Source organism: Argopecten irradians, chromosome 13 (assembly GCF_041381155.1).
Source record: "Argopecten irradians isolate NY chromosome 13, Ai_NY, whole genome shotgun sequence".
Lineage (NCBI taxonomy): Eukaryota > Metazoa > Mollusca > Bivalvia > Pectinida > Pectinidae > Argopecten > Argopecten irradians.
The window spans coordinates 21,196,238-21,268,326 of NC_091146.1; the positions used below are offsets into that span (position 1 = coordinate 21,196,238).

At 36.6% G+C, this 72,089-nt stretch overlaps 2 protein-coding genes and 1 pseudogene across 2 annotated transcripts; all 3 read right to left on the reverse strand.

Moving 5' to 3' along the window:
• Positions 1-13,442: 13,442 nt before the first annotated feature.
• Positions 13,443-31,629, reverse strand: LOC138305693 (tripartite motif-containing protein 2-like). Its single transcript, XM_069245981.1, has 4 exons — positions 31,249-31,629; positions 27,794-28,279; positions 17,992-18,005; positions 13,443-17,519 (listed from the first exon to the last, which is right to left on the reverse strand). Exons 1-4 carry the CDS (start codon positions 31,627-31,629, stop codon positions 16,097-16,099), a joined length of 2,304 nt encoding a protein of 767 aa, XP_069102082.1. The 3' UTR covers positions 13,443-16,096.
• On the reverse strand, positions 28,865-34,125 carry LOC138305935 (transcription intermediary factor 1-alpha-like). The gene has a single exon (XM_069246235.1). The coding sequence runs from the start codon at positions 32,764-32,766 to the stop codon at positions 31,789-31,791; it is 978 nt and encodes a 325-aa protein (XP_069102336.1). The 5' UTR covers positions 32,767-34,125; the 3' UTR covers positions 28,865-31,788.
• Positions 34,126-58,762: 24,637 nt separating this feature from the next.
• On the reverse strand, positions 58,763-60,502 carry LOC138306227 (uncharacterized; annotated as a pseudogene).
• Positions 60,503-72,089: the final 11,587 nt, after the last annotated feature.

Below are 72,089 nucleotides of genomic sequence, written 5' to 3' on the forward strand. Positions count from 1 at the left end.
AGGATCATTATAGTCCAGGGTTAGGTGACACTTTCTTGGCTCATGATATAGAGGATGTCGGGAGCAAGTGTGATCTTTTGAGCAATCCTGTAGACTTTGATAGTGATAGAGTTGTTCCTAACAAGGGTACTTCTTTGTCTGACATGATGAGTAAATCATCTTTGTCTAGAGAGGAGCTTATAGTAGAACAGGAAAAAGATCCTGAAATCTCCTTATTGTGTAATCGGGCTTTGAGTGAGGAAGAGGCTGAGAAAGTCCCGGTTTGTTACTTCCGTCAGTCAGGTGTGTTGATGCGCAAGTGGCGCCCCCCTGATGTGTCTCCCGAGGAAGACTGGAAGGTTGTCAATCAAATAGTTGTCCCACCGAGGTATAGGCAAGATATTCTAAGTTTGTCTCATGACGTACCTATGGCAGGGCATTTAGGTGTGACCAAGACTTATAACAGGATCTTAGATCACTTCTTTTGGCCCAAGTTGAAACGGGATGTGGCTGATTTTTGTAGGTCTTGTCATACTTGTCAGGTGGTAGGGAAACCTAATCAGAAAATCCCTGTTGCACCTTTGCACCCCATTCCAGCATTTGAGGAACCATTTAGTAGAGTCATTATAGACTGTGTAGGTCCTCTACCCAAAACTAAGTCTGGGAATGAGTATCTTTTAACTATTATGTGTGCTTCCACACGCTTTCCTGAAGCCATTCCACTCAGGAATATTAAAGCCCCTAACATAGTCAAGGCTTTGGTTAAATTCTTTACATTGGTTGGTCTTCCAAAAGCTGTCCAATCGGACCAAGGTTCGAATTTCATGTCTGGTATTTTTCAACAAGTCATGTACCAGCTCCAGATCAAGAAGCATAAGTCTAGTGCTTATCATCCAGAGTCTCAGGGTGCGTTAGAACGTTTTCATCAGACATTGAAGAATATGATGAGATCTTATTGTTTTGAAAACAAAAGAGATTGGGACGAAGGCATACACATGTTGTTGTTTGGCGTTAGAGAATCTGTACAAGAATCTCTTGGTTTCAGTCCATTTGAACATGTGTTTGGACATACTGTACGTGGTCCTTTGAAAATTTTGAAAGACAAAATTTTGGACGAAGATTCTAAAGTGAATCTCTTAGAGTATGTGTCTAACTTTAAGCAAAGGTTGACAAGGGCATGTGAACTGGCAAAAGAAAATTTGGCCGTTACTCAAACCAAAATGAAAACATGGTATGATAAAGATGCCCGTGCAAGAAGTTTTGATCCAGGTGACAAAATTTTGGCTCTATTACCAATACCGGGTCAGCCTTTGCAAGCTAGATATTTTGGACCTTATATTGTTGAGAAAAAGGTTGATGGTGTTAACTACATTGTACAAACTCCAGGGAGGCGCAAGAAAACTCAATTATGTCATGTTAATATGCTTAAGAAATATGTAGATAGAGAAGAGAGCAAGACCTCTCAACCTATTGCTACTTTGGCCTCTGTACCATCACAAAGTGAAAGTACAGCTGATATTTGTAAATTAGACTTAGATGGTGGTGTACAAGATGTAGGTTTAGACTGTGGTGTTAAGTTACGGAATTCAGATGTGCTCGCGAACTTGGACAAGAAACTGTGTCATCTATCAGAAAAGGAACGCAATGAACTGAAAGATTTGATACTTGAGTATAAACATTTGTTTCCGGATACACCAGGCAAAACAGATGCTATCTATCACGACGTGGATGTAGGCGATGCGCCACCTGTCAAGCAACATCCTTACCGTGTCAATCCTTTGAAAGAAGAACACTTAAAGAAAGAAATTCAATACATGTTGGACAATGATATTATTGAACCAAGCAAAAGTGAATGGAGCTCTCCATGTGTTCTGGTACCAAAGCCAGACAAGACATACCGGTTCTGTACTGACTTCAGAAAAGTAAACTCTGTCAGTAAAACAGACTCTTATCCAATTCCAAGGATTGACTCGTGTATTGACAAAGTTGGCAAAGCCAAGTATGTTAGCAAGTTTGACCTGTTGAAAGGATATTGGCAGGTGCCATTAACAGAAAGAGCTAAAGAAGTGTCGGCATTTGTAACCTCACAAGGTTTGTACCAGTACAAAGTTATGCCATTTGGTATGAAGAATGCCCCGGCAACATTTCAACGTCTTCTTAACAGCGTGATATCAGACCTGGAAGGCTGTGATGGATACATCGATGACGTCATCAACTACCACGACACGTGGGAAGACCATCTACGCGGGATTCGTGAATTCTTCGAAAGACTCACTACCATGAAATTGACTGTAAACTTATTGAAATGTGAATTTTGTCATGCAACTGTTGAATTTTTAGGCCATGTTGTAGGACAGGGGCAGGTTAAACCTGTTCAGGCCAAAGTAGAATCAATTATAGATTTTCCAGCTCCTGGAGGCAAGAGAGAGCTGATGAGGTTTCTTGGTATGGCTGGATACTACAGAAAATTTTGTCAAAATTTCTCTGTTATAGCAGCTCCACTTACTGCTTTGTTAAAGAAAAATGTCAAATTTGTCTGGTCAGACGAATGTAAGTCTGCCTTTGAGAAATTGAAAGCCATACTATCAAACTCACCAGTTCTGACTGCTCCAGATTTTAATAAACAGTTTAAACTGTTTGTTGACGCCAGTGATGTAGGTGTTGGTGCTGTTTTGATGCAAGAAGGTACTGAACAAATTGACCATCCAATTTGTTATTTCTCGAAAAAGTTTGACAAACACCAGAGAAATTATTCCACCATTGAGAAAGAATGTTTAGCGTTGATTTTGGCCTTGAACCAATTTGATGTGTATCTCTGCACTACAGTTGTGCCTGTGTTGGTCTTCACCGACCACAACCCTTTGACATTCATTGGGAAAATGAAAAACAAAAACCAAAGAATTCTCAGTTGGAGTTTGACTTTGCAAGAATACAATCTTGACATCAAACATATCAAAGGGAAAGACAATATTCTAGCAGATGCTTTATCAAGGATTTAAATATGACTTAATATTTGAAAAAAGTTTCCTTTTCAAGAAAACTTTCTTTTCTTTAAGGAGGGGTGTGTTATGTATGACACTAAATACATGTAGTTATGAGATAAGGGAGATAACTCCTATAGCTTTTTTTATCAATACATCCTATGAAGGTCATATCATTGATTTAGGTTATAGAACTTTCTAGAATATAATCATGTATAAACAAATATGTTTGTAAACATGTTGATTTTAAGTAGATATCTAGAATGATCTATTTCCAGAAAGTTATGTGTGTTTACTTGTTTACTGTTTTTAGTTAGATATTTCTAGAAGTAGGAGGTTCTCCAATATTCTTGAATTACGGTTTAGCTATATATACTCCAGCTGTCCAAGGCTAATCAGAACTGTAATGAGACCTGTAATAAGACATATCAAGAATTGTACAGCGCCATATAAGATTCTATTGGGAGAGCTATTGTGACTTTATCTGTGGATTATTACAACACTTTGTGTGGATTTTTTTCATATTGCCTGGAACTTTACAAATCATCGGTGGACATTCAATTTCCTTGTGGATTTGTGATTATTGTGAATTTGAAACCTGGAAGGATCAAGGATTATACCAGGACATTCGCATACAGATAAGTTACACTTTAAATCATCGTACTACTCTTGTACCACCACCAATTACTTTAGACATTGTAAACCATCTCTGTATAATATTGTATATATAATTAAATTGTGTTTTGAATTTAGCTGCTGGTTTCTCCTTTCTGTTCTCTGGTTGTTTTTTTTTTGTAAACAATATTTGAGTTCTGGAGAGAGATGACATGAATGTCCAGCTGGAAGGAAAGAAACTTTTATGATGTATATGTATCGTACCAAGGATTTATAAGTGAGATCCTTGATCGTACAATGTATATATGTAAACGTACATTCCATGTAGCTGCTATAGAATTACAACTAGGAAATTCTCTCAAACATTGTTAATATTTAATTCTTCACATTCATGTAGGCCTATGCTGTGAGAATTAACACATCATATATATTTCCAGAAAACATATAGGCCTACATGTATGTTACTTTCCTTTTCTGTTGTTTCCTGTTCTTTTTTGTGCTCTGGAGAAAAAGATGATTGAGTTGAAGAAAAGCAATTAATTAAGAGAAATGTGTACCACAGTACTTTGTCTGTAGCCGAGGGATTTTATACTGTTTTAATAGTCCAGTAATTAATAATTAAATTGAAAATTTCAAAATTAAGATGAAATTGTAAATTCCATTTTTGAATGAAGTGGTTCCCCTCCTTTGAGAGTACACAGTGTGTATACCCTTTTTGGTTTTTAGGGAATAATACCTGAATAGGAACCTGAAATAACATGACAATCAATCAGGTATGTGTGTGTTGGGGGGGGGGGGTGGGGGTGGGGGGCTAAAAGACAGAAGAATCATGAGGTTGGGAAGTTGTAACTTGAGTGGGGGGTTGAAATATAGAAGAAATAGCTACAGATAACTGGAAGTGGAAGGGTGCTTTATCATTGATCTGGTCATTGCATATTTGGTGTTTACATGGCTTTTTTTTTGGTTATTTAGTCTCATTGATTTTGGAGCAACTTTGAATCCATATGGTACTGTATATCTTTCTTTTTTCCATGTGTAGCTATTTCTTCTGTATTTCACCCTCCGCCCAAGCCACAACTTCCCAATAGGTACCACTTTTTTGTTTAGAACTCAAATCAAAGACAGATGTACATAGTACTACATACTACATTTTAGTCTATGTGTTTGCAAGGACGTATATGTCTCACTTATAAATCCTTGGTGTTTGTAATCACTGTTACTACAGTATTAATACATAAATGGTCTATGTACAAGTTACACATAGACAATAAATGTGAAATTTGGTTCAGACAAAAAGATTTTTAACATTTCAGATAACTTGCTAGTTTTATGGTTTTATTTATATGTTGAGTCTACTCTCTTGTAAAGTAGAATTTAGAAATCCTAAGACAATGGTATCTATATTGCTATATGTAAAAAAATCCTTATATTTTAAAAGTAATTGAAAAGCTATCTCACAAGCCCTGACAAACAAATGGGCAGGCATATGGATGCAAGAATTATAATCACTGGATCTAGAGGACTAATATAAACAAATATTTCTACAAAGTTAAACAATGAAAAAGTATTGCATCATAATTTTATTTAATGATTACAGTTGAAAGGAACATTTAATAAATTAATACTGTTTAAATGTTCTGTTCATGATCTTCTAGGTCCATATTGGAAAAGTTTACTTTCAAGAGCACTCAAATCAACATTCTTCAGTCTTCATAATTATGATGCTAATTGTATGTATATGTATACATACACTTGTATACAGGTCCAAGGGATGAACTTTCTGTATTCATGTCACTATGCATGCACCGTGCCTGAAAAAAAGAACCAACAATTTTTTATATCTGTTGAATATGACAAAAATTGAAATGATCAATTTCAAATATATATAAATGAATAAATGTAGGTTCATTCTACAGGGTTTTTTTTTTTTTATTTTAGAGAAAACATTTTATAAGTTGTGAATGTGTCACTGATGCATTTGATAGAATCAAATATTGTTTCAGAAAAGATACAAAATTCATTATCTATAGTTCCAACAAAAATTCAGAATAATTATAAATGATACATGGCTGCAGTACATTTCAACTCTGTAAAGTTTGTCATATATACACATGAACCAGGTACAGTTGTAATAAATATACAAACACTATTTATTATTATGACCAGAAATAATACTGTATGTGTCCTCCAAATATATCTAAAAGAACAAGATAAAACCTACATGTACATATGTATATGTGTATATCAGAACATATACAAAACAATTTTACCAATTAACCTACAATGTAAATCCTATATACAATGTATGTGTATAACACTACCAGAACATGTACAGAACAAAAATTTACAAATTAAAAATCTATAAATATATACATCAGAACTGTATGAATTGACCGGTAGCATAATATTATAGATTAATTGAAACAAATCTTAGCTTGATAATGCACTAGCGGTTACATTCTAACTGTACATGCTACAGGGCATTCATTACCCCTAAAGAGGCCCCACGAAAGAACCGCTATTTACCCCAGGGTTACGTTTTACGCGATTGGGGAACAGGTATGAAACATGTGACCATATGTGACCACTCATTTATGAAAAAATACTGCTAGGGACTATTTACATAATGATCAAAATACGAAGACTCACTCACTATCAGCTGAGCAGGGAGTACCGGGTAGTAGGCCTAGGTACGTACAGTAGCGGTCCGGAGCCGCGTGCTCGTTTGAACTGTTCTCTTCACTATAACAAGTTGTATTAACACTCTCCATGCGTCGTAATGTTTACCGAGTCAGTTGTTGGGATTGTCGCTGCTCCATTGCCTTTCCTTTCGCATTTTAGGTGAGTCAGTTGGTTGTTTTGGCGGAAACCTTTTGGTTCAAAACTACGGTAGCCATGTTTTGTTTACTACGGAGGGTGGTGGGTGTTGCGCATGCGTTAAGATTGAACTGCACTCATAGCCGGTCGGGAGGACTTTTAGGATTCCCATAGATATTATTATTTTCTTCGCATGTACAGCGATTTTGACGGAAAGTTTTATTTTTCTAATTCATAAGAAATTATACCGGATATATTAATACCATTTTTACCAATTTTACAGTCACTTGCCCGACTATTCGCTTTAAAATGCTATCTCAGGCTACATCTATTTATCTGAAAGAAGGCATAAACAACTGCTGTTGTTATCCTCGTTATATTCAAGAAGATGTGCCATTTAACATTACCGGCTATTTTGGTAGTATCTACACCATCCTTTCTACACCGGAAGCTTCATCAAATTAAAGGGAAATCACCACGAATCACCCTCATCAGGTACCGACTAAAATCAGGACCGGATTCATAGAGAACACAATTATACCGAAAGGTCCACTTTTACAATGCTAATCATAAGACCCGGACCGTTTCGTTTGATTTTCGGCAACTGATTCGACCATTTAAGACATTATTTCAAGTATAAATCCTGATAGACCTTGGCCTGCAGTTTTTGTTAAGGCCTTCTGCAGTATTAGCACTGTGAAGAAACGGGCAGAATCGGTCAGAACCGGGCAGGATCGTAGTACAAAATAGTCGTTAAAATTATTAATATGTTTTAATGTAATAGTGGATGGGCATATTTTTTAATTTCCTGACCTTCATTATTAAAAAAAATTAAAAAAAAATAAAAACATATTCTTATTGCATGGTCGGACAGAACATTACCGAGTAGGATAGGTCAGTTTCAAAACTGATATCAAATTAAATCCAAAGTTATTATTAGCTTCCCAAAAAGCTAAGAAGGCTACCATACAGGGTTATTTATTAGAAAGCAATGATATGAAAGCCAATCAAAGTGAACAGATTATTTATAACCATGTGAAATCCCAACAACATGGCAGGCAACTCACGTTATGAAAATCAACATTTTATTTATTTGGCTTAAATGGTTCAGAAGGTGATGATTAGTGTAGTATTAACGACAAGTTTATAACTTTTGTGACTTTACAAAATTATCACTCTCGTTTTACATTCCCATTTTAAAAATTAAAAGTCGTTCCGTAAAGGGAATCAATTTTATGAAATTGACAATTTTTGTATCATTACGTTAATGCCACGTACTTAAACGAGGGACACCTAAAATTTGGTGTCATTATTTTGTAAAAATATCAATGAAAGCGTTCAATCGTCTTATTAATACATAGTCTAGACGTCATTTTACCTTAAAAAGAGATAAATCGTAATTTGCGTGTATATATTATTTCAAATAGAACGACAACATTCTGGGAATCTAATCGAGGGACAACAGTATATAAATGAAAGTGACAATATTTCAGCTTTGGAAATTATTTCAAAATGAATGAATCATTAAAGTTTGACAAACAGTTTCAGTAACTAATATTTATTTAGTATCTGGTGTGTATAAGATATTATTTTTTTTTAAATTTATGACTTGGTTATATCTTATAACTTTTAAAATCACAAAAGGACAGGTTTTACATATATTTTCGGTCATGCCCTACAATCGAAAACTGCCCGGTCATACTTCGCTATTAGCCTAATATAGCGTATTAAAAAATGAAGGGATAGCGCTACATTGTATATAGAGGTACGCACTGATACACTGTAATCCGCTATGGTAAGTTTCAATTAGCTAAATTCAAATTAGCTATAGCTGTAATGATGGGGCTATTAGTTCCGTTTCGCTTTGTGCTACGCTTCGCTTATTTTAGGAGTTAGGTTTGTTTTATAGTAGGTACACTGCTTGTGATACGCTTTGCCACGCAGAGACATGCTACACTGTACGCTGCTCTAGGTTTCAATATGCTACATTACGTCAAGGTAAGCTTGGGTGACCAGAACGCGTGCGTCTGTATACAACACAACGCAACAGAGTGCTTGCCATGCGTCCGATATCTTGTTTTCGGCAGTCACATTTCAGATATTAACCCCACCATGCCACCAAGAGAAAGATGTAGAGGGGGAAAGCCTACATATGCCGCCTCCGCCGCAGCTGCTGTTGCAAAAGAAGAAGAGGAACAGAAGAGGAGGAAAGAAGATCAGAGGAGAGCAGAGGAGGACAGAAAATTTTGCCAGCGACGGACACCTCAGTGATGCCGAATCCCAGTCTCCGCCGATCCAGTCGAAACAGTGAAGGACTCCAGGACTGAAGTTGCAAGAAGAAATTTAGTCTGTCACTTTGTTAGGAGCCACCCATAACTGTACAACACAAAAATATCCAGACTTTGACAAGCTGGAAATGCCAAAGTTTGTGATGTTTAATTTCACTTTTTATTAACAGCCAAGGTCATCTATTTAGGACGTGCCAGGTCTGATGGTGGAGGAAAGCCGGAGTACCAGGAAAAAATACCGACCAGCAGGCAGTTAAGGCAACTTCCCCAAATAAGATTAGAACTCGCAACCCAGATGTGGAGAGCTTGTGGTAATATGACATCTTAACCACTCGGCTACCGCGGCCTCGCCAAGTTCAAACAGTTTAGTGGTATGAAACGAATAATGGCAAAAGCATATCTGGTTTACAAAAAGGCCTATTGCTTAATTGAACGTTTCAAAGTATTACGAAGAAAAGATTGTGCTATTTTACAGGAAAAAAATAAGAAAAAATACACTACGTGTACATTTTGTGAATAATTTATATGACTCTGCTGTACGAAAAGATGGAAAATGTATTTCGTAGGCTGCCCGTAACGGATTTGTTTACTTTGAGGGAGAAGGCTATACTATTCAGGGAGGAAGAAGAGCGTGCTGCGGTTCCGGAACGTGATTATCTGGTATCGGTGAAAAACAAATACGATTTTGATGGACTTACTTACTGCACAGCAAAAACAGATCGAACCATTATCAGAGGCGGTGGTGCGTTCAGGTTGTCATGAAAACAAACGGTAAACACTATACTGATAATCGAAGTGTTGTCGTTGCCAGGAAGTTGTGCATTTGGCTGAGGGATGTACCAATAACGAGGCCAAGACTGACTGATTCACTGACTAATGTATTTATTATTGAACATGTATCTTCCGCTTTGTTTCTTTCAGCTTATGACTTAGTCCGGCAGTAGCAATCACTCAGGATTGGTGCCACAAATGCAGCCCCAGGTATCCTCCCTTGCCACAGTGACTTGGACCAGTCTGAATCGCTGTGGCCGGATCGCTGTAAGCTAGTTCTAGCTTGTGAAGATCCATCGTGGTCATTTAAATACTGGTTACAGTTTCAAGAATCTGTATTGGAACTGTACGAGGAGCCCACAGCAGTAGTAACCTTTTCACAAGACAAGGGGACTAAGAGAAAAAAAAAGATCGCCAATCATTTACCTCCACCCTAGTAACTAACACCGCGGCAAGGATGGTCGCCTCTCAGCCGTAACATTCTAAAAACGTTAATAATACATTATGAAAAATTATGCGCTTTTAATAGGAGAATTAATTTCTTTTTTCGGAGAGGGGAAACGTCCTTTCCATACTAATTTACAGCTCCCGTACTTAATACATTGACTTACGGATTGATTGGCTCACTGATAGACGGAGTTCGTAAAATTATAACAAGACATTGATTTTCTCTTATTCTTTTTGCCATATATTTTTGACCAAATGGTAAATCGTATGTTTTGTATGTGATGTTTTGCATGATGATAAAGATGATGACAGGGTGGCATTCAGCCGACAGTAGGGTCTTGAAGAAGTGGCGTAGTTTGACAAGTAGAAGCGTAGCAGTTGTTGGTAAAATATTAGCGGCAACAGCAGCGTGAACCGGCTCGTCCCGGTACTGTTTCCCCAATATTGGGCATGCCATTGATACTTCATACACACTTCCTCAGTTTCCAAAACTTAACTTATTAATACTTTTTGTCTATCATGTTTATTGTACATATCATGATGCTTTGTGGGAAAGACATTATTAAGTTGCGAATACGTCTGTCTGATATTATCGTACATATTTAAGGAATATTTTTTGTTGTTGTTGATGTTGTGTTTTTGTGCGCAGTTTACACACCAGTTAACAACAGAAAATAAAAATCTTCTGTATTTACATTTTGACCGACTATTTCATTTAAATCTATTGTTCCGATGGTTTTCAACGTTATACAATTAATGTACCAGCTGGTGCATTCATGGAATCCCGGAACAGTTTGTTTTCATTTTGTTGGGAACAATTGACAATTTAGAGAGTAAACGAAATGAAGTTCCATAATGACATATCTTTTTCATTTATTTATAAAATATTTCTTACATATTTTATTTAAGGATTAAAGTCTCTTTCTGGTGGTTCTATCGAAGGATAAAGATGAGTAGGGTATCGATATTTGGCATGGACCGCGAAGCGGTCCATGAAACAAATATCGATACCCTACTCAACTTTATCCTTCGATAGAATCACCAGAAAGAGACTTTAATCCTTATATTTACAGTCTTAACTATTATTTTCATAGCTCAAAATTTACACTTAATAGTATTTATGGCATTTATAAGGCTAAAAATGGATTATATCGTTTGGTTCCGACAGGCATTTGGAACAGCCACTCGAAGTGGCGGAAATTCCCGCCAATTTATCAATGAACATACAAATAAAATGAGTTCCGTCTGATGAAGCATATATCTGGTGTTTTCCCAATATGAAACTATAAATCGTTTTATTTATCTGTTGATAAAAACACCATGGTGCAAAGCACTTTGGTTTTAATCTTTTACTTGGTATGATTACACACGCTTACACAATTCATAACGTGGCAGGATATTTAACGTAGTTGTGACGCGGCGTCCGATTCAAACCGCCTGTGTCAAGGAGGTGTGACAAACAGAGAGTTTCTTCAATTTTGTGATCACTTGAGTTCTACTTAATCAGTTCACGTTTGAAATTACTTGAATACACGGATGTTTACATAGTTCCGTGTCATTATTTCCGGATTTTGGAGATTTTCAAATGTATCGGACGTCGTTTCGAGAAACATGTACAACCACAGGTAGGCCCACTACTGTAAACGTTTACCGCTCTCAAAATGTTAGCTTATATTTATATTGTTGTTTCAAACACTTCAATAAATATTAGAGATATCTATTACAAGTATTATAAAGCTACAATTGTAGGATTCCGTTTCATTGCTATTTCGAAAAACCCAAACGTACATTGTGTATGTAAGGCCTAGTAGATAACGTACATGACTTGTCTGTCCCCCGAGGTGAACAAAAATGCTTTGTCGTGCTAGGTCGTTTTGGTAAAACTTATCCAACACAAAGACTGATGTTGTCCTGACATACATGCATCTTATCCATTTGCGTACAACCAATGGTGTTAAAAATACAAATAGTCTAGGATGTAGATCTACATGTTGTAGCGAACAACACAGACTCACCGACACACAACATGTAAACATTGCGACGTCATCGGAATGTGCAAAACTGTACTTTGTACAACATTTTTTATTAATCACGGAAGCATTGCTCAACGCGGTACGGTAGTAACAAACAATGTAACTTTTCAATTATTTGTATTTACACACATACATGTATATGTGTTATTTTGTTTATTTTACAAACCTATTTTGATGCAGGTACATGTTCATCGAACGTACGTTCGGTACAGAAAACACCAAAAGTTTCTGATTTGGACCATCATAAATTCATCCGCGCAGCTCCAAATTGCGCGTGACATACTCAATCTATCGAGAAATAAAGTTGAGTAGCCTTTGGTTGAAATCAACGGGGTTTATAATATCAATTCACCACTGACTGTAAATATTTTCTGATGTATAGTGTAAGATTTTTATTACATTCATACATTCGATATATTGAAGATCTGTCAATACAGATATGATAGGCCTAATCGGATGCGCATTTACACTACTTGCGGAAGCCGGTGTTACGGTGTGTGTATTATTGCGTGACAACCTCTGCGCTTACTCAAGTGTAAACGATTTCCAGGATGGTAAGGTCATATAGCAAAGAGAAAGCGGAAATGTAAATATATGACAATATAATACATTTGAATCGAATAACGGTTAATCCTTTTTAATTGCTATTTGTCAAACAGTTATGAATGGATTGTAACTAAAAATGGTCAGAGACATCATCTGGATCTGGGGTTGGGGAACAGAGTTTACATAAATTTGATCACCTCTGGGCAGGAGGGGCGGGACCCAAAAGGGGAAATAGAAGTTTATCATTTAAATTGCTAATAGGCATAGATGGATTACTGGATTAATCGATTTGGCCTAAATCATCCTTGAAGGACGGCTAGCAATATTTGTATAAATTTGGAGTCTGTCAAGGGACAGGAAGGGAAGGTTCTAATAGAGTATTGTGTTCACACACAAAAGTATTGCGTTCGCACGCAATAACGTTTCGATTTTTCCTGCTAGTGTTATCTACAAATCTTATCGTAGTAGCTAGTCATATATATATGTATATATATATTATTTGAGCAGTGTTACCTTAAGTACAGCAGAGTTATCCCCCCTGACTAATGCATTGTGGAATCGCGCAAGTTGTAAGCACATGTTTAGGCGGCCATGATGAATAAAACACCGGATTGAACTAGCTGTGGTGTTCTGGTTGTAACACTTATGCGATGACGATAACCATTCACCAATGATTATTAGCTAAAACATATTAAGTCAATTCAGCATCTGATCCTAAAATACATTAACTGATTTCCAGACTAATAATATAAAGGAAAGACTGTTTTCTTTATACGGATTTTTTTTTTATTTTTCTTTAAATGAGCTATAGAATTACAATAAAATATAATACAGAAAAGGTTTGTGGCATTTGGTAGTGGACATAAATATATGACGTTATTAATGTTCATATATTTTGTACATACAATCAATTCATTTAGTTAAATTATAAAATATTGTTAGAGACAATTTGTTTCAGTCGTAAAACACATATGTTATCAGATAAAGGTTAACCTTAAAAAAGTATCTGTCTCATAAAAATATTTCCGTTTCAATTAAATTGTATGAAGATATATTAAAGTGAATAGTCGGGCAAAGAAAACCAGTCTAAATGCGTTCATTGGCCTTTCAAAAGTTCTCACATATTAATACGACGGTCAAGTTCTGCTTAGTTTCCCAGTTCTGACCATTAAAGTAAAGAAAAGTTGAAAGCATTGAAAGCGAGGCTGCGTGGAAATGTAACCACGGACATAGTGAGCCGGGAGGACGTTTTAGAATTTCCATACTTTAATTTAATTTCTTCGTACGCAGTCAGATTTTGACGAGAGATTTTATTTTTCCATTTCATAAGAAATTATACTGGATACATTCACACCGTTTTTACCGACTTAAGCCATCCTCGCCCGACTGTTCACTTTAATATTGACCCAATTATTGTAATATCATTTTTTAATTGAATATTAAAGATGCCCCACCACTGACAAATGGTATCTTTCTCTATAAAAAAACATGAGCAGATAATTTAGTATTTTTCTTCAGTTACATAAGTTACTAACTTTACAACATTACCACCATTGAAAAGTTCACACAGTTTGCAAACAAAATTTATTTCATAACCCGATGAAGTTAAAAATAGTTACATCAATGCTTTTTTTATGACTACATGATAACATAAAATACGTTTTAACATACTATTCAATTGCTTTTCCAATGGATATATTTTTTTCTAAATCAATAGGCAACGTCGACGTCTCTATTGTGACGTCATGATAACGTCGAGTTTTCGCGCCATTCTCGGATTTTTACTTCACAGTAGTATGAAGAAAAAGTATCTATCAACCAGAAAGTCGGATTAAGTATGAAAACAAATAAAAATTAATTATCTCAAGATAAAAATATTATTAATAATTAATTGCATCCCGAAAAAATGCCGTGGCACTATGTCCTTTATGGAATGAAGTACTTATTGCGCATACACCGTAAGCAAAATAAATTACTTTATATTCACACGATTAAACACTAATAATTGTTGAAATGAATAAGTATCGTTTATGCTCTGTCGGCGGTGGAGCATCTTTGAATAAAAGTCATTGCAATATATTCCTTATTTACTTTCAGTAAAAAGATAACTCGATAACGAAAACAATTACTAGAACAAATGTGTCTGACTCCTGATATTCTCAGAATTAATGTAAATGAAAACACATAACATGTTCACTTCGATGATAAATTGTATATGGTATCTAGACTGTAAATCTATGTAGTTTGAATTAATGAATCTGAATAGGAACAATACATATAACTTACCTAATGATTAAAGTATATTCAGTGCAACATAAAGGCAAACTTTATAAAAATATAGAAAAAAATGCCTGTTTATATAATCCAAAATGATGTCTTAGATCTGAGGTATACAGATTACGCTTGTTATACAATCCAGTAACTGTATACCCTTAAAACCCGATACACTTTCCAATGTGACAAACATAATTGAAACAAGCTTACAGTAATTGTTGCACGCAACACACGTCCCCTGCCGTAAATTACATTTTCTAATACATGGCAAGTTATTATTATTCTTAGTTATGCTATCATTGTATGAAGTTTGAACAAATTATGTTGATGTGTTCTTAATTTATCGTCCGGCAACTAAAATTTGTGAAACAATCTATTTTTAGTTACATTGACCTTTGTAGTTGACCTTTTGACCCCAAATTAAATCCCAAGCTGTATCATCTCCTAAGCCACCATTGTAGGAAGTTTGAACAAATTCCATTTGTGTGCTCTCAAACTATCTCTGGAAACAAATATTTTATGAAACAATCTACTTCTAGTCGCAGTGAACTTTGTAATTGACCTTTTGACCCAAATTCAATTCAAAACATTGTCACCTCCTATGCTATGATTGACCTTAAATTCAATCCCAAGCTGTGTGACCTCCTATGCTATCATTGTATGAAATTCTGTTTATGTGTTCTCAAGTTATCGCCGGAGACTAGCATTTGTGAAACAATCTACTTTCAATAACAGTGACCTTTGTATTTTACCTTTTGACCCCATATTGAATCCCAAGCTGTATTTTCTCATATGCTACCATTTTGTGAAGTTTGATCAAAATCCATTAAATCGTTCTCGAGTTAACATCTGGAAACCAAATCCGGACAGACAGACAGACAGACATACATACAGACGGGAACAAACAATATAGGTCCCTACGGTTTCACCGGCAGGGGACTGATAAGGAGGATTGTAGGAAGTCCCCCATTCTCCACTCAGTATAAACACGTGTGTCCATGGTAAGTCAATGTCACTCAGTATAAACACGTGTGTCCATGGTAAGTCAATGTCACTCAGTATAAACATGTGTGTCCATGGTAAGTCAATGTCACTCAGTATAAACACGTGTGTCCATGGTAAGTCAATGTCACTCAGTATAAACACGTGTGTCCATGGTAAGTCAATGTCACTCAGTATAAACACGTGTGTCCATGGTAAGTCAATGTCACTCAGTATAAACACGTGTGTCCATGGTAAGTCAATGTCACTCAGTATACCCACGTGTGTCCATGGTAAGTCAATGTCACTCAGTATAAACACGTGTGTCCATGGTAAGTCAATGTCACCGTTCACATCAACATGTCTATGTTTTACTGCTGTATTGTAGGATGTTAACATTGTAGCCTGTAAAGTCTGATCCACACACTGACCATAGGACGTCTTCCCTGTCGATACCTACAGCACTTGTCCAGACTGTGTCTGTATGTAAAATCCTCAGTAGCTTACCTTCACCAGTTAGAAGTAGCAGCATATTATCACGATTGGCTATGATGATATTCCCCTGACTATCATACACTATATCCCAGGGTGTAAATGGCCTACCTCCTGTTGGTGGTGTTTGTTTATAGGTACTGGATATCTCACCTCTGTATACAAACAGTTCCTGGAAATTAGTATCCATTACGACAACACGATTAGTGTCACCACCAACATATTTATTGCAACACGACACTGCGACATTGTGAGTGATAGGACACTCTGTGATCTTCTGATACATGCGTTCCACAGTCCCAGTCATCGTTGTAGTGAGTACAATCTGACCTTGTGTGGTGTATTTGGTGATATGGTTGGACATACACGCAATGATATGGTTAGTTTTTGTGACACATATACTTCTTGGCTGTTCCTTTGTACTGAATCGTTTTGTTAGTTGTCCTGATTCCAACTCCAGGATGTTTTGTTCATTATCACAGACCCACAGTCGCTGTGTTGTAGGAGAAAAACTGATGCCACTGATCCAAACCTCGTGCATGATCTTCTGTTTAACAGCGCCCTTCCTGTCCAGGAGAGTTATTGTATTACTTGTGATATCATTGGTCCAGGCCTGGTCATCAGTGATGGGACATATAGAACTAATGTCACATGGAGAACTCCACACCTCCAACACCTTAGTCTCTGTCAGTAGTGTGTTCACGGTCACTAGTTTTTCTCCGCTTCTCTTTGACTGTTGTTGAGTAGAGGGTTGTTGCTGGTCATCTGGTGATTTAACTGACTTTTCCTGGTCGAACGATGTGTGAATCTGATCTATGGCTATTACCTTTCCAAAAGCATTTTGTAAATGGTTCTGAGGATTTTCGTTTGGGTTAAAGCAGGCGGTACCTAAACCAGGTTTCATAGGAAGATGTAACCTGGGATCTATTTCACACTCGGTGTCGTAAATTTCTAAAGAAGAGCCCTGCTGTAGTATTGTCTTACATTCCCGCATCTGTTGTTTGAGTTCTTCATCGTACAACTTTAACTCCTGTTTGTAGGTCTGAATGAGCTTGGCATTGTCCTCTTTCATTTTGTGATAAAGAGAGAGTGTCTCTGTTAGTAAGTTGTCAAGCTGTTTTTTCAAGTTTTCGGTTTGTGTCTTCAACTGATTACATATTTGATCAAACGTACTGTCGTTGTCTTTAAGTAGTGTCTCAGCACCGACGATGTAACTGTGGACTTGTACCAGTTCATTTTGTTCTGTTCTGTCTATGAAGTCTCTAATGTATCTTGTCCTTTGGTCAGCGATTTCACTGATATCACACAGGGAATGCCGTTTATGAATAGAAGAAACACATTTCACACAAGCAAGTTCTTTGCATTTTTCACAATACAATTCTAGTTGTCTCCCTTTGTGGTGCAAACATGTTTTGTCGCCTTTCATACGGACAGCTATTTTAGCTGTCGCCATTGTACTATATCCCTATAGAATCTTGCGATTTTGGCGAATGAAGAATGTGGCAACAGAACTTAGAATTCCTCGTTGAATGCATTCCATGTCGCAAAATTAAATTCCACGAACTATCATGTTCACGATTTCTGAATGCGGTGTAAACATTAACCTCCAAATGTCCTCAACTTCGAAAATGTGTCCATACAAAATTAAATAACACTTTATGTCGGGATATCAAATGAAATATATGTGTGCGTACATCCACCTGTAGATCTAGTTCAGGGGGCGTTATCTTATATACTGAACAGTAACCTCGGACTTTGCATACCTACAGTTTAAAAGTCATCTATTGGTCAATACAGTATCAAGTTGTTCTACATTTTAAACCTGATAATTTTCCATCCGATTTTCAAGATAAAAACACATGTACAGATACCTATATTTCTTTACTATGAGATAATGACATACTAATTGTAATTTAAAATTGGTCAGATGCGATTGCTGTCATTATCATCAGTTATGTTTTTACATTTATCAACTGATGTATTTATGAAGATCTAGATCTACCTTAGAGGGCTTTATCTAATATACTGAACGTTAACCTCAGACTTTTAATACTTACAATGATATATACCATATATCGGACGATATTGATCTACATATTGAACCTTCGACTTATTAGATTAAAGCTGAAGATAGCAGTCATACGTACCATAGACCTTGGGCATTTTAATGCTTCCTAATGTAGTGATTTTCATATTACGGCAATGCATGTGCATGTTTATGGAATCAAATAACAATGATCTATGATATAGATAACGAGTTAATTAATTGAATTTGTTTATATTAACACTTGATAGCCAAATTGTAAAACTGGTCCGAATTGATGCCCCCATCATCTTTCTACTGAATTCTGAAGCTGAATAATTTAGCCCCGGGAATACAGAGTCATTTGTTTTAATCAGCATGTGAAACAAATGAAATCCCTTTATCTCATTAAATAATTTCCTGAAATAGTATAAAAACATCTTGTGCAATCGCGGGTGTTTTTAATATAAACTTTGTACTTGTATGTGAGAGAATTACCACAAACTAAGGTATTAATTATAATTTAAAATTTGTCAGATATAATTTCTGCTGTCTTCAATGGTTAGGTTAATTGTACATTTATCAACTGATACACCTGTGTACGTACAACACCTGTAGATCTACCTGGGGTGCGTTATCTAATACACTGAACACTAACCTAGGTCTTGGGATACCTAGAGTTCAACAGCCATTGGACATCTATTGGACAATAAAATATCAGGATGTTCTACATATACATTTTCATGGCAATATCAAAAAGAATTCGATGTGCATACTTTCGTAAAGTAGAATCCGGTCAATAAATGCTATAAACACCAGTAAACCTAATGGCATGGTTACTTGGTGACAAAATATGTACAGAACCCTATGGGCTAAACTGAAATATATAGTTATTTGGATACTTAGCCAAAGTTTACAAACAACACTACAATTTACGAGTCAACAATATCTAAGGTTGAGACGGATGCATAGACACCTTTTAGAATCTAATTATGTTCAAGTACGCCTAAGAAGTGGTATATAGGCCTAGAAAATATCACTAGATTAAAGTCATAAACCTTAGTAGACGGTGGAAAGCTGTAGAGCCTAAACCACACTGCTTCCCAGAGTTGGAGCGCTGGTGAAAATGTGTTATAACAACCATAGCCCGATGTCACCGTAGTGAATAGTTGGTTACAGAGCGAATTAGCATAAAATGTAACTTTAAGTGACTGTCATCCAGCTACACAGCTGTAAAACATATTTATATAATATCTTCCACCACCCTGGTATCTATTAGTTACTTTGTCCTGGTCACTGCGTTTTCTTTGCTTGATCACTATTGCCTCGGATTACTGAACTGTAGCCCCGGATTGTAACTTCTTATAAGAAGCGTTTAAGTCGTCGTAGTGGTGTAGAGTAACAATACAAAGAAACCATTGTTAAAGTTTTACTTAATGTTTAACACACATTTTTTAAACAATGATCAGTACGAAAATAACCAACAAAATTTGCTACGGAAGATAAAACCTTGACAACAATCTGGTCGTGTGAGGTACGAGGACAATTACTGTGTGTTCCTGTTAGTTTTTATCATTGTCCAATGGCTTGTAAATTCAATTTTAACTGACCACCTCTGAGTGATAAGGGTTGTTTGTAATAAGTATTTGTGGACTGTAGAGTGAAGTCTACTCGTCTTGTGTCTCCTTGGGATAGTAGACTTCTATGATTCCCAATTTTATTGTGATACTTTAATATAACATCCAGACAAGCAAACTTATCCGGTTGGTCTACATTCTACCCATTATTGGTTATCGAATATCTAATTCATGGGGGGCCGCGGTGGCCGAGTGGTTAAGATGTCCCGACATATTACCACAAGCCCTCCACCTCTGGGAAGCGGTTTCGAATCCCATGTGGGGCAGTTGTCAGGTACTGACCGTTGGCCGGTGGTATTTCTCCGGGTACTCCGGCTTTCCTCCACCAACAAACCTGGCACGTCCTTACATGACCCTGGCTGTTAATAGGACGTAAAAATAAACAAACCAAACCAAACTAATTCATGGACACGGATAACAATATGATACATATATCTTAAAATAATGATAAACTATACAACTTTGTTATTCTTTACAGGCTAGTCACATCATCATAAAGAAACTAGTATATGTACCTGTAACCAATATATATCATGGGTACTCAAATGTCCCGTTTAAGGGTGTTATGTATGACACTAAATACATTTAGTTATTAGATAAGGGAGATAACTCCTATAGTTTTTTTTATCAATACATCCTATAAAGTTCACATAATTAATTTAGGTTATAGAACTTTCTAGAATAACATCATCGTATAAACAAATATGTTTGTAAACATGTTGATTATAAGTAGAGATCTAGAATGATCTATTTCCAGAAAGTTCTGTGTGTTTACTTGTTTACTGTTTTTAGTTAGATATTTCTAGAAGTAGAAGGTTCTCCAATATTCTTGAATTAGGGTTAAGCTATATATACTCCAGCTGCCCAAGGCTAATCAGAACTGTAATGAGACCTGTAATAAGACATATCAAGAATTGTACAGCGCAATATAAGATTCTATTGGGAGAGCTATTGTGACTTTATCTGTGGATTATTACAACACTTTGTGTGGATTTATTCATATTGCCTGGAACTTTACGAATCATCGGTGGACATTCAATTTCCTTGTGGATTTGTGATTATTGTTAATTTGAAACCTGGAAGGATCAAGGATTATACTAGGACATTCGCATACAGATAAGTAACACTTTAAATCATCGTACTACTCTTGTACCACCACCAATTACTTTAGACATTGTAAACCATCTCTGTATAATATTGTATATATAATTAAATTGTGTTTTGAATTTAGCTGCTGGTTTCTCCTTTCTGTTATCCGTTCATGTAACAAAGGGCAAAATAAGTCGTTAACGTCACGATTATTTATTGAACTTGTAGTTGAGATACGTTCACCTGTATATAAATGTAATATTTGATACCTGTATTGTCCTTGATCATTCCTTGTGTTATTATTTTATTGTATGTTACATGGGTGTCCAATTGATGTGTGCGATGTAAAGATGTATGAGCAGGAAAACCCGACTTTGTTACATGAGATCACATGAATAGTCTCACTAGACACACAGTATTCGTGTAAATGATCCAGACTAGATGACTGGAGTGGTCTACCAGTCGTTAACTAGATGTACTCCACGGCTATCTGAGGTAAATATACTCCACGGCTGTCTGAAGGAGATATACTCCACGGCTGTCTGTGGTAGATATACTCCACGGCTGTCTAAGATAGATATACTCCACGGCTGTCTAAGATAGATATACTCCACGGCTATCTGAGGTAAATATACTCCACGGCTGTCTGAAGGAGATATACTCCACGGCTGTCTGTGGTAGATATACTCCACGGCTGTCTAAGATAGATATACTCCACGGCTGTCTAAGATAGATATACTCCACGGCTGTCTGTGGTAGATATACTCCACGGCTGTCTAAGATAGATATACTCCACGGCTGTCTGTGGTAGATATACTCCACGGCTGTCTAAGATAGATATACTCCACGGCTGTCTAAGATAGATATACTCCACGGCTGTCTAAGATAGATATACTCCACGGCTGTCTGTGGTAGATATACTCCACGGCTATCTGAGGTAAATATACTCCACGGCTGTCTGTGGTAGATATACTCCACGGCTGTCTGTGGTAGATATACTCCACGGCTATCTGAGGTAAATATACTCCACGGCTGTCTGTGGTAGATATACTCCACGGCTGTCTGTGGTAAATATACTCCACGGCTGTCTGTGGTAGATATACTCCACGGCTGTCTGTGGTAGATATACTCCACGGCTGTCTAAGATAGATATACTCCACGGCTGTCTAAGATAGATATACTCCACGGCTGTCTAAGATAGATATACTCCACGGCTGTCTGTGGTAGATATACTCCACGGCTGTCTAAGATAGATATACTCCACGGCTGTCTAAGATAGATATACTCCACGGCTGTCTAAGATAGATATACTCCACGGCTGTCTAAGATAGATATACTCCACGGCTGTCTAAGATAGATATACTCCACGGCTGTCTGTGGTAGATATACTCCACGGTGTCTAAGATAGATATACTCCACGGCTGTCTAAGATAGATATACTCCACGGCTGTCTAAGATAGATATATACTCCACGGCTGTCTAAGATAGATATACTCCACGGCTGTCTGTGGTATAGATATACTCCGGCTGTCTAGATAGATATCTACGGGATTACTCCACGGCTGTCTAAGATAGATATACTCCACGGCTGTCTGTGGTAGATATACTCCACGGCTGTCTAAGATAGATATACTCCACGGCTGTCTGGGTAGATATACTCCACCTAAGACGAATACTCCACGGCTGTCTAAGATAGATATACTCCACGGCTGTCTAAGATAGATATACTCCACGGCTGTCTAAGATAGATATACTCCACGGCTGTCTAAGATAGATATACTCCACGGCTGTCTAAGATAGATATACTCCACGGCTGTCTAAGATAGATATACTCCACGGCTGTCTAAGATAGATATACTCCACGGCTGTCTGTGGTAGATATACTCCACGGCTGTCTAAGATAGATATACTCCACGGCTGTCTAAGATAGATATACTCCACGGCTGTCTGTGGTAGATATACTCCACGGCTGTCTAAGATAGATATACTCCACGGCTGTCGTGGTAGATATACCAGGCTGTCTATAGATATACTCCACGGCTGTCTGTAGATATACTCCACGGCTGTCTAAGATAGATATACTCCACGGCTGTCTAAGATAGATATACTCCACGGCTGTCTAAGATAGATATACTCCACGGCTGTCTAAGATAGATATACTCCACGGCTGTCTGTAGATATACTCCACGGCTGTCTAAGATAGATATACTCCACGGCTGTCTAAGATAGATATACTCCACGGCTGTCTGTGGTAGATATACTCCACGGCTGTCTAAGATAGATATACTCCACGGCTGTCTGTGGTAGATATACTCCACGGCTGTCTGTGGTAGATATACTCCACGGCTGTCTAAGATAGATATACTCCACGGCTGTCTGTGGTAGATATACTCCACGGCTGTCTAAGATAGATATACTCCACGGCTGTCTAAGATAGATATACTCCACGGCTGTCTGTGGTAGATATACTCCACGGCTGTCTAAGATAGATATACTCCACGGCTGTCTAGTAGATATACTCCACGGCTGTCTAAGATAGATATACTCCACGGCTGTCTAAGATAGATATACTCCACGGCTGTCTGTGATAGATATACTCCACGGCTGTCTAAGATAGATATACTCCACGGCTGTCTGTAGATATACTCCACGGCTGTCTAAGATAGATATACTCCACGGCTGTCTAGATAGATATACTCCACGGCTGTCTAAGATAGATATACTCCACGGCTGTCTAAATCACGGGTAGATATATACTCCACGGCTGTCTAAGATAGATATACCCACGGCTGTCAGATGTATACTCCACGGCTGTCTAAGATAGATATACTCCACGGCTGTCTAAGATAGATATACTCCACGGCTGTCTGTGGTAGATATACTCCACGGCTGTCTAAGACCGGTTAGATAGATATACTCCACGGCTGTCTGTGGTAGATATACTCCACGGCTGTCTAAGATAGATATACTCCACGGCTGTCTAAGATAGATATATACTCCACGGCTGTCTAAGATAGATATACTCCACGGCTGTCTAAGATAGATATACTCCACGGCTGTCTAAGATAGATATACTCCACGGCTGTCTAAGATAGATATACTCCGCTGTAGTAGATATACTCCACGGCTGTCTAAGATAGATATACTCCACGGCTGTCTAAGATAGATATACTCCACGGCTGTCTGTGTAGATATACTCACGGCTGTCTAAGATAGATATACTCCACGGCTGTCTAAGGTAGATATACTCCACGGCTGTCTAAGATAGATATACTCTCCACGGCTGTGTCTAGTAGATATACTCCACGGCTGTCTGTAGATATACACGCGTTTGTATATCCACGGCTGTCTAAGATAGATATACTCCACGGCTGTCTGGATATCCACGGCTGTCTGTGGTAGATATACTCCACGGCTGTCTAAGATAGATATACTCCACGGCTGTCTAAGATAGATATACTCCACGGCTGTCTGTGGTAGATATACTCCACGGCTGTCTAAGATAGATATACTCCACGGCTGTCTAAGATAGATATACTCCACGGCTGTCTAAGATAGATATACTCCACGGCTGTCTAAGATAGATATACTCCACGGCTGTCTAAGATAGATATACTCCACGGCTGTCTAAGATAGATATACTCCACGGCTGTCTAGATTCTCCACGGCTGAGATAGATATACTCCACGGCTGTCTAAGATAGATATACTCCACGGCTGTCTAAGATAGATATACTCCACGGCTGTCTAAGATAGATATACTCCACGGCTGTCTAAGATAGATATACTCCACGGCTGTCTTAGATTACCACGGCTGTCTAAGATAGATATACTCCACGGCTGTCTAAGATAGATATACTCCACGGCTGTCTGTGGTAGATATACTCCACGGCTGTCTAAGATAGATATACTCCACGGCTGTCTAAGATAGATATACTCCACGGCTGTCTGTGGTAGATATACTCCACGGCTGTCTAAGATAGATATACTCCACGGCTGTCTGAAGATATATAGATATACTCCACGGCTGTCTAGATAGATATACTCCACGGCTGTCTAAGATAGATATACTCCACGGCTGTCTGTGGTAGATATACTCCACGGCTGCTGTCTAAGATAGATATACTCCACGGCTGTCTGTAGATATACTCCACGGCTGATAGATATACTCCACGGCTGTCTAAGATAGATATACTCCACGGCTGTCTGTGGTAGATATACTCCACGGCTGTCTAAGATAGATATACTCCACGGCTGTCTAAGATAGATATACTCCACGGCTGTCTGTAGATATACTCCACGGCTGTCTAAGATAGATATACTCCACGGCTGTAGATATACTCCACGGCTGATATACTCCACGGCTGTCTAAGATAGATATACTCCACGGCTGTCTGTGGTAGATATACTCCACGGCTGTCTAAGATAGATATACTCCACGGCTGTCTAAATAGATATACTCCACGGCTGTCTAAGATAGATATACTCCACGGCTGTCTTGATAGATATACTCCACGGCTGTCTGTGGTAGATATACTCCACGGCTGTCTGTGGTAGATATACTCCACGGCTGTCTAAGATAGATATACTCCACGGCTGTCTAAGATAGATATACTCCACGGCTGTCTAAGTGGTAGATATACTCCACGGCTGCACGCTGTCTAAGGTAGATATACTCCACGGCTGTCTAGATAGATTACTCCACGGTGTCTGTAGATATACTCCACGGCTGTCTAAGATAGATATACTCCACGGCTGTCTGTGGTAGATATACTCCACTAGATAGATATACTCACGCTGTCTCTGTGGTAGATATACTCCACGGCTGTCTAAGATAGATATACTCCACGGCTGTCTAAGATAGATATACTCCACGGCTGTCTAAGATAGATATACTCCACGGCTGTCTGTGGTAGATATACTCCACGGCTGTCTAAGATAGATATACTCCACGGCTGTCTGTGGTAGATATACTCCACGGCTGTCTGTGGTAGATATACTCCACGGCTGTCTAAGATAGATATACTCCACGGCTGTCTAAGATAGATATACTCCACGGCTGTCTGTAAGGTAGATATACTCCACGGCTGTCTAAGATAGATATACTCCACGGCTGTCTGTGGTAGATATACTCCACGGCTGTCTGTGGTAGATATACTCCACGGCTGTCTGTGGTAGATATACTCCACGGCTGTCTAAGATAGATATACTCCACGGCTGTCTAAGATAGATATACTCCACGGCTGTCTAGATAGATATACTCCACGGCTGTCTAAGATAGATATACTCCACGGCTGTCTGTGGTAGATATACTCCACGGCTGTCTGTGGTAGATATACTCCACGGCTGTCTGTGGTAGATATACTCCACTCGCTGTCTGTGGTAGATATACTCCACGGCTGTCTGTGGTAGATATACTCCACGGCTGTCTAAGATAGATATACTCCACGGCTGTCTGTGGTAGATATACTCCACGGCTGTCTGTGGTAGATATACTCACCACGGAAACCCACGGCTGTCTGTGGTAGATATACTCCACGGCTGTCTGTGGTAGATATACTCCAGTGTAAGATATACTCCACGGCTGTCTAAGATAGATATACTCCACGGCTGTCTAAGATAGATATACTCCACGGCTGTCTAGATAGATATACTGCTGTCTAAGATAGATATACTCCACGGCTGTCTAGATATACTCCACGGCTGTCTAAGATAGATATACTCCACGGTGTCTAAGATAGATATACTCACGGCTATCTGAGGTAGATATACTCCACGGCTGTCTAAGATAGATATACTCTACGGCTGTCTGTGGTAGATATACTCCACGGCTGTCTAAGATAGATATACTCCACGGCTATCTGAGGTAGATATACTCCACGGCTGTCTAAGATAGATATACTCTACGGCTGTCTGTGGTAGATATACTCCACGGCTGTCTAAGATAGATATACTCCACGGCTGTCTGTGGTAGATATACTCCACGGCTGTCTGTGGTAGATATACTCCACGGCTGTCTGTGGTAGATATACTCCACGGCTGTCTGTGGTAGATATACTCTACGGCTGTCTGTGGTAGATATACTCCACGGCTGTCTAAGATAGATATACTCCACGGCTGTCTAAGATAGATATACTCCACGGCTGTCTAAGATAGATATACTCCACGGCTGTCTAAGATAGATATACTCCACGGCTGTCTAAGATAGATATACTCTACGGCGTTTTCTTAAAGAAAGTCATAACAATCTAACAATCAATCCATTATTTTTGCTCAAAACAGTCGTATATGTTACCCATACCCGTAAATTTTTTGTGATAAATCTGTTTGACAATTGTCATGATAACAATTCCAAGATGTTGTTTTATCCATCACAGGCCCACATGCTCTGTTTCGTAGTATGAAAGCTAATGTCATTGATTTTAGACTTTTGTATGACCTCCTGCATAACAATTCCCTTACTGTTTAGGAGAGTTAATATTTCATAGCAACTAGTCCAGGCCTGGTCATCAGTGGTGGGGCATACACAATAATTAAAACATGGAGAATCCCACTACCCAACCACTTTGGTCACTGTCATTAGTGTGTCCATGATCACTGATGTCTCTCCGCTTCCATTGACAGTTGTTGAGTAGACTGTTGTTGCTGGTCATCTGATGGTGTAACTGACCTTTTATTGTCAATTACAGCACGACCTTGACCTGGGATGATTACGTTCCCTAAAGCCAGTTCTAGATGGTTCCGAGGGTTTTGGTTTGGAGTGAAATTGAGAGTCCCTAAAACAGGTTTTACTGGAAGATGCAACCATGAATCTATTTCACACTTTCTAAAGAAGAGCCCTGCTGTAGTACTGTCTTACATGCCTGCATTTGTTGGTTGATATGTTTGCCGTACAAATCCTGGTCCTCTTGATATTTCTGGATGAGCTTGGTATTGCCCTCTTTCATTTTCGTATAAAGCGACAATGTCTCTATGGTTAGCTTGTCAAGATCCCGTTTCAATTTCTCAGTTTGCTTTTTCACCTGAGTAGATAGCTTCTGAAAGGTACTATCATTGTCTCTCAGAATTACACCTATAGAGGCGATCTTCCTCCTGTTTTGTACCAGTTCATTTTGATCTATTCTGTCTATAAAGTTTCTAATGTCCCCTGTCCTCTGATCAGCGATTTCACTGATGTCACACAGCAAATGTCCTTTATGAGTAGTGGAAACACATTTAGAGCACGCGAGTTCCTGACATTTTTCACAATAAAATTCCAGTTGTCTCCCTTTGTGTTGCAGACACGTTGTCGCTCCTTTCCACACGTACTCGATCAAAAGTTTATGTCAATATAATGATAAATCTGATGGTAAGTAGTTCTTGTCAATTTCAAGCAAGAAAATGTTTACATTGTTCCGACGTTATCGTGGCATCACAATAGAGACATTGACGTTACGTATTGATTCGGGAAAAAGAATCCCTTGAAAAACCACTATATTGTTACATTTAAACATAGACAATGTCTGCTTCATTTTATCAAATACAGTATAAAATTAATTATAATTTTCATACCCCGATAAAATTAAAAAATAGTGACATCAATGTGACATCAATGTGACATCAATGCTAAAGTAAATCGTATAATCCGTTGCTTATGTTTTTGTATATCGCTTCCATGGAAATCAATGACGAATACATTTCAGAGGCACTTGTACAGCTGTAGCGTTATCTTAAACTCCCTGCGTTATCGAAAGAGACCTGTATACTGCGATGACCGTTTGAGCCGTCAAAGTACAACTACGTTATTCTACCTTATTGAAGTAATTGCACGTTTATAACTGAACAAAGTCAAAGCAATAAAAATGTCGACAAATTACGCTAAATTTGATATGAGTTGATAATAGAGGACTCATATGTGGTAGAAAAGATCAGATGACTTGAGTTTTGATATGATCCGTTTAAGAGAAATACTTTACTCGGTTGAATTAAAAATCAGGCATCATCTCGGCGTGTAACTTCTATAACCCATAGACCCATACGTTTTGTTTATTGAGATACCAGCATTTGAGTACATAAAATCACTTAATTTCAATAAAGTTATAGTCAAATCTTAAGTCGATTAAATATTTGCATTGTAGTTAATGGTGGCGGATAAAATACGTCTACACGTTACATCGCGGTATAAGCTAACACTGCTTTCATCTGTTTTAGGAAACATGCTAGTGTTATCTGCGAAAACATATTTTTGTGATGACAATAAACATTCACAAAGTATTAGTCATTGCGACCTTCAAAGTCGGATTAAGCGGAAGTTGTCGTAATTTGGCACTAGGAGACTTCTGATTGTAAGAAGATATATAAACAGTGAACTTATTCATAACACTAAGCTTTATTTACATTACATTGTTTATACACAATATAAGAATGATAACTCCTGAAAAGTTAAGGTGCCTTTGCGGAGAAATCAGTTGATGGTATAAGAATGCAACTGCAGTATGTTGTAAATTAACTTCAATCAAGATATAATTGTAAGAGAGGTTTTTGATTCATTTGCAATAATTACGAGCGGTTAATGTTTCTTTTTAATTTTATTAGTTAAGACTAAGCAGCATATGTTATAAAAAAATGCTTCCGTTGCAGGCTAATGTGATGTTACATTACATTTAAAGGGACAATTCACTCAGGCTAATTCTATTACATAACCAAGAAGCAAACTATGGCATAAATGTATTGTTCTACATTTCCTATTTTATATTTCTTATGAAACATATAGCATAAAAATATTGACGAATTCAACGTTATTGTGTAGTATTTTAATTGATACCGTTGTAATAGCAAGTACATTATGTACGCCGTACCCATACCCGAGCCAAAGTCACGCACGTTATCAAATTACATAACCACTGTGGAGGTGATAAAATTATTTTTAAGGCAAGACAATTCACCTAATAAGGTAAACACACTACTGTCAGAGCGATTTGAGCAGTTCTAGACAAAAGTTGCATTACTCTACGAGCAAGGGACAGGGTTCGGCATACAGTGTGTAATGGCGGACAGAGAGCGAGTTTGAACATTTCACACGCATTTCACCACCATGGGCTTTTATGGCACATCACAGTTAAACCGACTGATCTAATTTCCATTACAACTGGGTTTTTTCCGATATATGTACAAATTTTAATGTTCTCTTAGACTGAATTGTCCCTTTAACTCGTTCTTAAAAAACCGCTCAAATAAGCGGAAGTTACCGTAATTTGCACCAAAAGACTTCTGGATATAACAAGAACTATAAAAAATGGTTCTATTTAGGATTATAATTTATTTACATTAAAGTATTTATACCACCACACTAAAAGAATGAAAGTTTGATGATGTAAGTATACAACCATTTTGTTCAATTAAGAAACATAGGATATTGCTACAGAGCTTTTGATTAATTGCAATGACTAATTAAATGCAATTAAGGTTGTTTTTTAATTATATAATTGAGGACTAAATGACATATATTCTGTATAAGAAAATACTTCTGGTTCAGGTTAATATTATGCTACATTACACTCGACTCGTATTTCTTAAAAATACAATTATTAAATATAAGTTACAGCCTGATATGGCAATATTGATTGTAGTTGTGGAAGTTAGGAAAAAGTTGATAAAAGATACACTAGATGATTAGAGTATAAACTCGGTTCAGCCTGTACACATAGATAGATTTAGAAATATTCCTAAAATATATCGAAATAAATTCAATTCTGGTTAAACAATCCTACCATATAGGTGAGGTCAAAGATTGAGAGATGTTCCATGAAATCCGATCTATGTATAACACTAAAGTCGGATACATACTGTAATCCAACATATGTTCGCGTTTTCTGCCTGTCAAGGCCAACTGTAACTACTTTAAACATAGGTATATATGTAAAGTCAGTTTTCAAACTGTTTGCAATATGATCATTTTCAAACTATATATCTATAGTACTGTGTTGTAGTATTCTTCCAATATCAAAATCTTGATTCGGAGATCAATACGCGCGTGGATATACTCACTGAGATTAAATGAAAACGAATTAAGCGACAATTGTTCATGCTAAGACCAATTCCAATACACATGTCTGTATCAGTGTGTAGGATCTCGAGAGCCTCACAATCATTTCGTAGGACCACTTTATTGTTATTGTCTCCCTTCACTTCAGCATGGCTATGGTTTACTGCTGTATTGTATAATCTTAACGATAAAATCTTCTCTTGGCATGGAATAAAACACTGACCAACAAAGGTCCTGACTGTCTATACCTACAGCCAATGCTTTCCTGCCTGTGTCTGTTTGAAGGATCCTGAGTACTTTGCCACCTTCACCACTTAGGATGATAACCGTGGAATTGTTAAAATCCGCTATGAGGATGTTCCCCTGACTATCATACACTACACCATTGGGATTAAATGGTTGCTGTCCGGTTTGTGACGTTTGTTGATATGCTCTGGGAATGTTACATCTGTATGCAAATAACTTCTGAAAGTCAGTATCCATGACAACTACATGTTTCTTGCCATCACCACCATCACTTTCCTTATTGTCATCAATCACTGCGACATTGCTGGTGATAGGACACTCTGTGATTCTCCATGGTGAACAAAGTAATGGTTTTCCTGTCCCTGCTGCCAATGTTGTAAGCACCATCTGACCTTGTGAGGTATATTTAGAGATGCGGTTGGATGAACCTACAATGATATGATTAGTGCTCGTAACACAGATACACACAAGTGAATCCTCTGTTTTGAATCGTTCTGATAGCTGTCCAGACACCAGCTCTAGGATGTTGTTTTTATAGTCTATGCCCTATAATCTAAATGTTGTGGGAGACATACTGATGTCCTTGATTCCATCCGTGTGCGTCACCTCCTGCATCACAGTACCCTTCCACCTGTCCAGAAGTGTTAATGTTTCACTGTAATTACTGGTCCAGGCCTGGCCATCAGTGGTAGGGCAAATAGACCAAATATCACATGGTGACTCCCAATCCTCCACCACCTTTGCATGTGTCGGTAGTTTGATCCTGGTCACTACTTTTCCTCCGTTTCCGTCTGGCTCCTGTGCTGTGGAGGATCGCTGCTGATCATCTGATATTGTACACTTAGCTAACGGTTCTTGTTCAGTGGATAGACGGCCGTGACATGTGGCGACGTTTCCGACGGCTAGTTCTAGATAATTCCGAGGTTTTTTGTTTGGCGTGAAGATGACGCTATTTAAGACGGGTCCCACAGGGTGATGTATCTGTGAATCTATTTCGCATTCGGTATCATATATTTCTATTTGAGAGCCCTGCTCTAATGCTGTCAAACATTCATGTATTTGTTCTTTGAGCTGTCTGCCGTACATCTCTAAGTCCTGTTTGTATTTCTGTATGATTTTGACATTGTCCTCTTTCATTTTCTTATAAAGCGACAATGTCTCTACGGTTAGCTTGTCAAGATCTTGTTTCAATTCCTCGGTTTGCATTCTCAGCTGAGTAGACAGCTTCTCAAAGGTTCTCTCATTGCCTTGAAGAAGTACGTCAATAGAGGCGATCTCCTTCCTGTTTTGTACAAGTTCATTTTGTTCTGTTCTATCTATAAAGTTTATAATGTCTTCTTCCTTCTGGTTAGTAATTACACTGAGGTCGCATAACAAATGTCCTTTGTGAATACCAGTAACACATTTCAAACAAGCAAGTTCTTGACATGTTTCACAATACAATTCTAGTTGCCTCCCTTTGTGGTGCAAACACGTTGCCTGGCCTTTGATACGGACAGCTATTTTGGCTGCCGCCATTGCCATTGTGTAAGATATGACTGTGAAAATCCCTTATGTCAATATGTTAATGATTGTGATGACATATACAACTTATCCATTTCAAACATGAAATTGTTAAAATCAATTTCTGTACCTTGTTCAATACTACCAAGCTTTACATTGTATGTGCTGTTGACAAATTACTTCCTTATTGCAATATTGTCAGATTCTGCTGGTTAAACCACGTTCAGACACACCTACTTTCGACTCAGTATTTAAGTCACGCTTACAAACGTATTATATTTTGTATAACGTGTCCATTACTTCTTTGTTGTAACACTACTTGTAGGCACATTGTGTCAATAGAAACCCAACGTCCTGCTTGTGGACGAATACATTACAGAAACAAGCATACAGGCGGGGCGTTGTCTGGTACTTCCTGGTCGTGTGAAAGTATCTATGTATAGACTAATGGAGTTAAAATAACATCCCGTCATGTCCGCCAGTCACGAAGTCAGAATTACCACAGTTTATCCTACACTTAAGTCTGTCTCTGTATTGAGACCACATTCTTCATCAGAAATCTGTCCAAAAATGATCGTTTTGAATACATTTTCATCATGTATATAAACGATATTTTTATACAAATATGCCCTTTTGCTTGATATATATGTACAGTTTATCCGGCATACATGTATAACCTTATGTCAGTCGCTTTTTAGGACCACCTTCATAAGATAGCTGTCCCAAATGTCCTATATGAATTCAGTTTGCTGTCCCAAATGTCCTATATGAATTCAGTTTGCTGTCCCAAATGTCCTATATGAATTCAGTTTGCTGTCAAATGTCCTATATGAATTCATTTTGCTGTCCCAAATGTCCTATATGAATTCAGTTTGCTGTCCCAAATGTCCTACATGAATTCAGTTTGCTGTCCCAAATGTCCTATATGAATTCAGTTTCACCATGTACATTAAACGATCTTTTTTGCCGATGCAGTTGTTTATAAGTTTGAGATAGACGTATATCGCTGACACATATGCAAACTGTCATGGCGAATAGTACATTTATATCCAGCTGTAGGATGTTTTATCATCTGAAGTCACATGAACTTGCTCCGTATTCCCATAAGAAAACAATCACTCGTAGACTTCCATGTCTCCTGATGCGGTATTCATAGTAACAAAGATGTGTTCATACCGAGTAAAGCCATCCTTCTGGTTGCTAACTGTTGTACATAATGTGTAGATCTACCTTCCCAGGCCTTTAAATCTCTATACCTTGTGTTTGTCCTTTTAACATTAGATACAGACTAATTTGAATAACATGTATAGAGGCACAACTCGAGCCATGTTAACAAACTGTGACAATAAAATGCGTATTGGGGATCTGTGTCTGTGTGTCGGGTCTATCTCACCAGGCCTTTTAATTATCTATACTGTTTGACTGTATATATAAGGTTATCCTAGGTCAACGTAAAACCCGCCATAATGTCTTTTTTTTATATATTGAGAGGTTTTTGTCTATGCCTCATACCAATCCACATTGTTTCGATGCGGTTATGTGTATTGGGCAATATGCATACTTAACAATAAAATTTGGTTAGCGCTGCAAGCTGTTGTATTTCATTACAAATCGTTGATTTGAACTTAAGCTAATGTGTTTGGTAGTTCACTTATAATTATGCAATGAACTAATCTTCTATTCCTAACAATATACATAGCGTTTTGATTTGAAGGTTAGGATTTTATTTCCATAAAACTGAGAACATGCGACACAGTTGAGTTGGTATTCGCCATGAACCGATTTTTGACCTTAAGGATATTCTATGTAGAAGCTTTTTTGTTTACAGACTTCTTAAACAATGACATGACAATTTTGAAATCTATGATATGCAAATTTTTTGTGACAAACTTGGCCAATCCCTCTTTCCGAATTTGTAACTGAACACTCTATCGAGCGACATTTTCATATTCATACGAATATTTTAGCTGGCAAACACGATATGTTATGATTTATTTAGATATACCGTTATTTATCATAGAGATTAAATGAATGGAAAGCATAACTAATAAACATTTTACTTCTAACATTCATATTTTCCTGTTTATCATTCTTACTTTTAAACTGAAACTGATAGCTATTGTGTTTACAGTAATATAAATATACAATGGAACTATGTAGATATTTGTTATTTTAGGGACTCGTTTACACAAAGAAAGTCCCTACCCAGATAATACCTTATCGCGACAATACACAAAAAATGTACCTGTGCAGACGTTAACTTCCTGTCTCGTTTGGTTGTATGTGACCTGTGTGTAGAAGTTAACTTCCTGTCTCGACGTTGGTTGTATTCTCCACAATTTTTAAAGGTTAACAATTGATAAACCTTGGGTGGGACGTTTCTTTCATTCTTTTTGAAAAAGGATGTGTCATAAACAATACACTGTGCCTAACAAATGTTTACACGATGTCTTTGGGTAACGGATGTCCTCCATAGAGTCCAGTTATATTGTATTGTGTGATCAACATGTGTAAAAAAAAACATGCACCGTAATAATCCACGTGTACAGTGATAAGTGACCACAATAACATTGTATATCCATCGAACAATACAACAATTCATCGATGGCGATATGGATTAAAGCGTAGATTATATAATCAATCACATGGCTCCAAGGATGTAAAAATGTAAGTTTGTAGGACACATCCATACTTGAAAAATAAAAACATAAGGAGGATTTTAATTCACTTCATTCCATTCTCCAATAAAAAAACACAGTTCACACAGATAAAAAGCAAGTTCAGCCTCGCTGTAAATATTCCATTTCCACTTAAACGTCACCGAGGAGGATGTAATTTCCTCATTCTTTCATTACATGCTAAACAAAATGATAAGGAACTGATTGTAGGAATATTTAAATTCTCCACTCAGTAATTAAATAATTTTAGTTTGTCAAATAATTCTCAAAAAATACATTTCTCCACTCAGTATAAATTACAATGATAATTCGGGATGTAAATGAGTAAGCTCCTCCCATTTTCCACTCAGTTATAAACATTAAAACAAGGAAGCGTAAAAATATTGGGTAAGATTTAAAAAACGTAATAATTACAATATTGTATGTTAATGATAAAATGCTTGTACAAAAATATTCATCCATTCTCCACACTCATAGATATATAAAACATCATGGTTAACATAAAAATTTGAATCGACATTCCAAACTCAGTATAAACTTCATGGTATATGTATAGATTTAATTCTCCATGTTAAATAGTTTATTGTTTAGATTACATGTTTACACTATTATAAATAAGGAGGATTGTAGGTATTCCTAATATTCTCCACTCACTCAGTATAAACAATGATAAGGAAATTAACAACACCATTCATTCTCCACTCAGTATAAACAATGATAAGGAGGTTTGATGGACATCCTCCATTCTCCACTCAGTATAAACAATGATAAGGAGGATTGTAGGACGTCCTCCATTCTCCACTCAGTATAAACAATGATAAGGAGGATTGTTAGGACGTCCTCCATTCTCCACTCAGTATAAACAATGATAAGGTAAGGATTGATAGGACGTCCTCCATTCTCCACTCAGTATAAACAATGATAAGGAGGATTGTAGGACGTCCTCCATTCTCCACTCAGTATAAACAATGATAAGGAGGATTGTAGGACGTCCTCCATTCTCCACTCAGTATAAACAATGATAAGGAGGATTGTAGGACGTCCTCCATTCTCCACTCAGTATAAACAACTCAGTATAAACAATGATAAGGATTGTAGGACGTCCTCCATTCTCCACTCAGTATAAACAATGATTGTAGGACGTCCTCCATTCTCCACTCAGTATAAACAATGATAAGGAGGATTGTAGGACGTCCTCCATTCTCCACTCAGTATAAACAATGATAAGGAGGATTGTAGGACGTCCTCCATTCTCCACTCAGTATAAACAATGATAAGGAGGATTGTAGGACGTCCTCCATTCTCCACTCAGTATAAACAATGATAAGGAGGATTGTAGGACGTCCTCCATTCTCCACTCAGTATAAACAATGATAAGGAGGATTGTAGGACGTCCTCCATTCTCCACTCAGTATAAACAATGATAAGGAGGTTTGTAGGACGTCCTCCATTCTCCACTCAGTATAAACAATGATAAGGAGGATTGTAGGACGTCCTCCATTCTCCACTCAGTATAAACAATGATAAGGAGGATTGTAGGACGTCCTCCATTCTCCACTCAGTATAAACAATGATAAGGAGGATTGTAGGACGTCCTCCATTCTCCACTCAGTATAAACAATGATAAGGAGGATTGTAGGACGTCCTCCATTCTCCACTCAGTATAAACAATGATAAGGAGGATTGTAGGACGTCCTCCATTCTCCACTCAGTATAAACAATGATAAGGAGGATTGTAGGACGTCCTCCATTCTCCACTCAGTATAAACAATGATAAGGAGGATTGTAGGACGTCCTCCATTCTCCACTCAGTATAAACAATGATAAGGAGGATTGTAGGACGTCCTCCATTCTCCACTCAGTATAAACAATGATAAGGAGGATTGTAGGACGTCCTCCATTCTCCACTCAGTATAAACAATGATAAGGAGGATTGTAGGACGTCCTCCATTCTCCACTCAGTATAAACAATGATAAGGAGGATTGTAGGACGTCCTCCATTCTCCACTCAGTATAAACAATGATAAGAGTTGTAGGGATTGTAAGGAGGGTAGGACGTCCTCCATTCTCCACTCAGTATAAACAATGATAAGGAGGATTGTAGGACGTCCTCCATTCTCCACTCAGTATAAACAATGATAAGGAGGATTGTAGGACGTCCTCCATTCTCCACTCAGTATAAACAATGATAAGGAGGATTGTAGGACGTCCTCCATTCTCCACTCAGTATAAACAATGATAAGGAGGATTGTAGGAGTCCTCCATTCTCCACTCAGTATAAACAATGATAAGGAGGATTGTAGGACGTCCTCCATTCTCCACTCAGTATAAACAATGATAAGGAGGATTGTAGGACGTCCTCCATTCTCCACTCAGTATAAACAATGATAAGGAGGATTGTAGGACGTCCTCCATTCTCCACTCAGTATAAACAATGATAAGGAGGATTGTAGGAAGTCCTCCATTCTCCACTCAGTATAAACAATGATAAGGAGGATTGTAGGACGTCCTCCATTCTCCACTCAGTATAAACAATGATAAGGAGGATTGTAGGACGTCCTCCATTCTCCACTCAGTATAAACAATGATAAGGAGGATTGTAGGACGTCCTCCATTCTCTCTCCACTCAGTATAAACAATGATAAGGAGGATTGTAGGACGTCCTCCATTCTCCACTCAGTATAAACAATGATAAGGAAGATTGTAGGACGTCCTCCATTCTCCACTCAGTATAAACAATGATAAGGAGGATTGTAGGACGTCCTCCATTCTCCACTCAGTATAAACAATGATAAGGAGGATTGTAGGACGTCCTCCATTCTCCACTCAGTATAAACAATGATAAGGAGGATTGTAGGACGTCCTCCATTCTCCACTCAGTATAAACAATGATAAGGATTGTAGGACGTCCTCCATTCTCCACTCAGTATAAACAATGATAAGGAGGATTGTAGGACGTCCTCCATTCTCCACTCAGTATAAACAATGATAAGGAGGATTGTAGGACGTCCTCCATTCTCCACTCAGTATAAACAATGATAAGGAGGATTGTAGGACGTCCTCCATTCTCCACTCAGTATAAACAATGATAAGGAGGATTGTAGGAAGTCCTCCATTCTCCACTCAGTATAAACAATGATAAGGAGGATTGTAGGACGTCCTCCATTCTCCACTCAGTATAAACAATGATAAGGAGGATTGTAGGACGTCCTCCATTCTCCACTCAGTATAAACAATGATAAGGAGGATTGTAGGACGTCCTCCATTCTCCACTCAGTATAAACAATGATAAGGAGGATTGTAGGACGTCCTCCATTCTCCACTCAGTATAAACAATGATAAGGAGGATTGTAGGACGTCCTCCATTCTCCACTCAGTATAAACAATGATAAGGAGGATTGTAGGACGTCCTCCATTCTCCACTCAGTATAAACAATGATAAGGAGGATTGTAGGACGTCCTCCATTCTCCACTCAGTATAAACAATGATAAGGAGGATTGTAGGACGTCCTCCATTCTCCACTCAGTATAAACAATGATAAGGAGGATTGTAGGACGTCCTCCATTCTCCACTCAGTATAAACAATGATAAGGAGGATTGTAGGACGTCCTCCATTCTCCACTCAGTATAAACAATGATAAGGAGGATTGTAGGACGTCCTCCATTCTCCACTCAGTATAAACAATGATAAGGAGGATTGTAGGAAGTCCTCCATTCTCCACTCAGTATAAACAATGATAAGGAGGATTGTAGGACGTCCTCCATTCTCCACTCAGTATAAACAATGATAAGGAGGATTGTAGGACGTCCTCCATTCTCCACTCAGTATAAACAATGATAAGGAGGATTGTAGGACGTCCTCCATTCTCCACTCAGTATAAACAATGATAAGGAGGATTGTAGGAGAGTCCTCCATTCTCCACTCAGTATAAACAATGATAAGGAAGATTGTAGGACGTCCTCCATTCTCCACTCAGTATAAACAATGATAAGGAGGATTGTAGGACGTCCTCCATTCTCCACTCAGTATAAACAATGATAAGGAGGATTGTAGGACGTCCTCCATTCTCCACTCAGTATAAACAATGATAAGGAGGATTGTAGGACGTCCTCCATTCTCCACTCAGTATAAACAATGATAAGGAGGATTGTAGGACGTCCTCCATTCTCCACTCATCAGTATAAACAATGATAAGGAGGATTGTAGGACGTCCTCCATTCTCCACTCAGTATAAACAATGATAAGGAGGATTGTAGGACGTCCTCCATTCTCCACTCAGTATAAACAATGATAAGGAGGATTGTAGGACGTCCTCCATTCTCCACTCAGTATAAACAATGATAAGGAGGATTGTAGGACGTCCTCCATTCTCCACTCAGTATAAACAATGATAAGGAGGATTGTAGGACGTCCTCCATTCTCCACTCAGTATAAACAATGATAAGGAGGATTGTAGGACGTCCTCCATTCTCCACTCAGTATAAACAATGATAAGGAGGATTGTAGGACGTCCTCCATTCTCCACTCAGTATAAACAATGATAAGGAGGATTGTAGGACGTCCTCCATTCTCCACTCAGTATAAACAATGATAAGGAGGATTGTAGGACGTCCTCCATTCTCCACTCAGTATAAACAATGATAAGGAGGATTGTAGGACGTCCTCCATTCTCCACTCAGTATAAACAATGATAAGGAGGATTGTAGGACGTCCTCCATTCTCCACTCAGTATAAACAATGATAAGGAGGATTGTAGGACGTCCTCCATTCTCCACTCAGTATAAACAATGATAAGGAGGCTTGTATTCCTCCATTCTCAGATTTGTAGGACGTCCTCCATTCTCCACTCAGTATAAACAATGATAAGGAGGATTGTAGGACGTCCTCCATTCTCCACTCAGTATAAACAATGATAAGGAGGATTGTAGGACGTCCTCCATTCTCCACTCAGTATAAACAATGATAAGGAGGATTGTAGGACGTCCTCCATTCTCCACTCAGTATAAACAATGATAAGGAGGATTGTAGGACGTCCTCCATTCTCCACTCAGTATAAACAATGATAAGGAGGATTGTAGGACGTCCTCCATTCTCCACTCAGTATAAACAATGATAAGGAGGATTGTAGGACGTCCTCCATTCTCCACTCAGTATAAACAATGATAAGGAGGATTGTAGGACGTCCTCCATTCTCCACTCAGTATAAACAATGATAAGGAGGATTGTAGGACGTCCTCCATTCTCCACTCAGTATAAACAATGATAAGGAGGATTGTAGGACGTCCTCCATTCTCCACTCAGTATAAACAATGATAAGGAGGATTGTAGGACGTCCTCCATTCTCCACTCAGTATAAACAATGATAAGGAGGATTGTAGGACGTCCTCCATTCTCCACTCAGTATAAACAATGATAAGGAGGATTGTAGGACGTCCTCCATTCTCCACTCAGTATAAACAATGATAAGGAGGATTGTAGGACGTCCTCCATTCTCCACTCAGTATAAACAATGATAAGGAGGATTGTAGGACGTCCTCCATTCTCCACTCAGTATAAACAATGATAAGGAGGATTGTAGGACGTCCTCCATTCTCCACTCAGTATAAACAATGATAAGGAGGATTGTAGGACGTCCTCCATTCTCCACTCAGTATAAACAATGATAAGGAGGATTGTAGGACGTCCTCCATTCTCCACTCAGTATAAACAATGATAAGGAGGATTGTAGGACGTCCTCCATTCTCCACTCAGTATAAACAATGATAAGGAGGATTGTAGGACGTCCTCCATTCTCCACTCAGTATAAACAATGATAAGGAGGATTGTAGGACGTCCTCCATTCTCCACTCAGTATAAACAATGATAAGGAGGATTGTAGGACGTCCTCCATTCTCCACTCAGTATAAACAATGATAAGGAGGATTGTAGGACGTCCTCCATTCTCCACTCAGTATAAACAATGATAAGGAGGATTGTAGGACGTCCTCCATTCTCCACTCAGTATAAACAATGATAAGGAGGATTGTAGGACGTCCTCCATTCTCCACTCAGTATAAACAATGATAAGGAGGATTGTAGGACGTCCTCCATTCTCCACTCAGTATAAACAATGATAAGGAGGATTGTAGGACGTCCTCCATTCTCCACTCAGTATAAACAATGATAAGGAGGATTGTAGGACGTCCTCCATTCTCCACTCAGTATAAACAATGATAAGGAGGATTGTAGGACGTCCTCCATTCTCCACTCAGTATAAACAATGATAAGGAGATTTGTAGGACGTCCTCCATTCTCCACTCAGTATAAACAATGATAAGGAGGATTGTAGGACGTCCTCCATTCTCCACTCAGTATAAACAATGATAAGGAGGATTGTAGGACGTCCTCCATTCTCCACTCAGTATAAACAATGATAAGGAGGATTGTAGGACGTCCTCCATTCTCCACTCAGTATAAACAATGATAAGGAGGATTGTAGGACGTCCTCCATTCTCCACTCAGTATAAACAATGATAAGGAGGATTGTAGGACGTCCTCCATTCTCCACTCAGTATAAACAATGATAAGGAGGATTGTAGGACGTCCTCCATTCTCCACTCAGTATAAACAATGATAAGGAGGATTGTAGGACGTCCTCCATTCTCCACTCAGTATAAACAATGATAAGGAGGATTGTAGGACGTCCTCCATTCTCCACTCAGTATAAACAATGATAAGGAGGATTGTAGGACGTCCTCCATTCTCCACTCAGTATAAACAATGATAAGGAGGATTGTAGGACGTCCTCCATTCTCCACTCAGTATAAACAATGATAAGGAGGATTGTAGGAGTCCTCCATTCTCCACTCAGTATAAACAATGATAAGGAGGATTGTAGGACGTCCTCCATTCTCCACTCAGTATAAACAATGATAAGGAGGATTGTAGGACGTCCTCCATTCTCCACTCAGTATAAACAATGATAAGGAGGATTGTAGGACGTCCTCCATTCTCCACTCAGTATAAACAATGATAAGGAGGATTGTAGGACGTCCTCCATTCTCCACTCAGTATAAACAATGATAAGGAGGATTGTAGGACGTCCTCCATTCTCCACTCAGTATAAACAATGATAAGGAGGATTGTAGGACGTCCTCCATTCTCCACTCAGTATAAACAATGATAAGGAGGATTGTAGGACGTCCTCCATTCTCCACTCAGTATAAACAATGATAAGGAGGATTGTAGGACGTCCTCCATTCTCCACTCAGTATAAACAATGATAAGGAGGATTGTAGGACGTCCTCCATTCTCCACTCAGTATAAACAATGATAAGGAGGATTGTAGGACGTCCTCCATTCTCCACTCAGTATAAACAATGATAAGGAGGATTGTAGGACGTCCTCCATTCTCCACTCAGTATAAACAATGATAAGGAGGATTGTAGGACGTCCTCCATTCTCCACTCAGTATAAACAATGATAAGGAGGGATTGTAGGACGTCCTCCATTCTCCACTCAGTATAAACAATGATAAGGAGGATTGTAGGACGTCCTCCATTCTCCACTCAGTATAAACAATGATAAGGAGGATTGTAGGACGTCCTCCATTCTCCACTCAGTATAAACAATGATAAGGAGGATTGTAGGACGTCCTCCATTCTCCACTCAGTATAAACAATGATAAGGAGGATTGTAGGAAGTCCTCCATTCTCCACTCAGTATAAACAATGATAAGGAGGATTGTAGGACGTCCTCCATTCTCCACTCAGTATAAACAATGATAAGGAGGATTGTAGGACGTCCTCCATTCTCCACTCAGTATAAACAATGATAAGGAGGATTGTAGGACGTCCTCCATTCTCCACTCAGTATAAACAATGATAAAGAGGATTGTAGGACGTCCTCCATTCTCCACTCAGTACTATAAACAATGATAAGGAGGATTGTAGGACGTCCTCCATTCTCCACTCAGTATAAACAATGATAAGGAGGATTGTAGGACGTCCTCCATTCTCCACTCAGTATAAACAATGATAAGGAGGATTGTAGGACGTCCTCCATTCTCCACTCAGTATAAACAATGATAAGGAGGATTGTAGGACGTCCTCCATTCTCCACTCAGTATAAACAATGATAAGGAGGATTGTAGGACGTCCTCCATTCTCCACTCAGTATAAACAATGATAAGGAGGATTGTAGGACGTCCTCCATTCTCCACTCAGTATAAACAATGATAAGGAGGATTGTAGGACGTCCTCCATTCTCCACTCAGTATAAACAATGATAAGGAGGATTGTAGGACGTCCTCCATTCTCCACTCAGTATAAACAATGATAAGGAGGATTGTAGGACGTCCTCCATTCTCCACTCAGTATAAACAATGATAAGGAGGATTGTAGGACGTCCTCCATTCTCCACTCAGTATAAACAATGATAAGGAGGATTGTAGGACGTCCTCCATTCTCCACTCAGTATAAACAATGATAAGGAGGATTGTAGGACGTCCTCCATTCTCCACTCAGTATAAACAATGATAAGGAGGATTGTAGGACGTCCTCCATTCTCCACTCAGTATAAACAATGATAAGGAGGATTGTAGGACGTCCTCCATTCTCCACTCATATAAACAATGATAAGGAGGATGGACGTCCTCCATTCTCCACTCAGTATAAACAATGATAAGGAGGATTGTAGGACGTCCTCCATTCTCCACTCAGTATAAACAATGATAAGGAGGATTGTAGGACGTCCTCCATTCTCCACTCAGTATAAACAATGATAAGGAGGATTGTAGGACGTCCTCCATTCTCCACTCAGTATAAACAATGATAAGGAGGATTGTAGGACGTCCTCCATTCTCCACTCAGTATAAACAATGATAAGGAGGATTGTAGGACGTCCTCCATTCTCCACTCAGTATAAACAATGATAAGGAGGATTGTAGGACGTCCTCCATTCTCCACTCAGTATAAACAACGATAAGGAGGATTGTAGGATTGTAGGACGTCCTCCATTCTCCACTCAGTATAAACAATGATAAGGAGGATTGTAGGACGTCCTCCATTCTCCACTCAGTATAAACAATGATAAGGAGGATTGTAGGACGTCCTCCATTCTCCACTCAGTATAAACAATGATAAGGAGGATTGTAGGACGTCCTCCATTCTCCACTCAGTATAAACAATGATAAGGAGGTTTGTTGGAAGTCCTCCATTCTCCACTCAGTATAAACAATGATAAGGAGGATTGTAGGACGTCCTCCATTCTCCACTCAGTATAAACAATGATAAGGAGGATTGTAGGAAGTCCTCCATTCTCCACTCAGTATAAACAATGATAAGGAGGATTGTAGGACGTCCTCCATTCTCCACTCAGTATAAACAATGATAAGGAGGATTGTAGGACGTCCTCCATTCTCCACTCAGTATAAACAATGATAAGGAGGATTGTAGGACGTCCTCCATTCTCCACTCAGTATAAACAATGATAAGGAGGATTGTAGGACGTCCTCCATTCTCCACTCAGTATAAACAATGATAAGGAGGATTGTAGGACGTCCTCCATTCTCCACTCAGTATAAACAATGATAAGGAGGATTGTAGGACGTCCTCCATTCTCCACTCAGTATAAACAATGATAAGGAGGATTGTAGGACGTCCTCCATTCTCCACTCAGTATAAACAATGATAAGGAGGATTGTAGGACGTCCTCCATTCTCCACTCAGTATAAACAATGATAAGGAGGATTGTAGGACGTCCTCCATTCTCCACTCAGTATAAACAATGATAAGGAGGATTGTAGGACGTCCTCCATTCTCCACTCAGTATAAACAATGATAAGGAGGATTGTAGGACGTCCTCCATTCTCCACTCAGTATAAACAATGATAAGGAGGATTGTAGGACGTCCTCCATTCTCCACTCAGTATAAACAATGATAAGGAGGATTGTAGGACGTCCTCCATTCTCCACTCAGTATAAACAATGATAAGGAGGATTGTAGGACGTCCTCCATTCTCCACTCAGTATAAACAATGATAAGGAGGATTGTAGGAAGTCCTCCATTCTCCACTCAGTATAAACAATGATAAGGAGGATTGTAGGACGTCCTCCATTCTCCACTCAGTATAAACAATGATAAGGAGGATTGTAGGACGTCCTCCATTCTCCACTCAGTATAAACAATGATAAGGAGGATTGTAGGACGTCCTCCATTCTCCACTCAGTATAAACAATGATAAGGAGGATTGTAGGACGTCCTCCATTCTCCACTCAGTATAAACAATGATAAGGAGGATTGTAGGAAGTCCTCCATTCTCCACTCAGTATAAACAATGATAAGGAGGATTGTAGGACGTCCTCCATTCTCCACTCAGTATAAACAATGATAAGGAGGATTGTAGGACGTCCTCCATTCTCCACTCAGTATAAACAATGATAAGGAGGATTGTAGGACGTCCTCCATTCTCCACTCAGTATAAACAATGATAAGGAGGATTGTAGGACGTCCTCCATTCTCCACTCAGTATATAAACAATGATAAGGAGGATTGTAGGACGTCCTCCATTCTCCACTCAGTATAAACAATGATAAGGAGGATTGTAGGACGTCCTCCATTCTCCACTCAGTATAAACAATGATAAGGAGGATTGTAGGAAGTCCTCCATTCTCCACTCAGTATAAACAATGATAAGGAGGATTGGTTAGGACGTCCTCCATTCTCCACTCAGTATAAACAATGATAAGGAGGATTGTAGGACGTCCTCCATTCTCCACTCAGTATAAACAATGATAAGGAGGATTGTAGGACGTCCTCCATTCTCCACTCAGTATAAACAATGATAAGGAGGATTGTAGGACGTCCTCCATTCTCCACTCAGTATAAACAATGATAAGGAGGATTGTAGGACGTCCTCCATTCTCCACTCAGTATATGATAAGGAGGATTGTAGGACGTCCTCCATTCTCCACTCATTGTAGGACGTCCTCCATTCTCCACTCAGTATAAACAATGATAAGGAGGATTGTAGGACGTCCTCCATTCTCCACTCAGTATAAACAATGATAAGGAGGATTGTAGGACGTCCTCCATTCTCCACTCAGTATAAATCTTTCTGACTTGTGACATCGAAAGCAACGTCCTAGTGAAGAGCGATTAGAGTGACTTCCCCTGCAGTGTCATTCAATGGATTTAGTCAGAGGTATTCCGATACGTTTTAATATTCAAATTTTTCGCGAAAACAAACATATTCATGCAGAGCTCTAGGACAAGTAGCGATTTATTGGATTTACCTCTAATTCCCCTATTAGGCCCCATCCCTACTGCCCCCGAGGGGTCAGAGCCAAAAGTCATACAAGTTCTGTTCCCCTTCCCCATGGATGTTTGTGGCCAAATTTGGTCACAATCCATGCAGAACTCTAGGACAAGTAGCGATTTATAGGATTAACCTCTATTTCCCCTATTGGGCCCCGCCCCTCCTGCCCCCGGGGGGAGGGGGTCAGAGCCAAAATTTATACAAATTCTGTTCCCCGTTTCCCAAGGATGTTTGTGGCCAAATTTGGTTACAATCTATGCAGAACTCTATGATTAGTAGCGATTTAAAGGAAATGTTGATGGACGGACGACGGACGGATGACGGACGACGGACGCCGCGCCATGACATAAGCTCACCGGCCCTTTGGGCCAGGTGAGCTAAAAAGTGATTTGTTTAAATCGACAAAACATGTGAAACATCTTAATTATCTTCATTATATGCTTTACTATTGGACGGTAATCAGTATAAAATGATTATTTGAAATTCAGCTATTGGCCTTTAAATTCAATTATCGGCCCGTGAATGCAGCTATCGGCTTGTGCATGCACCTATCGGCCTTTAAATCCAACTATCGGCCTGTGCATTCAACTATCGGCCTGTACCCTGTATGTATTTTTATCAATTGTGTGGATACCATTAAACATATTCTATCATTCGACACTCCCTACAATCCGGTAAAAGTATTTTATCATCCTGTATCCATGTATGGAATTTTTTTTACAAATCCTGGTGATTGATCTAGCAACTTAGGAACTGGAGAGATAACTTTGTTATAAAAAATATTGGCATGTCCAGTATAAATATATATATTGGAATATTTACGCGACTACCATTCAGCTATATAATGGACTGTCATCCCGTTACCTACAGTTTAAAGCATCCATTGGACGATACTGTATCAGGATATTTCACATTTTAAACCTGTAAATAGTTTCCTACGGCGGCATATTAGGGCCACTATATAATTTAATTTATCTTGTACGTACAAGCTATTATCTTGTACGAACAACTTAGTATCTTGTACGTACAAGATTGTATCTTGTACGTACAAGTTATTATCTTGTACGTACAACTTAGTATCTTGTACGTATAAGTTGAGTTGAACTGTTGTTCATCACCGCAGAATTGAGTCACCCGCCTGATATTTTTTTTATTACAAATAGTGTGTCTACTTTGCATTGCTTCAAGCACGATCACAGGTTTATTATCTTATTTGACAATATTAAAAATATAAATATATATTAATGAGGACAATATCTTTTTCACAATCGTAATTTGAAATTGCCGGATTATGAGTTGAAACTTGCATTATTTTGAAACTGACACTTTATAGTTCCTTTCGAGGAAACTGTATAGTCGCTTGTTTTATAGATAAGATATATTTAGTGATAAAATGGAAATGATATATCTCCGATGAATGATAAGTTTTATCTATTAATAAGAGGAGAAAACAAATTCGTAATTTTCTTCAGTAATAATTTTTTTATACTTCACACTGGTGCCATTATTGGAAATGTTGGAGCATTTATTTTACTTCAGAATAGTAGTATTGAAAATAATTAACTGCCTCCGAAAAAAATCCTAGGCATTATGCCCTAATTCGAACGAGTTACTGATTGCACTGACAACAAAAGCAAAACAAATTATTTCATATGTGTTTTTGTGTTTATTAGACATATATACACACATCAATTATTGTCCAAATGATGATCATAGTTAATACTCCGTTATAAACATTTACATGTATATGTTCGGAAACTTATCACAGCATCACAACTCCACAAAATGTCGCAAGGTATTCTTTTTTTCCATTTGGCTTAAACAAAGGGTACGTAATATACGTATAGCTTCATGCGATGCCATTGTGACAGTAAACCAGTCACAGCCTTTAATACAGAGATTTTCAACATTATACTATCTTGTACGTACAAGATATTAACTTGTACGTACAAGATACTATTTTGTATGTACAAGATATTAACTTGTACGTACAAGATATTAACTTGTACGTACAAGATACTATCTTGTACGTACAATATACTAACTTGTACGTACAAGATACTAAGTTGTACGTACAAGATACTATCTTGTAAGTTAGCATGGCGAGTGGTTTTTTCTGGGACATTCTACAACTCACATCAAGTCATAAGTTCAAAAATCATTTAACTCCAAAACTTTCGAAACGTAATAGATTTTGACGTAATATATATCACAGAAAAGGTTATTCTTAGATACTTTGGTCAGATTCTTTCGTATCAATTCGCCATCTAGTGTGCTGATGAAGATATAAGTGATATTACATATGTATTAAGATAATGTGTTCTGATCGATAACACGCTTAATCTGATATGTAAATATTTACATTAGGCAAGCTTTGTTAGTAACATCATATGAATTATTTTAGAATCGAAAAACTTTCATTAAATACACTTCATTACGTATAGTTAAATTATTTTTAATTTACATTATCCTTCTCACCACGCAATATACTACTTAGATAATGTACACACACACAAGAACAATGTTCCTGTAAAGGGTTTATCTTTATTTCCCGTATATGTCTCATTCGGTAGTGTACACAAACGGGGTATGTAACTCTGATAAAATTCAGCACCATAACTAATCTATGTAAGTTCAAGTGCCAAGTGTCATAATAGTTTGGCGGATACAATTTATTTGTTAATTCTTCAGTAAAGATTTAATTCTCATTGGCTTGCACTGGTGATAACAATAACTAAAATTCGTGCGAATAAAATAAAATCCAATATGTATATACACAAAGTTTAGTATAGGTATCTGTCTGGTCAGTGAGTTTACTATATATTAACAATATAGTACAGTTGTATGTGATTCTAGATCACTTGGGGTGGAGTCAATGAACGTTTTTATCACATAATCCACATGATGTTAAGTAATTTTGCCCGTAGAATGTTTTTGCATATGTCACTAGTGTACTATGAGCGATTTTCATTGGCTCGAAATTCATTGTGACGTCAAGAGAGAATCCATAATATAACGCCAGGAAAAATGACGTGATGTCAGGACATCGATGAAGGCAGGGCAAAACGATGGCATCCACTGTATTTTCGATTCTTCAAAATGTAGGTTTTTGAAGCTATTTGATAAAAAAAATATCTCAAATTTGTCTTCAATTCATATGAAATTTTATTCAACTAGACTCTAAGGCTCACAAAAATAAAATCTTCTTAGGCTCGTTTCACAAAATTTCATATGAAATGAACACTTATTTAAGATTCTATATATATATCTAAATACCTTTAGCTCATATGTGTTTGTTGGGTATGTGTGTCGGAGTTATACCTGTGTATGTATATAGATGGGGTTTTGTGATACCTATCATAAGGCCATGTACACAAATAGGGGTCTGTAAATCTGATAACGATCCAGGGTTATGTCTAATCTATACAGGTTCAAGTGTCAAAGGGAATACCTCAGAAATAGTTTAGCAGTTACAACTGATTTCGTAATTCTTCAGTAAAGATTTATTTTTCATTCTTTGGCTTCCATTTGCTGATAAAAAGAGTAAACAAAATAACATCTACTATATATTATTATACACAACACAGTGTTAAGGGAATCTTATGCTAAATTAGATTCCCAATACAATCATTACACTTACACTTTCAAATCTCATATTTATGATATATATTGCGCATGTTATATATTTAAACAAACTGATGATATAAAATGTTAGAAGCTTTAGATTAAATAGCTTCCATATATTGACAGAATACCGATGTACGATTAATATTTCTAAATATGGTGTTCACGTAAACTGAATGTCTTTCTATGATAAAAGTATAATACGTACGGACGGTACTCAACAGAAACGGAATATGTAGATCTACCTATTGACGTCATATCAAATATGACTGTATTTGTGAGGATTTCGAGAGTCATGCACTGCAGTAGGGGAGATATATTATGTGGTAGGTCAAATGGGTCATGATAAAACACCTTGATAACCAAACAATCAAACCTTAACTGTGGTATGTTGGAATCGTGTGGTTCTTCCATGCAATCACGAAAAGATACAACTTACGCCTTCAAATATCATTTTTATAAATATTTGCCATCTAGTCATTCCTGTTTTAACTAAATTCATGTAAACGAAATGCATATATTACCTGTTATCGCGTTATCTTATATTATTTTTCATGTGACGTGTAGGAGAGTCATGCGCTGGAATAAGCTAAAAATATATTGTCGAAATAGGTCAAGGTTAGATATCTGTCCTTTTGAAATATTTGTTAAGCATAAAAAAGGAGCAAGTGATTTTTATAAGGCACTTTGCCAGAATACTACTGTTGCTACAGAAAGAAAAAATGGGATGATATTTTTGGTTTTGACAATCAAAAATGGAGACAAAAATACAATCACAAAATTGCAGTGGCTTCAGTTTAGAATTAATCAGTATATTTTAACCACAAATTCATATCTGTTTAAAATAGGCCTTGTAGACACTCCTTACTGTCATCAGTGTAAAACTGAAATTGAGACTATAGTTCATACACATTATGGGACTGTGAAAATGTTCAGTTATTCATATCAAATTTTGAATCCATATTAGAGATGCTTTTAATTCCATTTTCGTTTAATAAGGAATCTTTCATTATTGGACTCTCTAATTGCAAAAATTATACAGCTAATGTTGTCATTTTAGTACTAAAGCAATATATTATTAGTGCTAGATGTCTCCAAATTGGTTTATCACTGAATGTGTTTAAAAAAAAATCTTTTGAAGGATATGTACAGGACTGAAAAATGCATTGCAACAACCAAGGGTGAAACACATATTATGAAATTTGTCAATGAGTGGAGAAAATGGGAAAGTTTTTTTAGAATAATGTCACTTTTTAAACTTTTTCTCTTTATTATACTTTAATTTCTTTTTGCATGATCTTGGTGTGGTATCTAATTTTTTTACATATGATTTTATAAATCTCATAGAGAATAATGAGCCTTGTCAGTCCATTGCCACTTCTTCCTTCTCTCAGTTCTTTCTACTATTTTTCTTTTTTACTTAATCTCTTCTTTTGCTTTTCTAAAAGGGGTGCAACTTGCAAATTTCTGTCATTGATCGTTCAATTAAAACTCAAGAAAATTACTATCATATTGTATAGGGAATACCTGGTACTGTAAACCACTTTTTTTTTTCTTTTCAGATGATTTGATATAATCCAGTCGAGTATTATATATATGTGAAAAACACATAATAACTAATTAATATATATAATACATATATGCATATCTACAGAGAGAGTAAATTTTGTTTTTTTCAATGAACACCTTGAGAGTGCATTATATCTAGCAACCCTTGTAAATAACTTGGTTTACAGTATTAGAGAAGTTCAAAGAATATAAATGAATATTACGATTTAAATAATGAATATTGAATATCATATGTAAATGCTTTTTGTACCCATGTAAAATCTCTTCAAAAATAAAAAAAAAATTTAAAAAAAAAAAAAAAAAAAAAAAAAAATATCTGTCCTGGTGAAATATCAAAATTTTCTAATGACTAGTTTGCTTTTTAATATAGAATTTTGGAAAGAGGAATTTCATACCAAAATTAAAAATGTAATAAAAATAAAAGTGTGGTGTGCTTGATTTTGAACCATTTGCGATTTTACCTCAAGTTCACTGTTTTGGGCATACACGTATTAACAATCTAAAGCAGTATTTTGCAAATTATTTGTCTGATCAGAAAATAATAATATCACACAGTCAACCCATTATTTTTGCTTAGAACAGTTGAATATACTACATTATTATCCTTTAATTTTGGTGATAAAATACCTTGTTTTTTCAATTTTTGGCAGATTCAACGCTCCACAAAAATGTTCTCAACATAAATAAAGTTGCTGTTTCTAAACCCATCATGATAAAAGGGGGTCAATGTGCTTGAGTTTTTGTCCCGATAAAAATATATTATTTTTTTTAGCATTTCTCCCTAAAAAATTCACTAAATGAAAAAAAAAAATAAACAAAATAGGTTATGATTCCACAATTAAATGCTTATTTCTTTAATTTGTGTATAAAAATCTGCATGCAATATAAGTCTATTTTGTATATATATTCTATATTGCAACTTGCTACAAATTAAGGCAATTAGTTTTAGAAAAACACAAAACCTCTTTTGCTTACTGTTAAACGAGACTTCAAGGAGACTGAAACCGCACCAGAGCAGATCTTTAATAACTAATTATGTATAAATCACTCACAGCGTACCTGTTGTGATATGTTCTCTGGATATATGTATATAATGATAAGTGTTATCTGAGGTGTGCATTATCAAATCAGGTCATGTCCAAATTCTTTAATTCATATGGTGTACTATAATATATAAAATAATATAAAGAATCATTATATGGTCGTATATTACGATAGTAACGTAACACCAATTATAGATAAATCTAGCGACAGTACTGTGTTCGAACGTAACACATATTTTCGTGTCAGGGAATTTTGCCGTTGTTGTACCAAAATGTGTAGTGAAATCCTGGTCTGTTTAAGTTTGTCTTTATCGTGTGCCTAGTGCACCTACATACACTTTTTCACACATTTTATTGAATACAAAAACATGTGGTTCTTTACGATTGCCTGATATACAATGTGCCTTGGATTGTTTTGTTTATGCAATGTGGTAGATTACCTGCGAAGTTTCTTATTAATGAAAAAAACCCATTCCGTTTCCCAAATAGAGTTTCCGGATTAGGATACGGAGTATCTGTACTAGTAAGTATCTATAACGTTACAGAAATCCGTTTCCTGGCATTTTAGTTCGGATTGGGAGTTTCCTGGACTATCGGCGTCCGGATTATCGAGGGTTTACTGTATTAGTAATCGATTGCGTGTTGATAAATTGGTCTTTATCATAAATAGATAATAAATAAATACAAACATAAAGTTCATACCTTATTAAAATGCAAACAAAAACATGTTGCTGCATTCACTTTCTAGTATGTATATGCAAAAAGCGATGATAGCGATAACTGAGTAACAAAGTGAAATTTCAGCTTTTTATACCGTTCTTTTGGCGTGTTTAATAAAGGCCCATACACGCCGAATTCCAAATAAGCCATTTATATATCCAAGATATCGAAATTTTTAAACTTTTTCTCTTATTATACTTTAATTTCTTTTTGCATGATCTTGGTGTGGTATCTAATTTTTTTACATATGATTTTATAAATCTCATAGAGAATAATGAGCCTTGTCAGTTCAGTCCATTGCCACTTCTTCCTTCTCTCAGTTCTTTCTACTATTTTTCTTTTTTACTTAATCTCTTCTTTTGCTTTTCTAAAAGGGTGCAACTTGCAAATTTCTGTCATTGATCGTTCAATTAAAACTCAAGAAAATTACTATCATATTGTATAGGGAATACCTGGTACTGTAAAACCACTTTGTTTTTTTCTTTTCAGATGATTTGATATAATCCAGTCGAGTATTATATATATGTGAAAACACATAATAACTAATTAATATATATAATACATATATGCATATCTACAGAGAGAGTAAATTTTGTTTTTTTCAATGAACACCTTGAGAGTGCATTATATCTAGCAACCCTTGTAAATAACTTGGTTTACAGTATTAGAGAAGTTCAAAGTATATAAATGAATATTACGATTTAAATAATGAATATTGAATATCATATGTAAATGCTTTTTGTACCCATGTAAAATCTCTTCAAAAATAAAAAAAAAAATAAAAAAAAAAAATTAAAAAGAAAATATCTGTCCTGGTGAAATATCAAAATTTTCTAATGACTAGTTTGCTTTTTAATATAGAATTTTGGAAAGAGGAATTTCATACCAAAGTTAAAAATGTAATAAAAATAAAAGTGTGGTGTGCTTGATTTTGAACCATTTGCGATTTTACCTCAAGTTCACTGTTTTGGGCATACACGTATTAACAATCTAAAAGTAGTATTTTGCAAATTATTTGTCTGATCAAAAATAATAATATCACACAGTCAACCCATTATTTTTTGCTTAGAACAGTTGAATATACTACATTATTATCCTTTAATTTTGGTGATAAAAATACCTTGTTTTTTTTCAATTTTTGGCAGATTCAACGCTCCACAAAAATGTTCTCAACATAAATAAAGTTGCTGTTTCTAAACCCATCATGATAAAAGGGGGTCAATGTGCTTGAGTTTTTGTCCCGATAAAAATATATTATTTTTTTAGCATTTCTCCCTAAAAATTCACTAAATGAAAAAAAAAATAAACAAAATAGGTTATGATTCCACAATTAAATGCTTATTTCTTTAAATTTGTGTATAAAAATCTGCATGCAATATAAGTCTATTTTGTATATATATTCTATATTGCAACTTGCTACAAATTAAGGCAATTAGTTTTAGAAAAACACAAAACCTCTTTTTGCTTACTGTTAAACGAGACATTCAAGGAGACTGAAACCGCACCAGAGCAGATCTTTAATAACTAATTATGTATAATCACTCACAGCGTACCTGTTGTGATATGTTCTCTGGATATATGTATATAATGATAAGTGTTATCTGAGGTGTGCATTATCAAATCAGGTCATGTCCAAATTCTTAATTCATATGGTGTAACTATCATATATAAAATAATATAAAGAATCATTATATGGTCGTATATACGATAGTAACGTAACACCAATTATAGATAAATCTAGCGACAGTACTGTGTTCGAACGTAACACATATTTTCGTGTCAGGGAATTTTGCCGTTGTTGTACCAAAATGGGTGTAGTGAAATCCTGGTCTGTTTAAGTTTGTCTTTATCGTGTGCCTAGTGCACCTACATACACTTTTTCACACATTTTATTGAATACAAAAACATGTGGTTCTTTACGATTGCCTGATATACAATGTGCCTTGGACTGTTTGTTTATGCAATGTGGTAGATTACCTGCGAAGTTTCTTATTAATGAAAAAAACCCATTCCGTTTTCCAAATAGAGTTCCGGATTAGGATACGGAGTATCTGTACTAGTAAGTATCTATAACGTTACAGAAATCCGTTTCCTGGCATTTTAGTTCGGATTGGAGTTTCCTGGACTATCGGCGTCCGGATTATCGAGGGTTTACTGTATTAGTAATCGATTGCGTGTTGATAAATTGCTCTTTATCATAAATAGATAATAAATAAATACAAACATAAAGTTCATACCTTATTAAAATGCAAACAAAAACATGTTGCTGCATTCACTTTCTAGTATGTATATGCAAAAAGCGATGATAGCGATAACTGAGTAACAAAGTGAAATTTCAGCTTTTTTATACCGTTCTTTTGGCGTGTTTAATAAGGGCCCATACACGCCGAATTCCAAATAAGCCATTATATATCCAAGATATCGAAATTTAGGACAATATTTTCTTGACGTGCCCACGCTATCTTTCATAAGCTAACGTATAGGGTTCGCACGCATACATAATGCGTTCATACGCACGTAACACTATTGCGTTCACGATATTGCGTGTGAATACAATAATTTTTGCCAGTGAACGTAATAATATTGCAATCACAATGCCATCTACCAAAACCATCTTATTTGGCGACAATAATCATTCACCAAAGATTGTTCACTGAAGTATATTAAAGCATTTAAGTATCTGTCGCCTAAAATGTCTTCGTAAATAAAAAAAAATAGCAGAATTATTAAAAACATAACATAACGATGGTTTACTTTAAACGAAAACAAATTTTATTTACATGTAAAAGAGAAATACGAATACAACATAATTAGTCCTGAAAAAGTGCTTTTTTGCAGTAAACAAAAATATGCTATTATTAGCAAACATGTTACACATACAATCAATCAAGTATATTAGTATCTGTCTAATGAAAACTATTTTGGTCCCAGTTTCATGATACATTCAACTTGATCCAATGGTGTATTGATTTTACCAAATTGAATATAAGATAAAAGTCATTGTTTAGACAATATGGCTCAACTAACCAGTTACTATTTCTGACTTCTTATATGCTCATAATTAATCAAGATGAAAACAAATCATATGTAATTTCAACAAATAACATTCTCTCTTCGATAAAGTAAAATTAATTGCATATGATATCTACAATATATGTTAGGGCACTGGGAACTTGATAAATGTAAATTTATCACATAACTGGCCCGTGTAGCCATGTCATACGGTCATGTCATAAATATCGTAAGACACATTGTAATAATACTATCGTGACGTCACAGGAAGTTTTGACGTCATAGTATATATATGACGTTGTATGATTGTCTCAGTAGACGGAAACGTCATATCTGGAGCCGGATTTCTACTGTTTTATAACGAATTAAAATTAAAAAAAAAAGTTTCACTTATATTTCTATAAAAAAAGGTATGTGATAAATATAATCTTACACTCGTGACTATATGATGTGAAATTTATCAAATTCGTTAAAGATGGTCCACCGCTGACAAATGGTATTTTTTCACTATCAAAAACAGGAACAGACGATTCAGTTTTTTTCTTCAGTTACAAAAATTACTTACTTTACACCATTACCACCATTGAAAAGTCTGAGCTTCTTATTTTACTACAAGTTAAAAATATGAAAAATGATTAATTGCATCCCGAAAAAAATCCGTGGCATTATATCCTATATGGAATGAAGTAGTAATGATTGCGCATGCACCAAAGGCGAACTAAATTATTTTATGTTATTTTTTTGTGCTAATTAAGCATATATATACAAGATTAAACGCCAATTATTGTTCAAATGATGAATATCATTTATGCTCTGTCGGCGGTGGAGCATCTTTAAATACTTTGATATGCCACGAGCCTTTATCAAATTATTGAACTTATTTCATCATATCACATAGCCACTCATGTAAGATCCTCTATAGAGACAATGAGTTAAGTATAATATTTGTTTTAACATGAACATACACTTTGACTCAGCCACAGATCATAAAAATACAGAGTAGTCTGTTTCGAGGTATACAGATAACATTTTACAGTCATCTGCCTGTATACCCTATAAAGCTGATACAATGTGACAAACATCATTCGACACTCAGTATACCCACGTGTGTCCATGGTAAGTCAATGCCACTCAGTATACCCACGTGTGTCCATGGTAAGTCAATGTCACTCAGTATACCCACGTGTGTCCATGGTAAGTCAATGTCACTCAGTATAAACACGTGTGTCCATGGTAAGTCAATGTCACTCAGTATACCCACGTTTGTCCATGGTAAGTCAATGTCACTCAGTATACCCACGTGTGTCTTTGGTAAGTCAATGTCACTCAGTATACCCACGTGTGTCCATGGTAAGTCAATGCCACTCAGTATACCCACGTGTGTCCATGGTAAGTCAATGTCACTCAGTATAAACACGTGTGTCCATGGTAAGTCAATGTCACTCAGTATACCCACGTGTGTCCATGGTAAGTCAATGTCACTCAGTATACCCACGTGTGTCAATGGTAAGTCAATGCCACTCAGTATACCCACGTGTGTCTTTGGTAAGTCAATGTCACTCAGTATACCCACGTGTGTCCATGGTAAGTCAATGCCACTCAGTATACCCACGTGTGTCCATGGTAAGTCAATGTCACTCAGTATACCCACGTGTGTCCATGGTAAGTCAATGTCACTCAGTATACCCACGTGTGTCCATGGTAAGTCAATGCCACTCAGTATACCCACGTGTGTCCATGGTAAGTCAATGTCACTCAGTATACCCACGTGTGTCTTTGGTAAGTCAATGTCACTCAGTATACCCACGTGTGTCCATGGTAAGTCAATGCCACTCAGTATACCCACGTGTGTCCATGGTAAGTCAATGTCACTCAGTATACCCACGTGTGTCCATGGTAAGTCAATGTCACTCAGTATACCCACGTGTGTCCATGGTAAGTCAATGTCACTCAGTATAAACACGTGTGTCCATGGTAAGTCAATGTCACTCAGTATACCCACGTGTGTCCATGGTAAGTCAATGTCACTCAGTATAAACACGTGTGTCCATGGTAAGTCAATGTCACTCAGTATACCCACGTGTGTCCACGGTAAGTCAATGCCACCGATCACTTCAAGTCTATGTTTTACTGCTGTATTGTAGGATCCTAACATGGTCATCCCTATACTTTGACCGGAACACTGACCATAGGACGTCTTGTCTGTCGATACCTACGGCCAATGCATTGTCACTGTCTGTATATATAATCTTGAGAAGCTCAACTGCTCCAGTTAGAAGTAGGAGCTTGTTATTATCACGGTCGGCTATGATGATGTTCCCCTGACTATCATACACTATACCACAGGGCCTAAATGGTGTATTTGTACTGGATATCTCACCTCTGTATACAAACAGTTCCTGGAACTTAGAATCCATCACGATAACACGATCGTCTACAACATCACGAGAAAACACTCTGCTATAAGTCACTGCGACATTGTTAGTGATATGACACACTGTGACCATTTGATGAACTGGTTCCACACTCCCAGCAAACGTTGTAGTGCGTACAATCCGACCTTTTGTGGTGTATTTGTTGATGTGATTGGACATACATACAATGATATGGCTAGTATTTGTGACACAAACACTTATTGGCCGTCCCTTTGTCATGAATCGTTTTAATAACTGTCCTGAAACCAACTCCAGAATGTTGTGTTGGTCGTCACATACCCACAATCTTTGTGTTGTAGGAGAAAGGCTGATATCATTGATCCAAACATGGTGTGTGACCTTCTGTATAACAGTACCGTGTCCAGGAGAGTTAATATTTTACTGCCGTTACTGGTCCAGGCCTTGTCGTCAGTAGTGGGGCATGTAGAACTAATGGAACATGGAGACTTCCACATCATCGTCACTATCTGTAGTGTGTTCCTAGTCACTGGCTTCTCTCTGCTTTCCTTTGAATGTTGTTGAGTAGAGCGTTGTTGCTGGTCGTCTGATGTTGTAACTGACCTTTCCTGGTCAGTAATAGTACGACCTTGACCTGTGGCGATAGCGTTCCCCATGGCCAGTTCAAGATGGTTCCGAGGATTTTGGTTTGGGGTAAAGCAGCCAGTTTCTAAGACAGGTTTTATAGGAAGATGTAACTGGGGATCTATTTCACACTCGGTGTCATATATTTCTAAAGGAGAGCCCTGCTGTAGTGCTGTCTTACATTCCTGTATCTGTTGTTTGAGTTCTATCTCGTATATCTGCAAGTTCTGTTTGTAGGTCTGAATGAGCTTGGCATTGTCCTCTTTCATTTTGTGATAAAGAGAGATCGTCTCTGTTAATAGCGTGTCAAGCTGTGTTTTCAAGTTCTCGGTTTGTGTCTTCAACTGATTAGATAGTCTATCAAACGTACTGTCGTTGTCTTTAAGTAGTGTGTCAGCGTCGACGATGTAACTCCGGACTTGTACCAGTTCATTGTGTTCTGTCTTGTCTATGAAGTCTCTAATGTCTCTTGTCCTTTGATCAGCGATTTCACTGATGTCACACAGTCGATGTCCTTTATGATTTCCTGAAACACATTTCACACAGGCGAGTTCCTCACATTTTTCACAATACAATTCCAGTTGTCTCCCTTTGTGGTGCAGACATGATGTCTGTCCTTTGATACGGAGCTCTATTTTGGCTGTTGCCATTGTTTTAGAGATATCACTTTGAAAAGTTTAAACGATTCCTAATGTCAATAAAATAATGATTGTGATGACCAATAAAACTTGTCCATTTCAAATACAACACAAGAAATGGTTAAAATGAAATTCTGTACATTGATCAATATTACCAACCTTTACCACGTTCAGACACACCAAGTCTCGATTCAGTTTTAAGTCACGATTTCCTTGTTGTTACACTGCTTTCAGACACATTGTGTGACGGAAAATCAGCGTCCTGGTTGTGTCCGAATACTTGATAGAAACACACGTACAGTTAAGGTGTTGTCAGATACTACCTGGTCGTGTGAGAGTATCTGTGTATAGACCTAAATGTCGTCATGTCCACCAATCACGAAGTCAGAATTTATCAGACATATACAATAAAGTCTTTCTCTGTATTTAGACCACCTTCTTCATAAGACAGTTGTCTAAATGGATCGTTTTGAATTCATTTTCATCATGAACATTAAACTTTTTATACAAGCAAATCCTTTTGTGTGATATATATATGTCTATCTCGCTGCTGCATATGCAAACTGTAATGTTATTGTATATTTTATCCGACATATACCCTTAACTGTCTTTTTAAGTCCACATTCTTTAGATAGCTGTCCAAAATGTTCTATATAAATTCATTTTCATCATGTACAGTAAATGATTTCTTTATACAAACATTTATGCCGATGTAAATGTTTATATAAGTTTGATACTTATCACTGCTGCATATGAAATCTGTCATGGCGAATAGAACCTTTCCAAACATGGAAATATCTCCAGCCATGGAATGTTTTTATCATATTTAACTTCCTCCGTACTCCCAAAAGAAAACAATCACCCGTAGACTTACACGTCTTTTGATGCGGTATTCACTGTAACAAAGATGCGTTCATACCGAGTAAACCATCCTTCTAATAGCCATATACAGAATGTATAGATCTGCCTTCCCAGGCCTTTAAATCTCTTAGATACAGACTAATTTGAATAACCTGTACAAACCATGACAATTAAATAGTTATTTTCTCCTGGAGTGTTTTGTCTATTGAGTATAAATATCAGGTAGATCTACCTCCCAATGCATTTAAAACGTTTATACCGTGTTTTGGTCTAGTTATCGACGCACGTCAGCACAATCAGACTGTATATAAAGTCATTCCGAGTCACGTTAACAAACTATGATAATTGTATCTATCATTATTATATGTCTATCGTTGCCTTTGTGGTCTTTGATTGGTATGTGTATTGCGTAATAAGTCATATCATTTAAATAGAACTGTTTTATCGTTAATTGGACGTTATATTGTGTTTGATATCCAACCACTCGATTCCATTTTACCAACGATTGTAGTAAAACAGACATTAGAAGGCGATACTGTAAACGTACTTATTTTAGCGGTAGCTGTATTTTAGCGGTAGTTCGATTTTAGCGGTAGTTCAATCTTAGCATTTAGCGCTTTTCGCGCTGATTTGAAGCGGTAATTCATGTACAGCGCTTTTTGTAAAGGATTTTCCCGGTATTGAACCATCAAGTTGTGCTATTTTCTACCCGCACTGATAAGGCATTGCGTTTTTTTCGCGCTAAAAATGTTAATATACAACTGTGTAGAATGTTAATATATAACTGTGTAGAATGTTAATATACAACTGTGTAGAATGTTAATATACAACTGTGTAGAATGTTAATATACAACTGTGTAGAATGTTAATATACAACTGTGTAGAATGTTAATATATAACTGTGTAGAATGTTAATATATAACTGTGTAGAATGTTAATATACAACTGTGTAGAATGTTAATATATAACTGTGTAGAATGTTAATATATAACTGTGTAGAATGTTAATATATAACTGTGTAGAATGTTAATATATAACTGTGTAGAATGTTAATATACAACTGTGTAGAATGTTAATATACAACTGTGTAGAATGTTAATATACAACTGTGTAGAATGTTAATATATAACTGTGTAGAATGTTAATATACAACTGTGTAGAATGTTAATATATAACTGTGTAGAATGTTAATATACAACTGTGTAGAATGTTAATATATAACTGTGTAGAATGTTAATATATAACTGTGTAGAATGTTAATATGTAATTGTGTAGAATGTTAATATATAACTGTGTAGAATGTTAATATACAACTATGTAGAATGTTAATATTTAACTGTGTAGAATGTTAATATATAACTGTGTAGAATGTTAATATGTAATTGTGTAGAATGTTAATATTTAACTGTGTAGAATGTTAATATATAACTATGTAGAATGTTAATATATAACTGTGTAGAATGTTAATATATAACTGTGTAGAATGTTAATATGTAATTGTGTAGAATGTTAATATACAACTGTGTAGAATGTTAATATATAACTGTGTAGAATGTTAATATACAACTGGGTAGAATGTTAATATATAACTGTGTAGAATGTTAATATGTAACTGTGTAGAATGTTAATATGTAATTGTGTAGAATGTTAATATATAACTGTGTAGAAATGTTAATATATAACTGTGTAGAATGTTAATATGTAATTGTGTAGAATGTTAATATATAAACTGTGTAGAATGTTAATATATAACTGTGTAGAATGTTAATATACAACTGTGTAGAATGTTAATATACAACTGTGTAGAATGTTAATATATAACTGTGTAGAATGTTAATATATAACTGTGTAGAATGTTAATATACAACTGTGTAGAATGTTAATATATAACTGTGTAGAATGTTAATATATAACTGTGTAGAATGTTAATATATAACTGTGTAGAATGTTAATATATAACTGTGTAGAATGTTAATATACAACTGTGTAGAATGTTAATATATAACTGTGTAGAATGTTAATATACAACTGTGTAGAATGTTAATATATAACTGTGTAGAATGTTAATATACAACTGTGTAGAATGTTAATATATAACTGTGTAGAATGTTAATATATAACTGTGTAGAATGTTAATATGTAATTGTGTAGAATGTTAATATATAACTGTGTAGAATGTTAATATACAACTGTGTAGAATGTTAATATATATAACTGTGTAGAATGTTAATATATAACTGTGTAGAATGTTAATATGTAATTGTGTAGAATGTTAATATACAACTGTGTAGAATGTTAATATATAACTGTGTAGAATGTTAATATACAACTGTGTAGAATGTTAATATATAACTGTGTAGAATGTTAATATATAACTGTGTAGAATGTTAATATACAACTGTGTAGAATGTTAATATACAACTGTGTAGAATGTTAATATATAACTGTGTAGAATGTTAATATACAACTGTGTAGAATGTTAATATACAACTGTGTAGAATGTTAATATATAACTGTGTAGAATGTTAATATACAACTGTGTAGAATGTTAATATACAACTGTGTAGAATGTTAATATATAACTTTGTAGAATGTTAATATACAACTGTGTAGAATGTTAATATATAACTGTGTAGAATGTTAATATACAACTGTGTAGAATGTTAATATATAACTGTGTAGAATGTTAATATATAACTGTGTAGAATGTTAATATATAACTGTGTAGAATGTTAATATACAACTGTGTAGAATGTTAATATATAACTGTGTAGAATGTTAATATATAACTGTGTAGAATGTTAATATACAACTGTGTAGAATGTTAATATACAACTGTGTAGAATGTTAATATATAACTGTGTAGAATGTTAATATACAACTGTGTAGAATGTTAATATATAACTGTGTAGAATGTTAATATATAACTGTGTAGAATGTTAATATACAACTGTGTAGAATGTTAATATACAACTGTGTAGAATGTTAATATATAACTGTGTAGAATGTTAATATATAACTGTGTAGAATGTTAATATACAACTGTGTAGAATGTTAATATACAACTGTGTAGAATGTTAATATATAACTGTGTAGAATGTTAATATATAACTGTGTAGAATGGTTTGCGACAGACATAAACACACTGACAAAAAGACATCATGTATACATATGCGGTACACTCCATTGTATGGATGTTTTGATCTACTGGGGATCGCGGATACAAAACAAGCATACCTGTTTAGTGTTATATTTTAAATCTTTCTATATCTCTTGGTTTATTGATTGCCAAACCAGAACGGTTAGATAATTTTTGGAAGGTCAAACGGGTGAAGTTTACAATTAAATACCACAGTCCACTTGCGATTTAGTGTCTGTTGGGCATGCGTATTGGGTAATAAGTTATACATGTATTAAGTTAAACAAATTGACAAGTGCAGACAATAACAATACATGTGTAACAGAGATACAACAGTGTGACGCCATCAAGAATCCGACAATACATGTGTAACAGAGATACAACAGTGTGACGCCATCAAGAATCCGACAATACATGTGTAACAGAGATGCAACAGTGTGACGCCATCAAGAATCCGACAATACATGTGTAACAGAGATACAACAGTGTGACGCCATCAAGAATCCGACAATACACTCATAACTATGTAAACTAATCATCTGGGTAAAGATAAAAACACCACATAGAACTATTAATCGTCCCTCTAGGATAACACTACCTTTTATTTTTGTAGTTTTAGAAAATGGCCTGGAATGTTCATGTTCATTTTCATTAAAACTACCTTGTATTAGGGTGTTTATGGTCAATTTTTAATATAGAGCCATCTAGGACATTTTTTTTTATTTTTAGAAAAATCACAGACTACATTTTAATCTTTGAAAGGCTATTTTCCTGGAATTCTTTCTTTTAGTCAAACTCATTAGCAAATGATAGGCAAACGATATAAAAATCAACATCAGGTTGTTATGCACATGGAATCTACAACACCACTTTTAAAGGTTTGTACCGCTTAGTGAACGTTGCATATATCTGTATGCTGATTCATCAGGACTTTATAGTTCTGATGTTACGACTTCACTATCTACTGTTAATTTTACGTAAATATTTACAACATCCAAACTTACAGAACATGAAATGGGCCTGGACGTAAATATTACTATGAAATTCATTATGAATATTCTCGACAACTTTGACCTAGCGAAAGACCATGTCGTTCAAAATTCGAGATTCGTCAACATGGATTAAAAGTTAGTAATTAATGTATGATTGTTGCATGCATTCGAAACCATCGGAGAGCCACGATTGTTTCAAGTTTGGAGGAATCTAAATTGTGACATCACAGCATGTAAGCTCGATTATGATTGATCAATAGGGTCTCCTTGGCGGTGCCTATCACATCATATCAACTACCACAACTACCACAAACTGTCTTATTATGTGGTAATATCCAACTGTGTAGAAAGTTAATATACAACTGTGTAGAATGTTAATATTTAACTGTGTAGAATGTTAATATATAACTGTGTAGAATGTTAATATGTAATTGTGTAGAATGTTAATATTTAACTGTGTAGAATGTTAATATATAACTGTGTAGAATGTTAATATATAACTGTGCAGAATGTAAATATATAACTGTCTGTGTAGAATGTTAATATATAACTGTGTAGAATGTTAATATATAACTGTGTAGAATGTTAATATACAACTGTGTAGAATGTTAATATATAACTGTTCAGAATGTTAATATGTAACTGTGTAGAATGTTAATATATAACTGTAAATGTGTAGTAGAATGTTAATATACAACTATATTTCCATTCTACTTTCAGTTTCCCGTTTGATCTATGTTAAACCAAATGGGCAATATCACGCTATGAACTCCAATCTGGTCAAGCGTATGAATATTTAACGTTTCCGCCGCGTCACGGATAGTGTATACAATATATACTTACGCCTATACATAACGGTCAAATAATTCAAAAAGTGATTTCAAAGTTGTGTGGTCTATGAAAATCTAATACTATTATTATGTTTACAAAAAAGCATGTATTTAAAAATATCATCGCATAATTTTCATTTGTTCGCTTGTTTCAAAACCGTTTAGTGTTGAACTATATTCAGAAGCTGATGATATGGCTGTTCCGTTTATTAAACTTGGTGACGTCAACACTACCGCAAGCGGAAAAATTCAAAGGATATACATGTATAGTGTTGGATTTTAATAATCGTAATGGAAATATAAGTAAATAAACTGTTACCAGATTGGACATACAGTTGATATATGAAGCCCATCCATCCGAAAGATAAATATTCATGGCGCCCTAACGGGCGCCATTCTCTATTTATCTTCCTTCCGGATGGGCTTCATACTAAAACTGGTAGTTTTTCATATCAACTGTATGTCCAATCTGGTAACAGTTTATTGCTTAAACTGTAGAATGTTAATATACAAACTGTGTAGAATGTTAATATATAACTGTGTAGAATGTTAATATACAACTGTGTAGAATGTTAATATACAACTGTGTAGAATGTTAATATATAACTGTGTAGAATGTTAATATACAACTGTGTAGAATGTTAATATACAACTGTGTAGAATGTTAATATATAACTGTGTAGAATGTTAATATACAACTGTGTAGAATGTTAATATACAACTGTGTAGAATGTTAATATATAACTGTGTAGAATGTTAATATACAACTGTGTAGAATGTTAATATACAACTGTGTAGAATGTTAATATACAACTGTGTAGAATGTTAATATACAACTGTGTGTAACTGTGTAGAATGTTTAAATACAACTAACTGTGTAGAATGTTAATATATAACACTGTGTAGAATGTTAATATACAACTGTGTAGAATGTTAATATACAACTGTGTAGAATGTTAATATACAACTGTGTAGAATGTTAATATGCAACTGTGTAGAATGTTAATATATAACTGTGTAGAATGTTAATATACAACTGTGTAGAATGTTAATATACAACTGTGTAGAATGTTAATATACAACTGTGTAGAATGTTAATATACAACTGTGTAGAATGTTAATATATAACTGTGTAGAATGTTAATATACAACTGTGTAGAATGTTAATATACAACTGTGTAGAATGTTAATATACAACTGTGTAGAATGTTAATATACAACTGTGTAGAATGTTAATATATAACTGTGTAGAATGGTTTGATCAACATACATAAACAAGCTTATAAAAAAGACATCCTGTCAAATATACTACAGATACTTAAAACAACCAAGCAAACTGTTTAGTAAACACGTGTTAGTATATTTTATATCTTTCTTATAACACTGGTTATTGAATGCCAAACCAGAACGGATAGATAATTTTGGAATATCAAACGGGTGAAGTTTACAATTAAATACCTTTGGGTTAGATCAGTACAATAAGTCACAACTGAAACGATTTCCAGCTTGTCAATGTGTACGTGTGGGCATGTGTAATGTCACTAGGTAATAAGTTATAAACAACCTTTTAAGTTAAATTTATACATGTATTAAGTTAAACAAATTGACAAGTGCAGACAATAACTATACATGTGTAACAGAGATACAACAGTGTGACGCCATCAAGAATCCGACAATACATGTGTAACAGAGATACAGCAGTGTGACGCCATCAAGAATCCGACAATACATGTGTAACAGAGATACAACAGTGTGACGCCATCAAGAATCCGACAATACATGTGTAACAGAGATACAACAGTGTGACGCCATCAAGAATCCGACAATACATGTGTAACAGAGATACAGCAGTGTGACGCCATCAAGAATCCGACAATACATGTGTAACAGAGATACAACAGTGTGACGCCATCAAGAATCCGACAATACATGTGTAACAGAGATACAACAGTGTGACGCCATCAAGAATCCGACAATACACTCATAACTATGTAAACTAATCATCTGGGTAAAGATAAAAACACCACATAGAACTATTAATCGTCCCTCTAGGATAACACTACCTTTTATTTTTGTAGTTTTAGAAAATGGCCTGGAATGTTCATGTTCATTTTCATTAAAACTACCTTGTATTAGGGTGTTTATGGTCAATTTTGAATATAGAGCCATCTAGGACATATTTTTTATTTTTAGAAAAATCACAGACTACATTTTAATCTTTGAAATCTTTGAAAGGCTATTTTCCTGGAATTCTTTCTTTTAGTCAAACTAATTAGCAAATGATAGGCAAACGATATAAAAATCAACATGAGGTTGTTATGCACATGGAATCTACTACACCACTTTTAAAGGTTTGTACCGCTTAGTGAACGTTGCCTATATCTGTATGCTGATTCATCAGGACTTTATAGTTCTGATGTTACGACTTCACTATCTACTGTTAATTTTACGTAAATATTTACAACATCCAAACTTACAGAACATGAAATGGGCCTGGACGTAAATATTACTATGAAATTCATTATGAATATTCTCGACAACTTTGACCTAGCGAAAGACCATGTCGTTCAAAATTCGAGATTCGTCAACATGGATTAAAAGTTAGTAATTAATGTATGATTGTTGCATGCATTCGAAACCATCGGAGAGCCACGATTGTTTCAAGTTTGGAGGAATCTAAATTGTGACATCACAGCATGTAAGCTCGATTATGATTGATCAATAGGGTCTCCTTGGCGGTGCCTATCACATCATGTCAACTACCACAACTACCACAAACTGTCTTATTATGTGGTCAAAGCCAAATATTCTGAATTTATTCCACTTTTAACAAACCTGGATACATTTTCAAAACAGGAATATCTCAATGATGACGTCTTGACTATAAGCATTATGTGAACATGTTTCATAACTCTCCACTCAGTATAAACACGTGTGTCCATGGTAAGTCAATGTTCACTTAGTTTAAACACGTGTGTCCATGGTAAGTCAATGTCACTCAGTATAAACACGTGTGTTCATGGTAAGTCAATGTCACTCAGTATAAACACGTGTGTTTATGGTAAGTCAATGTCATTCAGTATAAAACACGTATGTTCATGGTAAGTCAATCTCACTCAGTATAAACACGTGTTCATAGTAAGTCAATGTCACTCAGTATAAACACGTGTTCATGGTAAGTCAATATCATTCAGTATAAACACGTGAGTCCATGGTAAGTCAATGTCACTCAGTATAAGCACGTGTGTCCATGGTAAGTCAATGTCACTCAGTATAAACACGTGTTCATGGTAAGTCAATATCACTCAGTATAAACACGTGTGTCTATGGTAAGACAATGTCACTCAGTATAAACACGTGTGTCCATGATAAATCAATGTTCACTTAGTTTAAACACGTGTGTCCATGGTAAGTCAATGTCACTCAGTATAAAACACGTGTTCATGGTAAGTCAATATCATTCAGTATAAACACGTGAGTCCATGGTAAGTCAATGTCACTCAGTATAAACACTGTGTGTCCATGGTAAGTCAATGTCACTCAGTATAAACACGTGTGTTCATGGTAAGTCAATGTCACTCAGTATAAACACGTGTGTTCATGGTAAGTCAATGTCACTCAGTATAAACACGTGTGTTCATGGTAAGTCAATGTCACTCAGTATAAACACGTGTGTTCATGGTAAGTCAATGTCACTCAGTATAAACACGTGTGTTTATGGTAAGTCAATGTCACTCAGTATAAACACGTGTGTTCATGGTAAGTCAATGTCACTCAGTATAAACACGTGTGTTCATGGTAAGTCAATGTCACTCAGTATAAACACGTGTGTCCATGGTAAGTCAATGTTCATGTGTCACTCAGTATAAACACGTGTGTCCATGGTAAGTCAATGTCACTCAGTATAAACACGTGTTCATGGTAAGTCAATGTCACTCAGTATAAACACGTGTGTCCATGGTAAGTCAATGTCACTCAGTATAAACACGTGTGTCCATGGTAAGTCAATGTCACTCAGTATAAACACGTGTGTCCATGGTAAGTCAATGTCACTCAGTATAAACACTGTGTCCATGGTAAGTCAATGTCACTCAGTATAAACACGTGTGTCCATGGTAAGTCAATGTCACTCAGTATAAACACGTGTGTCCATGGTAAGTCAATGTCACTCAGTATAAACACGTGTTCATGGTAAGTCAATGTCACTCAGTATAAACACGTGTTCCATGGTAAGTCAATGTCACTCAGTATAAACACGTGTGTTCATGGTAAGTCAATGTCACTCAGTATAAACACGTGTGTCCATGGTAAGTCAATGTCACTCAGTATAAACACGTGTGTCCATGGTAAGTCAATGTCACTCAGTATAAACACGTGTGTCCATGGTAAGTCAATGTCACTCAGTATAAACACGTGTGTCCATGGTAAGTCAATGTCACTCAGTATAAACACGTGTGTCCATGGTAAGTCAATGTCACTCAGTATAAAACACGTGTGTCCATGGTAAGTCATGTCACTCAGTATAAACACGTGTGTCCATGGTAAGTCAATGTCACTCAGTATAAACACGTGTGTCCATGGTAAGTCAATGTCACTCAGTATAAACACGTGTGTCCATGGTAAGTCAATGTCACTCAGTATAAACACGTGTGTCCATGGTAAGTCAATGTCACTCAGTATAAACACGTGTGTCCATGGTAAGTCAATGTCACTCAGTATAAACACGTGTGTCCATGGTAAGTCAATGTCACTCAGTATAAACACGTGTGTTCATGGTAAGTCAATGTCACTCAGTTTCAAACACTGTGTGTCCATGGTAAGTCAATGTCACTCAGTATAAACACGTGTGTTCATGGTAAGTCAATGTCACTCAGTATAAACACGTGTGTCCATGGTAAGTCAATGTCACTCAGTATAAACACGTGTGTTCATGGTAAGTCAATGTCACTCAGTATAAACACGTGTGTCCATGGTAAGTCAATGTCACTCAGTATAAACACGTGTTCAGGTGTGTTCATGTAAGTCAATATCACTCAGTATAAACACGTGTGTTCATGGTAAGTCAATGTCACTCAGTATAAACACGTGTGTCCATGGTAAGTCAATGTCACTCAGTATAAACACGTGTGTCCATGGTAAGTCAATGTCACTCAGTATAAACACGTGTGTCCATGGTAAGTCAATGTCACTCAGTATAAACACGTGTGTCCATGGTAAATCAATGTTCACTTAGTTATAAACACGTGTGTCCGTGGTAAGTCAATGTCACTCAGTATAAACACTGTGTTCATGGTAAGTCAATGTCACTCAGTATAAACACGTGTGTCCATGGTAAGTCAATGTCACTCAGTATAAACACGTGTGTCCATGGTAAGTCAATGTCACTCAGTATAAACACGTGTGTCCATGGTAAGTCAATGTCACTCAGTATAAACACGTGTGTCAATGGTAAGTTAGTGTCACTCACTATATAAACACGTGTGTTCATGGTAAGTCAATGTCACTCAGTATAAACACATGTCCATAGTTAGTCAATGTCACTCAGTATAAACACGTGTATCCATGGTAAGTCAATGTCACTCAGTATAAACACGTGTATCCATGGTAAGTCAATGTCACTCAGTATAAACACGTGTGTCCATAGTAAGTCATGTGTAAACACTCAGTAAGTCTGTCATCAGTATAAACACGTGTGTCCATGGTAAGTCAATGTCATTCAGTATAAACACGTGTGTCCATGGTAAGTCAATGTCACTCAGTATAAACACGTGTGTCCATGGTAAGTCAATGTCACTCAGTATAAACACGTGTTCATGGTAAGTCAATGTCACTCAGTATAAACACGTGTGTTCATGGTAAGTCAATGTCACTCAGTATAAACTCGTGTATCCATTGTAAGTCAATGTCACTCAGTATAAACACG

What these genes read in the sequence shown, in the direction of transcription:
- LOC138305693 (XM_069245981.1), bottom strand. Translation starts at nt 31,629, where the DNA reads ATGGTGCTTACAACATTGGCAGCAGGGACAGGAAAACCATTACTTTGT. An exon ending in CAGGCAGGAAAGCATTGGCT is followed by an intron (nt 28,280 to 31,248) that starts GTAGGTATAGAC and finishes CTTTTGATCGAG; the next exon opens with TACGTGTGGAAAGGAGCGAC.
- LOC138305935 (XM_069246235.1), bottom strand. Translation starts at nt 32,766, where the DNA reads ATGGCAATGGCGGCAGCCAAAATAGCTGTCCGTATCAAAGGCCAGGCA.